Genomic DNA, 72,089 nt, shown 5'->3' on the forward strand with positions numbered 1-72,089 from the left:
GCTGTGAGAGGAGGGAGCTGATGTTATAGAAAAACTATCAAGTACATCACAAATAACAAATAAGAAAAAAAGTTCATGTGTTTAGAAGAAAAGCAGCCATTTTGAAAAACTAGACTTTCAATAGAGTACCGTTTTGTGACAATACAGTGGCACGGGCATTTTTTAGTCTAGAAAGGGTTTCCACTCACCGCTCGCATCCCTGTGTCTGTTCCCCCGACATGGCATTTAGACTCTTATTTGTATATTTGGGAAATGCAAAAAAGGAAGACTGTGCTTCTCTAGTTAGTTTCAATGTGATCCCCCCACCCTCCCATCCCAAAATAGAGTTTTAACAGTTATGTCCTGCCAGTTTCTGTTAGACTGTTTCTTTTTGGATTTCCTCCTCGCTTGAAATGTTTGAACACCCCCACCCCCCCACCCCCACCCCTTCTGCATGTCCTTGTGGTCAAGGTTAGATGGGTGCATGGTAAAAGCAGCAGACATTTTTTTCGAGTCAGTGAAAGTGTGATTCATTTAACATTCAGCAATAAAAAAAAGAACCCCACCCCTCCCCCACTCCATGTCCATTCTTGGAATATGCTAGAGGAAAAAAAAGAAGAAAATGCAAGATTGTCATAGATTGTAAAATAAAAAAATGAAAAAGAACCAATCTGTTCTTATGGCAAAATAAATCTTTATTCGTATAATTTTAAACAAATGTGGTCGCATCTGTGCAAGGACATGCTGTGTGTTCAAATATGTTTATTCAGATGGGCACTTTCATTCTGGAACTGGTGGGGTCTATAGAAAGGCACTTGTATGAATTGTCTGCCCTTGCCATTTGACCTGGCCACTGTGAGACAGTCAAGTCTGCAAATGTTGGAGTTGAGTGCAATCAATCACCACGGTTACCATGAGGAAAATCTCCATCTGGCCCAAGCATTGCAGGCTTAGCTGTCAGCTTGACCATACCAGCACACAAGTGAGTACTATAAGCACTCAAATGTTAGTTTAGTCCCACTACCTCCGAGGTCTAATGGAGGCTCTGATCATTGCTTTTGAAGTAAGATAAGACTCATATCCAAGATGAAGTTGAACTATTATGCAGCACATTGTTTTGTCTTTCCCTCCCTGTGTATATATATATATGTGTGTGAGTGTGTGTCTGTGTGTCTGTGTGTGTGTATGTGTGGTAGTTCTAGGGACTTAAAGATGTGATTCACACCCCCATGTGGAAGGGGAATGTATGTTAATGTCAGATGGATCAGTTTTCAGGCAATGTGTTAAATGTGTGTGCAATACACAACCTCTAGTTAGTATATTTAGATGATGACATTGTCTGATTAATGTAAAGACACGTAAGCATTTACACAGTGTGCGGTACCTGTGTGTGTGTGTGTGAGCAAGAGAGACAGAGAAATAGATGTGTCCATGGGAGGTCATGTAAGTGTGTATTGGGGGCCATGTTTTTTAAAAGCCGCCAAAGGGAGTTGTTAGCCTGCTTCACACATCCAGTGCTCCAGCTGCACAGGCTGGGGCCTCAGTGTCAAGCAATTCCTCCTGACTTGTGAGACGTTTCCAAGACATTCATCTGGGTTCCATCACCACCAGACACATGTCTTTCCCCCGATGACCCTGATCAACTATCAGTTTTTATGTGTTTTGTTCTTTCTGGTCAACGCTGACATGCTTAAACCTGAAACATATGCTTCACAATGTTTTAGTTTAGTTGCCAAACAAAAAGCTTGAACAAACCAGTCTATGACAGCTCTCCTACTTAACATAGATGGTGTGCATGCAACAACCTGCATGGGGTGTATTAGTCAATTACCTCAGGAGAGGTCTTTTCCTTTTTACCTAGCCATGCAATTTGCAGTGAATTCTACTGCTCCATAGAGTGAATCTTAGTAATAGTCATTTCAGTGTGGGAAGTGCTCCTTAGGAATATGTTTTCCAGTTATGTATGCAAATTGTCATTGTCTGGAGACAAATCTCAGACACTTGCGGTCGGCCCAGTTGTGGTGCAAGAAGTACTTACGGATGTCTCCGTTACAAAGCTTGTTTTCCATTTTTTAATCTGCATTAAAAAAAAAGATTTAATACGACCTCAGAGTCATAGGGATTGTTTTCTTCTTTTGCAAACCCAACAGGATTTACCACAAGATGCCAATGGCCCTTCATTGCTCACCACAAAGGAACACTGATTTGCATGATCCCAACTACACAAACACGTAGTTGCATGTTCTAAGCCTGAAGACACACCATAGATTTTGTCGTTTAATGTAATTGAGGTGATAATGTAATCGAAAAATGTATCTACCCAAGCATGTAACACATATTTTGGGAAATGCTAACAGCTGGTTTGAGGAGTTTGTTCAACTGCCAGTTGACTTTGAGAAGTAAAGAAAGATTAGTTACCCTCATGAGAATTCTCACATGCAGCTTTTCTGTTGGAATTCATCAATTCACATCAATTTGGACATCTGATTCATGCTTTGCTACAAGGTCACATGAACTCTAACGGCAGGCCTTGGGCCAGTTACTCTTTAAGAAAAGGGGGGAAAAACCAAGAAAAGAAAAGCTGTTTCCCTGAAAAGCAGAAAAATCAAACTCACCCTCCAAAATGTGCGTGTCAGGCCAGAAGACACTTCACCTCAGGCCAAGCCTGTGATAAGATCTATAATGTATCTGTCTTTCCCCACTCATGGGTGCAACAATGTAGCAAATATGTTCATGCTGCTCAAAGTATGATCAACCTGCATACCATGATGGAGGGTGCAGGACACGCACACACTGTTTGTTTTGTTTTTATAGGGTCTCTGCGGGTCTGTCCGATCAGTCTTGATAGAACAAACACACAAACTGAGAAATTCTGACATTTTCACGACTCGTAAATACAAATGCATCCAACTGTTGTTAACCGTAGACAATTGTATGACATCAAAGAGAGCTGAGATCTGAGGGCCAAATCAGTTCCTCTGTGAAACTGGGCTCGATCTGTGACGATCACTTCTCATCATAGGAATACACTCAGACGTTCCGCTTAAGTAAAACACAGCATATTGAACAAGCTCCTGCAACATAAGATGACATGGATTGCGCTATCTACCAGCAGTGAATCAACACTTGTAGACCGCACCAGGCTACACAGTTGTGTATTTCAGTCTTCCAAACTGAAATACAGATTTGTGTGTGGTGCAAAACTTCCGACACCTACAAAATGTACTTTCTCATGCAGTATACACACACTGCATGCGTGTGCTGTGCATGTTCGCTACATTCATATCAATAACTGCTAGCAGAAGGGAGGGACCACACACACTACCCAGGCAAATCTAGCTTGCATACTAGACCATCTCAGTAAAAATAGCTTTTAACATCATTTAACACTGCACCCCTTTTCAACACAACCCCTGCACACTGAGAGCTGATCTCCAACATGGCTAATTCAGAACTTTTGCTTCACATGGCGTTTTTTGTTCCATAGAGAGTATTAACTCACGGGGGAGGGTGGTTTGTGTTGAAACAACCAGAGCGTTTCAAAGTGAAGCGTTTTTCTTGGCCTGCATAGCCCTGCGCAAACCAGGTGTGACTGCGAGACGAGAGACAGCTAACAGCCATGCTTCAGAGATTCACACAATAGCATGCTGCAACGGAGCACACTGCCACTACAAGCCCAGCGAAAACACCGCACATGTGTTTGAACTGCACACCCTCATTAGAACAACCTTGCCGCTCAGGTAGGTGCATGACCTTTAGCCTACTAGAAGTGTCAGACTCTGTACTGTGCAACAATGCAAAACGTAGATCAAAGACAGGACACAATCTCCCACTGATCTGCTCCAGAGCCCCACACAGCCATGTGAATGAACTACACAGTGTTTGTCCATGTCTTTGTGTAGGGCGCGTTAGGCCGGATGAGTAGTGTTAGGAGCTGTCATGTCTAGTATTGACCTTCTAACCAGGCAAGGCCCTTCCCATGTATGCCTGCTTAGTCCTGTTCCTCCTGAACATTGCACTGCTTGATCAGCTCTGTACATGTGTGTGCTACATGTTACTGTGGCAGAGAAGCGTAATCACTCTCCTGCTCATGATGAATGAGCAGTGGGCTGTGGACAGCCGGGCGTGCAAGTGTGTGCGTGCCACTGTCGCTGATCTGCGGTGTCATAGCTATGAGGCAGTCTGTCACAACTTAACACAAAGCGCATGTTGTGTAACAGTGGAGTTTGCCTTGCAGAAAATGAGTCAATGTTTTAAAAGTTGTGTGAATGTACATGTATGTGCCACTAGATGGCAATACTATTTGAAATGTTAGTTCAAATGAATCCTCAATAGCAAAAACACATTTACATTTTTTTTACTGTAACTGCTTACACATGCCTTCTGAAAGGCCCTTTTTTTATTCTACACACAATTCACAAAACTGCACTCTCAAAACGCAAAACAACCACGGACCTCCTGAAAACTGAAATACTTCATTCAAAACACAATAATCCCTTTTCAAAATCTAACTTGTGTGTATGGTAAACACATCTATTTATATAGTTAGACTTCCAGTCATTAACTACCCACTAGTGTAATAAATCTAATACACCCACGTCTTTGTTAGCCTTTTGCAGGTACAGTGTTTACAGTGTACTTCATAGAGAAATCTGACAAACTGGTTACAGACTGAATATCTAAATACACATATTTCAGCACTAGACCTGTGAGTCATTTTCTACAGAAACAGAGACTGAAATTGCAACTGAAAACCGGTTGCATTACAACCCATACCAATATGACTTCCTTCGTCAGTGTTCCTTTGAATAAGGCCCACCACACCTCCTGCAGGCATCCCAGATATCAGTCAATACCAGGACAACAACATATACACCTCAAGTTATACCTCAACAAGATTTCACATGCATATCTCAGTGTCTGAGCGATGCACTGCCTAATTATTGAAACATCAACCTCATTATGCTATGGCATGCCAAGGCTGCCTTGGGTAAGGGATGGGAAGGTTGTGGGGTGATCTCCTCAGAGAATGAACCTGGGAAGGTAAGGGGAGGAATTAGTCACGAACACAGGTGAGGGGAAGGAACATGATTACAAACCTGGATTAGTGTAAGGGAATAAAATGGGATATGAATCCTGGTCACCTTAGGCACCCAAATATCTTGCCACAGCAGGTCCTTCACGTAATACAGGTCCATTTTTATGTCCCCAAGTAGTCTGTGAGTGCCTCAGCCATAATCTATGACTCGCTTTATCAGCAGCCTCAGACAACTCCTTTAAAGCTCCTTTGAGGGACCGTCTTCGAAAACCAAAATCCAACAGAAGGGTTATGGTTGATTTAGTGTGGTTGACTTGCCAACAAAGTCTCTAACACCTATCCCCACTGGTCTTGCCAATGTTATTCCCTCGCTTTTGCTACCCGTTCTACATACTTGAGCTCCTTCCATTCAAAGGGATCAATTGAATCTTTAAAGGGAGTCATTATCTCAATAAAAGAAAACCATGTGCTCTCACTCAGAATACAACACCATGTCTGGTCTCATAGCAGTCACACTACACTGTGGACCTTGAAGTTCAACATCACTCAGCCCAATCCCACGCTTGGCCCCGTTGGCCTGTACTGTTTGTACATGTCTGGTATCCACTTTTCTGCCCCTCTCACACAAAGGAAATTCTCCTGTCCCTGTCATTAACCGACAATGAGTTAACCTCAACTTGTTTATCCACAAACAAACACGCCAATGGTTTTAAAACCTGATTATACCTCCACATGTAGCAACCCTGGGTCATGCTAGTTTTATACCCAGACATAATATGTTTTAATGAGCCAACACGCATACACAACTTGCAGCTTCTTTCTCCACCCACACACTGACTAAGGTGTTAACTTTCATAGCCCACAACAATTCTCTCCAGCTGATCTTCTTCTTCTAAACATCATGCCAGTTCATCCATTGCCCTTGCTTTGCCTAAGAAAGCAGTGCTGCTCATCTAGTTAACTCTTCTTGCTCGCAAACAAAGCAGGTTACCATCTGTCTCCTCTCAAGCAATGTAGCCTTGCCACATGCTTTCCAACTGTCACCTAACCCAAACCCCGCTCTTCCCCTCTGTACCTACTCAATGATCTCCCTATGCTGCAATGTGCCTTGTGCATGTTCAACTGCTGGTAGTGGATTCCATTCCTTCCCTGTTTATCACTGTTGGAACAGCATTCTTGACTGAATCAATGGTAACTCCAAAAAAAAAAACTTTCACAAGTATTAACATAAAAAATCCTGCCAGCTGACACCTATACTAGGTTCTTCTTTCAAATATCAAAACAAGATTAAAGGAAAGATTACATGTTTAGGTGGCAAACAGAATAAAGCTACATAACTGAAGAACATGAAGTCCCTGTTTCATGCTGAGGGAAGAACACGGATTCAGAACTCCAAACTCACACAAGAACATCCATCATGGCATTTGTATTCTAGAGGTGTGATGGTGTAAAGGACTTGTTCTGGCACAGAATGGGTTGGTTGGCAAACGTGGTGTTGTGTTTGACTGCCAAAGACCATCCTTGCCAGTCAGATATATCCATCTGTGTAAAGGTTTTTGAAAAGAGTAATACTCCATGTCAAAATATTAAGACTGTCCTGGAAAGGTTTGGATTGACCATGAATTCTGCTAGAGCAGTGTCCTCATCAGTAATGTGAAAAAGGCAGTACATGGAACACGTTTCAGGCAAAGACAAACTAAAGAATGGAGCACAGAAAAATATAGACAAAAGAAACAAATGAATGTCTACAAATACAGATCCATGAAGAGGTAATATGATTCTAAATACGCATTATAAAATAATGTGAGAGAAGAATGAAAAAACTGAATTATCCTAAAGTTTCGTCAAACAGTATTAACCAACCATAATATCATCTTGTACATTACCAGGCACCCGTGCTACGTTTGGTCGGGGGTTGAACACCGACCGTACTCCTATGTCTATGGAACGAACACTACATAAAAGTCGCTGAACCCATTTATGCAGGATTTCACTTTTAAAACAATAACTGATTAACCACGTTACAAGGTATAACAGATATTGTAGGCTTGCATTGGAATAATATTCATTGCTTAGGAGAAATTACTTTATGCATCGTCCATATCTGTCTGTGTGTCAAATCACCCTCTTAACAAGCGTTATGGTGAGTAGATTCTGCAGCCTTACCACAACATGAGAAAATACTACTCTTCTCAGTTGTCCCACATTGTTTTTGACTTTGTTTATTTAACATTGCGATGTTCAGGTGGGTCTGAGTGGGATGCCATGATCCATTGTACTAGGATGCCTCAGGGAGCCGGTCATTTTTCACTTGTGTAGGGGCCATCAACAACGTAACATCCAAGGACAGCAGACCATTTGTCTTTACTTTGCAAGTTTTACAGATAATGTTTTGTTCATACATAGTGGACCATAAACAAATAAAAATGCTACTGATAATACTTTAATCAATACTTCAACATTGTTGAAACTGAGTATTGTTGAGAGTCAAAGCCCAGGAAATACCTGGTGCGTCTCAGTGCATTATCCAACGTGGTATCACACCAGTAAATATGTGAGGAATAGCCGAACTGTTCTCCTTTTGCCAACAGAGACTCACAGCAGTGTAGACCTACAGCACCAGCAGGTGGTCTCTGGAAACCTTGCTACTACGGTCGAAAGCAAGCTGCCCAAAGACTGACTGTGAGACTATTCAGATTTAAGAGTGAAACAGAACCTTAACTCAGGTGAAAGTGCTGTTTGAGATGTTACCTAAATCATAAAACATTGGAGCCTTAATAACTGGGTGCATATTGCGGTACCCTAAACCCATTTTCAGCACTATCTTTAAAGTCATTCTATGACTGAGGATCCCAATATGACTCAGCATATTTGCTGATTTAATGAATGCTATGAATTTATTTATTGTCTTGTGACCAGCAACAGGGTTAGAGTTAAAACACTATAACCCCATGGTGACAGGGCATTACATTAACAGTGTTGCAGTCCAGACCATGTTAGTCTCAAACAAGATTGAGAACTATAATAATGATAAAGAACAAGACAAGACTGAAGAGTGTGGTCAAATAATACCAGAACGTCTAGCAGTCCAGATCATGACTAAAAAGTAATAAATGAAGGCCGATTATATGAAACACTAACATAAGAGTGGAAAATAGAAAACAGCTAGTGATAGTCATTAGACTCAAAAATAATAATATGAAGTAGACCTAATAGTAAGTCATTGTAACCTTGTGATCAGGTGTTCATCCATGTAAAAATATTGGTTAACAGCCAATTTAGTCTGATCCTGCATGGGAAAGGGTCTGCTAATGTCCTTAGTGTGCACAGATGAGAGTGGGACAACAGAATTCTATTTTGCCAGATCATAAGATTTGTGCTTAAAATTGAGGCCAAATACATAGCACCAAGCTGTGTAGTGATACTCATTGCACACTAGCTCCCCCTCCTGTTGAGTGTGAGTAGTAAATGTCCAAGGCCCCTTGTTCATGTAAGATTTTTCACAGGTTGGTATTAGACTTTTATATGCTATTTAGGTGGGTAGCTCGCTAGCTTTAGACCAAAAATCCATAATGATTCTATAAGTGCTGAGTGAATAAACATACGCCTATACAACCAAGCTTTGGGAATTTCGCGACAGTTGATAAAGTAAAAAAATGTCTCATAGATGAACAGCTGCAATTTTCTCTCTTAACTGAAATGTGGGTCTTTTATGACTCAACACATTATAAAGAATATGGTTAATTAACCGACCAGAATAATTGTTATTGCATTGTTTTTATTAAATTAAATTAATTTCTTCTTGCAATGATCCTGAAAGAGTCTGCTATTCTTTGACAAATTCCCTGTTGAAGTCACCAAGGCCTGTACTTGTTCAAGTCAGCTCGTTCAGAGTAAGAGACTAGTGTAAGACGGCTTAGCGTAAAAATTAGTTTTTTCAGACACTAGCCATATTTACATCGGCACAGCACAATCGCATGCCACAAGGCAGTCTCTTCTTCTGCAAGGAAAGGTCTCTGTCCCGAGGACAGTCTTCTTTATACATTACAGAAAAGTAAGTACAGTGCCTTGCATAAGTATTCACCCCCTTGGATGTTTTACCCTTTTATTGCTTTTATAAATCAGTCATGGTCAATATAAGTTGGCTTTTTGGACAAAAAAAAAACACAAAAAAAGCCCTCTTTAATGTCAAAGTGAAAACAGATTTCTACACAGTTATGTTAATTAAATAAAAATATGTAATGAAAATAAGTGATTGCATAAGTATTCACCCCCTTTATTTAGACTGACCTAATTCAACAGAGGTCCAGCAAATTGGTGCTAGAAGTCTCACAATTTGTGAAATGGGGATCATTGTGCAGTGAATGTGTCTCAAGTGATTGAAGTATAACGACACCTGTGTCTGGAAGGTCCATTCACTGGTCAGTATTCAGTAATCAGTATTACTGGCTATTGTTAAACCATTAAGACCCAAGATCACTCTAAGCAACTCAGAGAAAAGGTTGTTGAAAAGTATAAGTCAGGGGAAGGATACAAAAAAATGTCCAACGCACTAAACATCCCCTGAAATTCTGTTAAATCCATCATCAAGAAATGGATGGATTGTGGCACATGTGTAAATGGAGCATTTTTTCAACAGCGACTGTCTTCCATGAAGCTTTGATTGGTGAAGAACCAAGGCAACAGTGGTGGTATGCAGAGTCTCTCCCATACCAGCTGCTGAAGCTTGAAACTTCTTCAGAGTAGTCATAGGTGTCTTGGTGGCCTCTCTTACTAGTCTCCTTCTTGCATGGTCGCTCACTTTTTAAGGACGGCCTGATCTAGGCAGATTTAGATATTCCTTCCATTTCTTGATGATGGATTGAACAGAATTTCAGGGGATGTTAAGTGCCTTGGACATTTTTTTTGTATCCTTCCCCTGACCTATACTTTTCAATAACCTTTTCTCTGAGTTTCTTAGGGGGATCTTTGGTCTTCATGGTGCAACAGTAGCCAGGAATACTGATTACTGCACACTGACCAGTGAATGGACCTTTCAGACACAGGTGTCGTTATACTACAATCACTTGAGACACATTCACTGCACACTGATCCCCATTTCACTAATTGTGAGACTTCTAGCACCAATTGGCTTGTCTGGGAATTCCCTGCCCCTTCACTGCATTGCATTTGCTCAGTTAGTCTGGCCAACTACTCATCAGCGATCCACTTCACTCACGTAATTGGACACGCCTTTAACCAATCAGACCAACGATACTATACAACGATCGGTAATAAAGCAAACACATATTTTTTCTGTATGAATTGTTCCAGGGCAAGTTTCTGTTCTGTTTTCAAAGAAAACTTGCCTTATCGAAGTTTTGCGGTGCTTCGGCGGCCACCATGTCCAATGTTTAAAAACTCTCCGTGCAGTAGATTTTGTAACGTAGCCGTGGTAAGTTTAAATCCGCCAATGGCGCGCCAGGTAGCCAAAAGCCAGTTTGTGATTGGCTCCAAGGATTCTGGAAATCTTGAAATGAACGACTATCCAAAGTTGGCCAGACCCAGTGCAGAGGCAAAATCAATTTGGCCGGAAGAAGTGGGGCGGGACTTCCCAGACTGCCAATTGGCTGGACCTCTGTTGAATTAGGACAGTCTATATAAAGGGGGTGAATACTTATGCAATCACTTTTTTCCGTTACATATTTTTTTTTTTTTTTTTACATAACTGTGTAGAAATCTGTTTTCACTTTGACATTAAAGAGAGCTATTTTGTGATTTTTTTTGTCCAAAAAGCCAACTTATATTGACCATGACTGATTTATAAAAGCCATAAAAGGGTAAAACATCCAAGGGGGTGAATACTTATGCAAGGTACTGTATATTTTTTTAGTGTAGAATTAACAAGACATAATGTAAGGTGAGGGAGGGAGGGAGTGTACTTGACCAAGGGCTATGGCCAGGTATGGCCATATAGATGCTAATATGTTTGGTTTCAACCATCTTGTCATGGCTGTAGACAACAATCAGGGTCTAGCTCCAAGACACACAAAAGCCCAGGAGCCAATCTTGATGGCTCCGTCCTGGTGCTATTCAAACTAAGAATGGGGCCTATTTGAGGTTTGGTCTGGTAGGTGAATTTATAGTCTGATATATGAAATTCACCTAAATCTAACAACCCCTTGCAAAAACATACAAGGTCACTGTCCTTAATACCATCAACACAGCTTGTACACAGCTCGTTGGAATGCATTCTCCTGATGGTTTGCAGAGATGCACTTCTCCAGATGTACTGATCAGGGAACTGACCTCAAGCCGGATGAGAATATTTTTGTTTCTAATGATTAATCGCACTAAAAGTCATAACAATAAAAAAGAATCCCCTCTAGAGGCAGAAGAATAGTGAGCAAGTGAGCAACTCAGGCTCTCTGGACCTTGGTTAATTGGCCAGAGAGGCCAAAGTGAACTGCAAGGATAGTGGGCTTCCTCAATCATTTTTAGACACTAAACATCAGTGTGCAGTGCACTTCATCAAGCCACTGCGGAGTAAGTGAGGATACCTCAAACAACTCTCATGAAGCTCTGGAAATAATAATGATGATGACGATGAATACTAAATTAAAACATTTCTGGGAAACTGGGAAGTCTAACCTAACAACCCACGCACAATTTAACATAACTGTTGAAAATCAGCTAGAAATGCGCTAGAAAAGTCTCATAGAAAATGTTATGTGCTTCTCTTGATAAACCACTCATCAATATTTAATGCGAGACTCTCAACGCTCAGTTCTGTTTGATAAAAGTAAAGGCATGTGTGGCAGTACAGTCCAAATTCTAGTCTTAGCCCCAGCTTGATATTTGAAGTGGTTGTGCTATAAATAAATGGCCTGCAAAGCCCTAAACAAGGTATATCAGTGATGAATAGAACTAACAAATGTTTAAATACAGCTTTATTGTTACTGTAACAGGCTCCACAAAATGGAGTACAAACAGTTAAAATTGAAATCAAGTCATTGTGCAGAAATTCTTCTTGACTGTTTTGAAGACTGGAGTGGCAGAAAAGTAAACTGGTTGAGGTGGAGGTAGATAAGGTCCAAATTTGATCCGCACTGATGTCAGAGGTGGGTGAGTTGATGGTCCCATTTTGGTCTGCAAAGAAATAAAACTAGGAAAGTATCTGCCGATGCAGCATGAGAGATTGGATCCCTTATTCATCCTTCTTTTTGTAGTTTTCCAGATTGGCCAAGATCCAGCCTGCCGGTCCCAGGATTGCCAGCGAGAACATTGTGAGGCCAATTGCAGTCTCCTACACAAGGACATAAACACATATTGATAAATCTAATGCACAAACTCTCCTATTTATTCAACTGGCATGACAGTCATATGTAACTACAGAAAGGGGATACATAACAGATATGCTAAGCATCTGGCTTTACATCTAAGAACTGAGAAGCCTGAAGCTAAAGATAAGTATAGATTGCAAAAACACCAGTCCCTCACCAGTCCAGGTTACCAACACAATTTAAAAGTAACGTTTGCGTTAACTGACAGTTGCACAATAATCTGCCACCAACATTGGCAGGTTAATAGAAGTTACACTACAAAATCGGATAGCGGCTAGTTTTTTTTTTTGTCTATTTCTTTCATCCGACAATGTGTCATTCAGTTTGCCATATCGGAATAGCGGCGATAGCCACGAGCGGCAGCAGGCTAGTAAGTCACCCAAGCTAGCTTCCTAGCCAGGAAACCTTTCTTACATCCAGGTTCCTCATTAAACAGATTAAACAAACATTTCGCCAACAATATTAACATGAATGAATGACCTCATGCTAGTTATACACAACAATAAAATACTGCCTACTCTGTGTTGACACTAATGTTACACAGCGAATGACCTTTACTTCCTGCTAGCAATGTAACGTAAGCCATCATGGCAAGGTTAGTTACGACACACATCATGTGAAGAATCTTATTGTAGGATTCGGAAACGCTTTGGTGCAACTGGGACGTCGATTATTTAAAAAGTACTCAATGCATCGTTAACAGGTATCATCTCCATGTATCGCTTTCTTGCTAACATCAGCTACTTCTAATTTCTAGACGACATTACGTAGACGGGCTCTGCTAACACAGTGGGTAAGTTTGCTTTAGCATGCTTGTACAACCGGAGCGCAGGCCATAACCAACAGCTACTTTCGCAAACTCATTTATAAAGAAAACATACCGCTGGACCAAGGGGGTCTTTTGCTGCCCTGTTTGAAAGATTGGCTCTTTGAGACATGGTTACACTGCGCACAACGGGCGCCGAGCGAACCGCAGACAGTCCTCTTGCAATTCCCAACATTTTCAAGTAGCCGTTAGCAACGTCTCTACAGTGTGTTGTGTAGGAAAGAGATCACAGATGGAAGGACAAACTCAAACACTGATGAATGCTGGGTAAGAAGAGAATTGTGGGTGTTGCAGTTTGAGACCTAATGCAACCGAGACGTATGACCGTCACAAAAAGTGAGAGAACGAGCAAGACATTAGGTGAAATATCAAGATTGTTTCAGCTCCAAGAAAAGTCAGTTATCTTGACTAATTACATTTCTGGCAAAGAGTTTGCGCTTTATTTTATTTTGAGTGAAAATGTAAGGAACTAGAGTTTGTTGGTGTGGCAGTGAAGTTTTGCACGTTTGCGAATATGAGGATGAGAGTGAGCAGATGTATTATTGTGCTTTATATGCGCATTTTGTGTAAGTAACAACGATTGTTGTTGTTTACGATTTTTCTAAGACTATCACTATACTATACAAATGCCTTTACATTAACTCGGTTGGCCCTTTTTTAACAAGAATTGTTACGGTAGGCCTATGTATCAAATTCGGCCCATGAATTGTGAAATTAAAGACTGAAAAACAAAATAATTGAACATAATAATAACTCCCCAGTGAGGTATAAATCCTTCATATACATATTATGAATGCTGCTGCATTCAGTCAAACTGTGTAGCCTGCACACTAAACACAAAACCGGCTGCATCCAGATGTCTCCTAGTCAAAAAAAAATGACAATAATAATGTATGGAATAGCACAATATAAACATTTCATATTTCCTTTCTTGCACAGATTCCACACTAACCCATGACAGGGAAACTGATGGTAGCTATAACCCCTTCTTGAGTGTGAAGGGTTCAGGCAGCATCCTCCAGAGGCAGCATCCGTCAAAGGCATGCCATTAAGAGATATGAGAATTACAGCAGGCAGAGCCTTCCAAATATGTGTTCCAAAGTTGAAATAAAAATACTATAAGCAATACATTACTGTGCTGTCATGAGGAGATTAAAGTGATTTAGTGTCATGGAATCATCAGTCTGCCAGTTCAGTGGGCACAGTGAACACTTCTTAATAAGAATGTGGTAATAATGAATTACAATAATGTAAGTGTTTTACACGTTGGTTATCTTTAATGCTATGAGAGGTGTGCTAGTGTCTTCTGGAGGTAGTTCCTCCTTCTTGGCTTTGGTGTTTTTCCGCCTGTAACCTCTGCCAAGAAGAAGATTATAATTACTTATCCACTTAAAACTTCAATAGCAGGACATTCTATTTTGCAATGATGTTAATGTACCAAAAGAGGACATTCCTACAGTAATTCCAAAATAACCTCATTTGCCTTTAGGATAAATAAAGTGCTTTATTAATCTATAAGAACAACAGGACAATGCAGTGCAGTTCCTCTCACCTTTCCTCTACATCCTGAACTGTGTCAGGTAAAGGGTATGCAAGAGTCTCAGGCAGAAAGATGGCAAAAAAGCCACTTATGATGGGAACTCCCCCGTAAATGAGTCCTGGTAGCCAAGGGACACGCTCTCCAAGTAACTGAACCATGGGGGCCACCATAGCCCCTAATCGCGCTGTCATGGTTACAAAGCCCATGCCATTCTGCCTGTGAGGAAAGAAATACTACAGCATCACTTACACATACGGATAAGCTCATAAGTTCATTGGGAAAGAATAGCCTTTTGACATATATTATGCAGAGGAAATGAAACCATAGAAATGCAAATCTAAATATGATCATCACATTTCAATCATTAACATATCAGATACATAATATAAATAGACGTATGGGTTTTTAGACATCAAGGTGCACATTCCGGCACAAACGAACACACTTTACTGGAGAATTGTGTGCATTTAGGATAGTTTACCGAATAACGGTAGGGTAGAGCTCTGGTGAATACAGGTAGCAGCAGTTGAATGAAGCCGCCAGGCAGCCTTTTCCCAACACAGCCAGAACCGTACGCATTGTCTGTTTCTCTATGCATTAGAAATTAAAAGCAATGAATAACATACATTCATATGAAACACATTCCAGGGCTTATTCTATCACCAAAGGTTTGGTTTTGAAACCGGTCTATGGAAACAAGGAACTTTTACCATAAGGCACCAACAGGTTGGAAAGTACGGCAATACCAGCCAAGATGAGCGAAGCGCACTGGGAGGGCCGGCGACCAAACACACTCATGGCCACTGTGACGATCACTTTGGCAGGGATGTCCACAGATCCGAAGATGACCTGAATCAGGTACATGTCCACTCCAAACTTCTGCAGGTCCATGGAAAGCCCATAATAGCCAAAGCTTGTTGAGAACCTTTGAGGTATAGGCTCATTTTGTTGACACTGCAGTGCTGAGCAGTTTGGTCATAGTTATCTAAGCTGTATATTTCAAATAATACATTAATGTAATAACTTTGCCTTAATAACATTTATCATGTGAACCAATTTAGTCACATACACAAAGGACCTCAACATGTGACCCAGTGTATTCTGGTAATGGGTTTAATAACTTGTGATGTGTACATTGTGCGTGTGCATTAACAGCAGTGACTGAACACAAACCAGATAGCACTAAGGCAGAGAGTGATGGTTCTCATGACAGGGGTGCGGACCAGGTCTAGTGCAGAATACGACCCTTCGGAGCATGACATCTCATTCTTCATGGACTCTTGGAGCACCTGTAGACACAGACATACACCTTTAGTAGGGTTGTTTTAAAGAGACAGTATGCCACAATTTTTCCACTTTTTGAAGCATGTTTTTCTATGCAACGACATTCCTTTTCCAAGTGCCTGCAAGACATACAGGTACCACCATAGACACTCACACTGTAACATCAAAGCAATGAGACCTGCAGTAATGGAACTATTTTACCTCAAGAGTAATTTTTTCTCCCTCTGCATGGCGGCCATTGATCCGAGCAACAGCCTGGAGGTTTTTGACAGCTTTTTCGGACTTCCGGTTTACAACCAACCACCTGGCAGATTCTAAATACCACCTGTAGACAATTAAACCAAATCTTTGCCACTCTTCATCTCAAACCATATGTTACCCCATTCACTGCCAACATTCCAAATTTCAGAATAAAATGGTTTTGTTTCACCATGTATATAGACCCTCTCTCACCATGAGTAGATGAAGAAGCCGTAGAATGGCAGTGACACAGTCAATGTAAGCCAACGCCAGTCACGGATGAAATAAGCCACAAGTGCCAGCAGCATCTGCCCGATTGTATAGCAGTAACCTGTCCCTGTGCCCACGATCGTCCGCACTTGCGTGGGGATCCACTCCAAAACTGGACAGAGGTTGAAGGTCATAGACAGGAAGAGGGAACAGTTGGGTTTTGCGATTACCTTTATTTAAAAAATGGATTACTGTTTCAAAGGACACAGTGTCTTGAAAGTCTCAAGTGCTTAGCACTCTGACAGAGTCCCTAATACCCTACCCTTATGTGATCTCATTTCTCAAAACTGATCCACTGCAAACTTACCTAGAGAGAGGGTGTTGAGCACCAGTCCAGAGAGAGCCATGCCACAGCCAAACCGGAAGAGGCAAAAGAGGAAGAAGGAAGTGGCAAAGGCAGTACAAGTCCCTGACACTGCCATTAAGAGATATGAGAATTGCAGCAGGTAGAGCCTTCCAAATCTGTGTTCCAAAGTTGAAATAAAAAAAACTATAAGCAATACATTACTGTGTTGTCATGAGGAGAATTAAGTGATTTTAGTGTCATGGAATCATCAGTCTTCCAGTTCAGTGGGCACAGTGAACACTTCTTAATAAGAATGTGGTAATAATGAATGAAGTGTTTTATACATTGGTTATCTTAAATGCTGTGAAAGTTTGATGATTAAAGGACCCTACTTGTCTGACAGTCCCCCAAATATAACAGCACCTATAAGCACCCCTCCCATATAAATGGTTTGGCCCATCTGTTTTGATGTACGCTGATCACAAACCAGGTCCCACTGCAGAGAAAGAGAAAGCAAGTTTAGATGGCACACCAAGGATAGTCTTCAAGAATCTCGGTCCTAGCATTAGCAAACATTCAAAATACAAAGTAATGCTCACAATTACTGCATGGAAGAACCTAAACAGGTTCGATCCAGCTTAATGACACACCACTCTGACCGTACCTCTGTAATAATGGTAGAGCTTCTCTCAGTGTCTCCATATTCCCATCCATCCTGGCATCCCTGTAGCTCCACGTCAAGAGTGTCTGCATAGGAATCCTCCTCCTCAGCCTCAGCCTTATCCGTCACATTCAAGAGGCCCCACTGAGGAGTGGCATAGCGCTGGCATCTAGCCGGCTTGTCCTTCTCATCTACCGGGACGGTGATGCGCTGCACCTGCTCCTTGGTGAGTGTGTGAAGTGAGAGGTTGGCGTGGGCACTGCAATGGTGAGGTGGCACCGGAGCCACAAAGTTCTGCAGCAGGTTGTGGCTGGCCATCATCAGTACGGGCATGCAGAGGAGGGTGACTTGCATCACCTGGAAGCGACCGGTGCCGCCCACCTGATCCAGGAGTTCTCCGAAAGCCATGCTTGGACGGAACGTCTGGGACTATCCTCAGAGTGTTCCCCTTCTTAAGTCCTTCAGTACAGCAGAGGACGTGAGAACTGTGAAAACACCAACAATACATTGTTTCTCTTCAGGCAGGACAGTGCGTGCTTTACAGGCTTCCGCACAGTTCCTGCATCCCATAGTACAATATGTTACAACCAGTAGGTCATCAAACTCCAGAGGAAAGACAAAACAAGGAGGATAGCTGGAGGGAGAGAATAGGATATATAATACAGTATTTCACGAGGCCTACTATACATTTACCTTCTCTCCCATAGCTCTGAGTTTTTTAAAAATCAACATCTAACACAAAGCCCATTATACAATTTTGAGCACCCTTTTTAAAAGTCTCAAGTGTCTAATCTAAGCCTCACAATTTAGAGCCATATTCACAGAACATTATATTATTGTTGTATTATTGTGCTTTATATGAGCATTTTGTGAAATGAACTTCTATACATAAGTAACAATTTAAGTATCATATATATATTGTATCATTGTATTTGGTATTTACACAGTTTTGAAAAATATGCATGTGTATTGTAGAATATGCTAATTTGTGTCCGCCTATAATGTTTAACTGTGCTTTTCGACACCCGAACTTTCGAGTGCTCTCACCATTAATCACTATGGCTATTGGTCACGCATATCTGGACAGACTTTTTCGGAAAATCTTGTCATATTCCAAAACTCCCTGTTAAGTGTGTTTTAGACGAGATACGAACAGGATCCCAGGTCTCTGCCGAGTTCACCTATTCGTATTCTCTTTCTATCGTGAAAGAGAAGGAAAACATGCATGCATTTGTTAAATGATTATCAGTATGCATATGGATCAATCTTGTGGCTGGCGTGTTCATCTTTCTGCGATTCATCCATCATATAAACGTAGAATTATTAATTGAAGGCAATAATGTGTTTGAAAACAAAAGTAAATGTAGAGTAAATGCTACATATAGCCCTACAACTATGGACATTTATAACAGGACAGGGGTATACACACACTATCGTACAAATGTTTAGATATAGCCGCAAGCAACAAGTGTTCCAAGTAGTAGTCTGAAGTAGCGAAAAATTGGATGATTTGGCCAAAGAATATGACCCGTTTGAATTTTGTGAAAGTAACGTCAGGATTTAAAAACAAAATTAATTTTGAAGATAGGCCAAACCAGGTCAGAGGAACAGAGCAAAACATGCTGTAGCTTGTCGTAGTGTTATCTTACGACTGACTTTGGGCCATTAAGGCCGAATTATGCTCTGTTTTAGGCGTAACGCGTAAGCACGTAAGATACACAACCCCCCCTTGCGCGGTAAAATACCCCCCCTTACGTGCTTAAGTGCGTCGCCCAAAATTCCTGACTATGCGAATGGTTTCAGACGCAACGCATAAGCACGTAAGCACAAGCAATTCACCGCCAGAACAATAGGCTTGCGTAAAATGGCGCAAGTCTAGAAAAATCGGCCGACGCACGCAAGACGTGAAAAGACGCGCAAGGGGCGCTCAAGGGCCTCTTGCGCCTGCGCTTGCGTCTCTGAGCATAAATCAGGCTTTAGATTGGCTTTTCACACAGGCATGTAGGCTGTCGGTCAAGAAGACGTATTTCCGCTGGAAAACGTATTGAAACCGGACGTCGTCACTTCTCTCCGGTCTCTGGTTGGTTAAACCTTGTTATCTGACCTGAACAGAAAATGAATTAATTAAAAACTACTAATCTGACACGGTGTAAACGTTTAAATAGCACGCTAACTGTGTATTTTGGTCATATAGCTCCGTAAAACAAGTTTTACGTTCGGTTAACAAGTCACTTGTGTTTTTAGTTGTATGACTTCGTAAAAGTTCGGTTAACAAGTCAGTTGAGTATTGAGCCGTATATAACTTCACAAAAATAATAAATAAATAAATAACACGATCGTTTAAAGGCCAGGCGACCAACACAAGTTCTCAACGAAAAAGTAAAGGTCCTGGTATTAGGCAATTAAACAGAGTTAATCACCCACTTCCGGTTTCAATACGTTTTCCAGCGGCAACACGTCTTCTTGGCCGACATAGGCTATTGGCATGGCAGCTCAATTTTGATTGGCCATTGGCAGCCATATTGTTGAGCAAACCAAATGCAAGGTCGGGTACTTGTGAGCAAATGTAACAGTGTATAAGCATACCCAATTTATAAAATGTAGCTCAAGCGGTAATTGAGATGTGTATATGAAATAATAGAGGGAAAAAATATTTGTACTCATGTTGCTGCCTGTCATAGAGCACATTTAACAATTCAACAAATAATTTACAAAAATAATCATAATAGGGGGTAGATTTATGTATGTTACTTTTGCGCAACAACATGCAATAATGGTAATAAATACAAAAAGTGCAGTTTATGTAAAATGTATCTCTTTATTTTATAAAAAAACACATTTTATGAAAGATCTTCAACACCAACTTCATTTAAAAGATCATTTTGTAGTCAAAAAGTTATTTACCTCGAAGCAACAATGCGCAACAAAGAAACGTACAAACATGGAATACCATTCCGCTGTTGCATATTGTTGCTTTGAGGCAACGTAGCTATTACCCCTTTACAAAACAAATATTCAATGAAAACATAATCAACAGAGGAAAATTCAATCATAACTTACCCTCAATTGTGAAAATATTTTTTTATTCATGGAAATCCTCAGGATAATGGCACTTTTTCACAGTTTTGGGGGGCTGCCACATGTGAGCGCAAGTGAGGTAAAGAGATTGAAAAAGGGGCGGGATAAGTCATGTGATCAAATACAAGTACACTATTGGCTTCTAATACTTCCTCCAGATTAAAATGAGCCTTTTTATTGGTGTATGATGTTTTGTGCCTGTGAAATGGAGGGAAAATTGGTATGTTACCCTGAAGCAACACCATGCAATAGGGCTAAGGATGAAGTTTCACAAAATGTGTCATATGTCCAAAGAATGTGGAAGTGATGCAAGGTGTTACATTGTGTGAAGTTTAAAGCTTCATGTCACAAGATATATTGCTTTGAGCATTATTCACTAGGTGGCGCCACTCAATGAACTCATCTTAACGAGCTAGGATAATGTGCCTCCTAGAGGCCAACTTGTTATAACAAAATGTGGTGAAGTATATTTGACCGTCGTCCAAAAATGTGTGAGAAAAAAAAGTTGAAGAAAGAAAAAAAAAAACTTACAGTTGCCACTACACTATACATTTTGATTTGATTTGTTTATTTGATGAAGAGGGACAGTGTGCATTAATAAACATTAACCTGTAAATGCACCCAATTGTAGCCAAAAGGCTAGTTTTCATTGGCAGTCCCCCTGCCAGAGTGAAACTGGCTAAAGATAGGGAAGAATTACAGCATAACATTGGGGAGGGGAGGAGAGAAAAGACAACACCCAGACTATGCTCCTAGAGGAGTACAGTGTGGGAACAGTAAAAAAAAAAAAACACACCTCAGCACATAAGCACATACAACTCACAAACAATACATACATGAATACAAAACACCAGAGCTACATTAAAAAGCTGCCACTTGCGTTGGCGCTAGGGATAGCCAGGAGTCTCATGACATGTAGGCTACCAGGACATGACAAACACAAAAAACACACCTCAGCACATAGAAACATACAACTCACAAACAATACATACATGATAACAAAACACCAGAGCTACATGAAAAGCTGCCACTCGCGTTGGCGCTAAGGATAGCCAGGAGTCTCAGGACATGACAAACACTAAGCAGGCAAAGGCGTGGAGCTTGGGATGTGACCGAAGGTGTCAGCTTGGGGTGGAACGTAAACAGCTGCAGAGAATTCCCTGGGCAAGTTGGGAGCCCGGCAGGTGTAGAATGCTGTCAGGGGTGGACTCACCAAGCCAGGTTTCAGTAAAACACAGGGCAGCAGGCAGCAGATACGGAAACATATAAGATGCTAAACATGTTTAGCTGATTTAAACACAGAACTGATTTAAAATTACAACCATGTTATTGTTTGATTTGCCCTTCATTTAACTGTCTATTCATTTGCCCGTCATTTTGTGTGTTGAAGTTTGTGTGTTGAAATATTGGTTCTAATGACATAAACACAGAGCAAGGTTTACGGAATTCGTTTATTACAGTTTTATGTCGGTTTTATTGAAACTGTGTTTAAATTTAATTTTAGACCTAAATTATGCCACAATCACATACTCATACATACAAACAATATTTAGGCTACTAAGAGCCAATGTCTCTCAATTTTTGTGCTCCATTTGTCTATGAAAGTAACCCTTAAAGATAATTTATTAAGACTCTCACTTTACAAATGCCTTTACATTAACTCGGTTGGCCCTTTTTGAACAAGAATTGTTACGGTATGTGACAAATTTGGCCCATGAAATGTGAAATTAAAGACTGAAAAACAAAATAATTGAACATAATAATAACTCCCAAGTGAGGTATAAATCCTTCATTATATACATATAATGAATGCTGCATTCAGTCAAACTGTGTAGCCTGCACACTAAACACAAAACAGGCTGCATTCAGATGTCTCCTAGTCAAAAAATAACAATAATAATGTATGGAATAGCACAATATAAACATTTCATATTTCCTTTCTTGCACATATTCCACAGTAGCCCATGACAGGGAAACTGATGGTAGCTAGAACCCCTTCTTGAGTGTGAAGGGTTCAGGCAGCATTCTCCAGAGGCAGCATCCGTCAGAGGCGTGTTCAGGCAGCATCCTTCAGAGGTGTGCTAGTGTCTCCTGTAGGTAGTTCCTCCTTCTTGGCTTTGGTGTTTTTCCGCCTGTAACCTCTGCCAAAAAGAAGATTATAATTACTTATCCACTTAAAACTTCAATAGCAGGACATTCTATTTTGCAATGATGTTAATGTACCAGAAGAGTACATTCCTACACTAATTCCAAAATAACCTCATTTCCCTTTAGGATAAAGAAAGTGCTCTATGAATCTATAAGAACAACAGGACAATGCAGTGCAGTTCATCTCACCTTTCCTCTACATCTTGAACTGTGTCAGGTAAAGGGTATGCAAGAGTCTCAGGCAGAAAGATTGCAAAAAAGCCACTTATGATGGGAACTCCCCCGTAAATGAGTCCTGGTAGCCAAGGGACACGCTCTCCAAGTAACTGAACCATGGGGGCCACCATAGCCCCTAATCGTGCTGTCATGGAAACAAAGCCCATGCCATTCTGCCTGTGAGGAAAGAAATACTACAGCATCACTTACACACACGGATAAGCTCATAAGCTCATTGGGAAAGAATAGCCTTTTGACATATATTATGCAGAGGAAATGAAAACCATAGAAATGCAAATCTAAATATGATCATCACATTTCAATCATTGACATATCAGATACATAATATGTATAGACATATGGGTTTTTAGATATCAAGGTGCACATTCAGGCACAAACGAACGCACTTTACATATAGGATAGTTTACCGAATAACGGTAGGGTAGAGCTCTGGTGAATACAGGTAGCAGCAGTTGAATGAAGCCGCCAGGCAGCCTTTTCCCAACACAGCCAGAACCGTACGCATTGTCTGTTTCTCTAAAAGCAATGAATAACATACACTCATATTAAACACATTCCAGGGCTTATTCTATCACCAAAGGTTTGGTATTGAATACCGGTCTATGGAAACAAGGAACTTTTACCATAAGGCACCAACAGGTTGGAAAGTACGGCAATACCAGCCAAGATGAGTGAAGCGCACTGGGAGGGCCGGCGACCAAACACACTCATGGCCACTGTGACGATCACTTTGGCAGGGATGTCCACAGATCCGAAGATGACCTGAATCAGGTACATGTCCACTCCAAACTTCTCCAGGTCCATGGAAAGCCCATAATAGCCAAAGCTTGTTGAGAACCTTTGAGGAATAGATTCATTTTGTTGACACTGCAGTGCTGAGCAGTTTGGTTGTATAGTTATCTAAGCTGTATATTTCAAATAATGAATTAATGTAATAGCTTTGCCCTAATTACATTTATCATGTGAACCAATTTAGTTACATACACAAAGGACCTCAACATGTGACCCAGTGTATTCTGGTAATGGGTTTAATAACTTGTGATGTGTACCTTGTGCGTGTGCATTATCAGTAGTGACTGAACACAAACCAGATAGCACTAAGGCAGACAGTGATGGTCCTCATGACAGGGGTGCGGACTAGGTCTAGTGCAGAATACGACCCTTCGGAGCATGACATCTCTTTCTTCATGGACTCTTGGAGGACCTGTCGACACAGACCTTTAGTAGGGTTGTTTTAAAGAGACAGTATGCCACAATTTTGCCACTTTTTGAAGCATGTTTTCTTTGCAACGACATGGTATCATGGATCTTATCTTTTCCACGTGCGTGAGCAAGGCATACAGGTTCCACCATAGACACACACACTGTAACATCAAAGAAATGAGACCTGCAGTAATGGAACTATTTTACCTCAAGAGTAATTTTTTCTCCCTCTGCATGGCGGCCATTGATCCGAGCGACAGCCTGGAGGTTTTTGACAGCTTTTTCGGACTTCCGGTTTAAAACCAGCCACCTGGCAGATTCTAAATACCACCTGTAGACAATTAAACCAAATCTTTGGCACTCTTCATCTCAAACCATATGTTACCCCATTCACTGCCAACATTCCAAATTTCAGAAAAAAATGGTTTCGTTTCACCATGTATATAGACCCTCTCTCACCATGAGTAGATGAAGAAGCCATAGAATGGCAGTGACACAGTCAATGTAAGCCAACGCCAGTCACGGATGAAATAAGCCACAAGTGCCAGCAGCAGCTGCCCGATCGTATAGCAGTAACCTGTCCCTGTGCCTACGATCGTCCGCACTCGCGTGGGGATCCACTCCAAAACTGGACAGAGGTTGAAGGTCATAGACAGGAAGAGGGAACAGTTGGGTTTTGCGATTACCTTTATTTAAAAAATGGATTACTGTTTCAAAGGACACAGTGACTTGAAAGTCTCAAGTGCTTAGCATTCTGACAGAACAACTTCTATACCCTAATGTTGTCCCTAATACCTAACCCTAATGTGATCTCATTGCTCAAAACTGATGCATTGCAAACTTACCTAGAGAGAGGGTGTTGAGCACCAGTCCAGAAAGAGCCATGCCACAGCCAAACCGGAAGAGGCAAAAGAGGGAGAAGGACGTGGCAAAGGCAGTACAAGTCCCTGACACTGCCATTAAGAGATATGAGAATTGCAGCAGGTAGAGCCTTCCAAATCTGTGTTCCAAAGTTGAAATAAAAAAACTATAAGCAATACATTACTGTGCTGTCATGAGGAGAATTAAGTGATTTTAGTGTCATGGAATCATCAGTCTGCCAGTTCAGTTGGCACAGTGCACACTTCTTAATAAGAATGTGGTAATAATGAATCACAATAATGTAAGTGTTTTATACATTGGTTATCTTTAATGCTGTGAATGTTTGATGATTAAAGGACCCTACTTGTCTGACAGTCCCCCAAATATAACAGCACCTACAAGCACCCCTCCCATATAAATGGTTTGGCCCATCTGTTTTAATGTACGCTGTTCACAAACCAGGTCCCACTGCAGAGAAAGAGAAAGCAAGTTTAGATGGCACACCAAGGATAGTCTTCAAGAATCTCGGTCCTATACTAGCACACATTCATATACAAAGTAATGCTCACAATTACTGCATGGAAGAACCTAAACAGGTTCGATCCAGCTTAATGACACACCACTCTGACCGTACCTCTGTAATAATAGTAGAGCTTCTCTCAGTCTCTCCATATTCCCATCCATCCTGGCATCCCTGTAGCTCCACGTCAAGAGTGTCTGCATAGGAATCCTCCTCCTCAGCCTCAGCCTTATCCGTCACATTCAAGAGGCCCCACTGAGGAGTGGCATAGCGCTGGCATCTGGCCGGCTTGTCCTTCTCATCTACTGGGACGGTGATGCGCTGCACCTGCTCCTTGGTGAGTATGTGAAGTGAGAGGTTGGCGTGGGCACTGCAATGGTGAGGTGGCACCGGAGCCACAAAGTTCTGCAGCAGGTTGTGGCTGGCCATCATCAGTATGGGCATGCAGAGGAGGGTGACATGCATCACCTGGAAGCGACCGGTGCTGCCCACCTGATCCAGGAGTTCTCCGAAAGCCATGCTTGGACGGAACGTCTGGGACTATCCTCAGAGTGTTCCCCTTCTTAAGTCCTTCAGTACAGCAGAGGACGTGAGAACTGTGAAAACAACAACAATACATTGCTTCTCTTCAGGCAGGACAGTGCGTGCTTTACAGGCTTCCGCACAGTCCGGACAGGAGAGACAATTGATAGAGGTTGATAGCTGGAGGGAGAGAATAGGATATATAATACTGTATTTCACAAGGCCTACTATATATTTACCTTCTCTCCCATAGCTTTGGGTTTTTAAACATCTAACACATAGCCCATTATACAATTTTGAGCACCCGTTTTAAAAGTCTCAAGTTTCTAGTCCAAGCTTCACAATTTAAAGACACATTCACAAAACGTTTAAGTATTTATATGTATACTTGAGGAACCTGCGATTTGAATAAGATTCATCTTACCTTTGGTGATTTCTTTCCACGGATGTTGTTGGAATGGATTTTAACAGCAGTTCAATATCAAGTACAGTTCCTGCTTCAGTAGTGAACTCAAAAACACAGTGTCTTTCATGCACATAAGACGCCCTCAGCCCATGGAGCCTTGTCAGTTGAAGCCAGAATTGTGCAAAAAAAGGTTGTAAAAATCTCTGATCTCAAAACTGTTGTAAAACTGTAAATAAAAAGCCCTGCGAGGTCGTGCAGTTTATGGTAATCCGCTTTTACATTCCACTGGCTTTGCTAAGGAAATGCTGTTCTTCTGAAGGCTGGATTAAATCAGTCAACTGAGTTCAACACAGCAACCACTCTGATGGAAAGAACCCCAAACCTTTTACCTAGCTGTAAACAAAGTTAGAACATCATCATGCTCCAGTCCACTGTAACATGGATATGGGCTCCGAGACCCCTGCTAGTGTTCCTTGGTCTTTGAAAATACTTCAGTGACGCAAGTTTGCATCACTTTTAGTGGGAGGTAGTATAGGCAGGAGAACATTAGAGCATTTCAGAAGATTGTGTGGATTACTTAAATAGTGACTAGTGACTGACTTTCCAGAGTCAGGCTTTTTATTTGACAAGATTAAGGCAGAAGGCTAAAAGATTGTAAAGCTTGGTAGTAGAATAGTAACCCAGGAGTGTTTCCAAGAGCTCTATATCTCTCTGTTTGCCTCTGTTTCAAAGTTCAAACTTCAGCTCTTCAGAGCAGTACTTTCACATCAATTGAACTTATGAGACACACCATGAATCTTAGAGACTGATTCCTGGAAATGTTCCAACATGATTAACCAGATTACACAACAAGCAACACTAAAGTAAGAATTTGCCGTGTTTTACAAAGATTCTCTACATGACATCCCCACAGGGTTGTAGCTTTCATCTGTTTGAAATAGATGTCAGTCACGACCAACTGTTCTCTCCCTCTCTCAACAGCTGTGCATACCTACTTCAGCCCAAAGACTCTCACTAAGCAGCTATTCAAACTCATTATGGCGATCATTGGAAGAGTTGTCAAAATAACTGCAGTTAACAATCCAGAACAGGAGAAAAGTCAGGTGCAATGATTTAAACATTGGATTGATAGACATGCTATACAAAAAACTATAATAAATATATGTAATTTATACATTTTATACATCTCCATGTGACGGTGAAGGATCAGTTAACAGGGATTTAGCATAGAAGGGTTAATTCCCCCTCACAGTTGGCTATGAGGAATTTGCTGTGTTTGACTGGTGAAACAGCATGAGATGCCAGAACAGATGACTCTCAGCGGAATAGATTGCCTCTGAAAACACTGGGTGACATAACTGCTCGACCCAGGGGATGACCCCACTGGGTCGCAGACACAAACTCACTCGGGGGATTTAGCATTTGTCACGCATAGGGACCAAGGGCTCAGGACACACAGCTATGCTGTCTGACCAGCGCAAGAGACAGGTAACCAATTAAGGGAGCTCTCTTCAATGGTTTACAACTCTGCTGGAGCAACCATACTGATAGTAGGATGAACCCTTATCACACAGGGTCCTTATAGGTTAATGTGTGTAGGATAGTGGTTCACCTGCAAGCATGTTGGTTTAGCATTTGACAGAAACAAATATTAACTTGAATTGAACATGATTTTTCCATGTCTTACAATAATATTGCAATAGAAATCACAGAAACACCCTTTTTTTTTATGTTTCCTGTAAAGTAATAAAAGTTTATTTAAAAATAAACAACACCTCAGTTGGGCGCTAAAACAGCTTGCCTGACAGCTCTTAGGTGTTTCAGGCCATTTAGCCCTTATGATGGTAATGCCTTTATTTGTGAAAGATTCCCACAAACCCACATTTCAAACAAACACAGATTAAAAGACATTCTTACATATTTTCTCACACACTCCTAATAGGGTGAATAAAAGAGACAGAGACAGTAGTCTATCCACCTCACTGACTATGCGACCTGAAAACACCACACAAATATCAAGGATTGAATACCATGATAAACATCAAATTGTATTTACTGTCTGCAAGATCAAAACAACAGTTTTACTACTGCCTGATTACAACTGACATTTTTTTTAAAAGCCACTGATGCAACGCACTGGACAGGGGAAATCTTGAGAGCAAGGCCTTTATCGTAACAGTGTTAATTATCGGATCGCGTGTGTTATCGGCAAACGTTTGTGTTGTCATGTAACCCATTATTAAACTGAGCCTATCGACTGTTGATCCATTATTAAACTTAGCATTTTGATTGTTTATCAAATGTTTGACACTGTCCGATAACTGACATAGGTACACTACTTAGGATCATCTGGAGCAGGGATCTTCTCCAATGAAGGCTCCATCCCCCAGATCTCACGAGCATACTGGGCAATGGTGCGGTCGCTAGAGAACTTGCCACTGCCTGCAATGTTATAGATTGCCTTCTTGGTCCATTCCTTGGGGTTCTGGAAAAAAGTCAAAATAAGGACAGAAATGAAATATAATGAAAGAGATCCAAACCGAGACAGAGAGAAATGGGAATCTCACACTAACCTTGTAGAGAGCGCTGACTTTATCCTGGCATTTGATGTAATCTTCATAGTCAGCAAACACCTTGAATCTGTGCATCAGGAAGTAAACGGGTTTCTGATCAGAAATGGACCAGGTTTAATTTGACCAATGAGCGAAGGGGGTAATCAATCAAGGTAACCCTTTTTGTGCGTGCAGGTGTGAGAGAGTGTGTGTGTGTGTGTGTGTGTGCTAAGGGCAACAAGAGGACAGTCACGTGTGTGTGTGTGTGTGTGTGTGTTATTGTACTTGAAATCTGACCCACATATTCTGGGTAGGTTCCGATGTGTCCAGTGGTCAGACTCAGTACCTGTCATGGTGCATCAGTAGGTTGACAATTTCCTTGAAGAGGTCGTGCTGCTTAGGACTGAAGAAACCTCCGGAAATCTGGTCCATGGCCTGCTTCAGCTCAGGGATGCGGTTATAGTACTCATGGGCATTGTAACCTCTACGGAACAAAAACAGCAGCTTAGCAGCTCATCAATTTTTTCATGAAAATACATCTACCTTCAGTGTTATTGCTGGTTTAAAGCAGCAGTAAGGGGTTCTGGTCGAAAACTAGCAATATACTGAAATGGCATGCATAAACTTTACACCACTTGCAAATATGCTTACTCATGTCTTTTGGTGATACAGTTGGCGATGGCATGCTGTTAAATCTTTTTTGTTCATTTTCACAAGGTGGTCAAGTGCAAAGCCTTAGTGGCAAGTTGGAATGATCGGTGTGTAATATTACTAGTTGCTAATAAAAAGATGCTTCAAAACTGTTTTACTGTGTAGTATCTTTTTGCATTTGCCTCTCACCCTGACTTATCCATGGCTTCCACATCGTCGACTCTCATGCCGAAGATGAAGATGTTGTCATCACCGACCTCCTCGGCCATCTCCACATTGGCACCATCCATAGTACCAATGGTGAGGGCACCGTTCAGCATGAACTTCATGTTGCCTGTGCCAGACGCCTCTGTGCCCGCAGTAGAGATCTGTTCTGAGAGGTCGGCAGCAGGAACAGCTGAGGGAAAAGGATTAAAGGACCAGAGTGAACCACTGGGCTCACAGAGGTTTATGACACACCCAAAACAGACAGACAGACAGACAGACAGACAGACAGACAGACAGACAGACAGACAGACAGACAGACAGACAGACAGACAGGCAGGCAGGCAAATAGACAGGAATGCTTTGTATGTACCTTTCTCAGCTAGGGTGACTCTGTAGTTCTCCAGGAAGATGACCTTCAGGCGGTCACCCACAACAGGGTCATTATTTACCACCTCACCAATAGCAGTGATGAGACGGATGATCATCTTAGCCGTGTGGTAGCCAGGTGCAGCCTGTCACAGGCAAAGAAAACAGACAATGGTGGATGCTTGTTAGAGAATAAAATACTCAGGTTTAGTGTGTGTGTTTTGTTCAAATATAATTAAACATTAGTCAATATATTCCCAATCCCAAAATAGGAAGGTGCTTTTGATAAAACAAGAGTTATTCTACCGGAGTCACATGTGATGAGGGATACTGGGTTTTAACTCCTACAACTTTTATTTTGGCTAAATTACAGAAATTTGAGAATTTAAAAGTTATACAAGTTTTGATTCCTATTAAGTCTGAATAAATTGTAAAATATGTAAGCACTAGCGCACCTTTCCGCCAATCATGACTGTTCTGGGAGTCCACTGCTTGTTTGGCTCTTTCTTGATACCTGTTGAGATGTTCATCAACAATCAGCATCAGACTAAACTCAGAGCAGGGCCAGTAAATATATAGAGGTGGCTGAACAGATTGCTCACGGTTGTAGAAGGTGATGATGTGGAGGCAGTTGAGCAGCTGTCTCTTGTACTCGTGGATTCTCTTGACTTGGATGTCAAACATGGAGAGGGGATTGATCTTCACCTTGTAGTGCTCCTCCATGTGAGTGGCGAACCTCTGCTTGTTTTCCTATGGGGGTGCAGAAGAAGTGCGTGATAGTTATAGCTTATTTATCTACAAGAACTTCTTGCCTTTCACCACATGAAGGGTTATGACCGAAACATGTACAGTATTGGTAAACAAAATTTCAGTAGGCATTACCTGTTTGACTTGTGCAACAGCATTGATGAATGCATCATCGTCGATGAATTTCTCTAGTTTTCTCAACTGGTCAAGATCGCGAACGAACTCCTCTCCAATTTTCTGACATAAACAAAACAAACTTAATTGTAATATTTACCCCAACAAATAAACATAAGTGATTTATAAATGTAATAAACAGTATTTACCCCTACAAATTAACATTAGTGATTTATAAATGTAATATACGGTTATTACCCCTACAAAAAGAACATTAGTGATTTATAAATGAGGGCCTCACCTCTGCAATGATTTCGGCAAGCCCGGGGTTGCACATGACCAACCAGCGACGGGGTGTGATGCCGTTGGTCTTGTTCTGGAACTTATGAGGATCCATCTCATAGAAGTCCTTAAACCTGTGAGGAGGTCACCAACATTAAAGACTTCACGCCACCGTCATCAGCCTCCTAAAGCACATCTGACTCAATATTATTAATGTCTTACTCTTTTGAGGATGGGTTGTTAAAGTGCATACATATGTGTGGGCTATGTTTTGTGCAAACAAGCACGTGTGTGTGTGTTTGTGTGTTTGTGTGTGTTTGGACATACAGGCCTGCCTTGAGGATGTCAGAATGAATGCGAGCCACTCCATTGACGGCATGGGACCCGACGATACACAAATGAGCCATGTTCACTCTCTTCCCGCCTTCCTCCTCAATCAGAGACATACGCCGCATGCGGTCATGATCACCAGGGAACTTGCGTGCGACACGCTGAAGACACCACGACAGGAGGGACAGAAAGGAGCAGAGGGGAATCAGTTCAATTTTTGTGTACGCTCCACGAGAGACCTACTGCTGTAGAAAAAACCTAAAAGCTCTAGAACACAGGCCATCTATAGGTCACTATGTGATATGTCTACATCTTACTCTATGCACCACTTTCCCTTCATTCTGTTTGCAGTGAGCAATAACAGAAACGCACCTCCATGTGTCGCCTGTTGATCTCATAGATGATCTCAAGGTGGCGAGGAAGCAGAGTCTGGAACAGATCAATGGGCCAGCGCTCCAGGGCCTCGGGCAGGACTGTGTGGTTAGTGTATGCACAGGTCTTCACAACGATGTCCCACGCCTGATCAAACACACACACACAAACACACACACACACACAAATTTCACATGACGGAATGAGGCTAAATTCTCTATGCTTTCGGCATTGCTAATACGATATCTGTCTCCAAGAGGTCCCCATCATAAATCAGGTCTGATGACATCCATCTTAAAACACTGGGCTTTATCTCTGCAGCGTATTATATCTGGTTGTGACCTCTTTCTAGTTCAACCTCAGGTGTAGTCGCCAAAACATCAGCGTTTTCTCACCTTATCCCAGGCGAGGTGCTCCTCGTCCACCAGCACCCTCACCAGCTCAGGGAGGGCCAGGGCTGGGTGGGTGTCATTCAGCTGGATAGCTACCTGCACATTGGAAGGCATGGGGGATATGAGAGAGGGAGTGCAAGCAGAATGTGGAGCCCGCATGACTTAAAATTTGAATGCAAAGCTCGCTACTGTCTCAGCCTAATGAAAAGTGTGAGCTAACTAATTAAGCTCATTCATCAAGCCGCTTAGTTATCTAGCAGTATGAAATTTATTTTGAGACATACAAATATATATATATTAAGCCGTTCACATAATTAGTTGTAATTTCATTTACATTAATGACAGAGCATGTGCATAATTACGTAACTGCATTCTTTTCATATTACATGGCAACAAAGGACAGAAACACACACACACACACACACACACACACACACACACACACACACACACACACACACACACACACACACACACACACACACACACACACACACACACACACACACACACACACACACACACACACACACACACACACACACACACACACACACACACACACACACACACACACACACACAATCTGTGGTCCCTTTCAAAGACACCAGGGCAACGAAAGTGGCCACTACAGTCAGTGAGCAATCTTGCCTTAGTAGGCAGCAAAACGAAGTCAGTTCGCACGACCTCCCTGCTGCCAAACTTGGAGGCCTTAAAACGCCGGACGATGTCCTGCAGAGTGGCGGACACCACGAAGTACTCCTGCTTCAGACGCAGCTCCTTCCCTTCAAAGAACTGGGCCAGGACAGACACATTTAATACAACTTATTTAACAATAATAAGGCCCTCATAAGGCCCTTTGTCTGTACAGGCCAAACATGTCATAACAGGTGAGTGAGAGCAAACATGGTGGGACCTACGTTGTCATTTGGGTACAGGACACGAGAGATATTCTCTGCCAAATTTCTGTCGAGCACAGCCTGAACGTAACCACCAACATTGACTGTTAAAGATAAAAAAGTAAAGCATATTACATGTCAGTTATTCAGCGGAGGCATACATATGGCTTCCCTCATTGCAACCGGTCATGCACCGATGTTGAGTGGCCCATCTGAACTTATTGGTGGAGTCCTTGATTCTGGTGGGAGGTTGTTGATATTTGACCTCAACAGGCAATGAATTTAAAACGTGGACTGAACCTTTAAGTTATAAGCAGTCTGTCTTGCAGTCAGATTAGTTTCTTTGCAAAAAGACTGGCAGGCAGCTCTTCTCTGACTGGGCATGTGAGAGGCGTTATTCGAGACCGACATTGCAAAGTACCTCATGGTTCGGTCAAGGTGACTCCCCTCTTTCAGGAAGTCCTAAGCATGCAGCCGGTGGCTTGCCAGAGAAAGCTGGGTTAGTCTGGGCTCAGAAATAAAAACGGGTTAGCACAGGTCTCCGACAGTATAGCACAAGTCTGTTGAAATTCTAACTTAAAAAAACATGCACACTCACAAATTCGCCGGACATATCAAATACATGCTGAAGCGGTCTGGCACAGAAAACTGAGATTAACACACATCTGTTTCTGCACACAGCATAAATAACATCTTTGCTTGGATTTGAACTCACAGTCTTTCAGGTTGAAATCACAGGGGGCCTTTGCAGACCAGAGGCGCATGGTGTTCACAACATTGTTCCTGTATCCCGGCACAGGGGTGTCGTATGGCAGGGCCAACACAACCTGGCAGCAGGACAGACGAAAGTGAGTCTCAATTCTTGTATTCCTACTACGCTCACACATGCACACACTGTCACAAGGAAATGCTATAAAAAGCACAATTAACAGTCAGGTTGCCATGCCATGTTGCCATCACTTTACCTGAGTGTCAACCCATTTCACGCCATCAGGGTGGTGCTCTGTCCTGCCATAAAACTTGACTGGCCTTGTGTACTCTGGACGGGCTTTCTCCCAAGGGTTGCCATAACGAAGCCAGTCATCTGCCTCTTCAACCTGCCGGTTGGTGAATGGATAAAGCAATCATGGTCCAAATCAGCAATGCGTAATGACATGTTACAGAAAGTCGGGTTCACTTCTTACCTGCCAGCCTTTAACGATTTTCTGGTTGAAAATTCCAAACTCATAGCGGATGCCATAGCCGTATGCAGCCAAGCCCAGGGATGCCATAGAATCCAGGAAGCAAGCTGAAAACCGAGGGGGACAGTAGACCACATCAGTGGAAGCAGACTCTTGTATATCAAATATGAGACGATCACAGTTCACTGCTCTCTCCCCTCAGTATGGTTTGCATAGAGCATTCAACTTACCAGCCAGACGACCTAAACCACCATTGCCTAGACCAGCATCCTCCTCCATCTCTTGAAGCTCCTCCATTTCTAAACCCATCTGCAAAATACAATTTGTGGACCAACAATAAAAAAATAAAAAAGTTACTTGCATTTCTGACATGAGACCTGCACGCTAAGACAGACAAGTTGAGGAGGCTCACCTGGTACATAGCCTCATCACAAGCATTCTCCAGTGCAAGGTTCACCATGGTGTTCTGCAGTGTCCGGCCCATGTAGAACTCCAAGGAGATGTAGTATACCCGCTAATGGAGACAGAGACGTGAAGAATTAGGTCTCTACACATCTGCCATACCACCACAGCAGACCATCCTCACCCCCAGTGTGTAACATGCAAAAAAATTGGCAGGTCTGACATGGAAATGTTGTTTATTGGTTAATTCAGCTGAACCACGTTGACATTTAAGGTTATTGCTTATCCTCAGAATATATTTTTTTACTGGAAGTGGTAACTTACATGTTTGACATCAATAAAAAAATCCCTTATGAATATATTAAATAAGTCCACACATCCCTGTCCCGGTCCAGTTCTTTCTCAGTGATAACAAGACAGCTAGATTGAGCATTAAACGCATTACCTATGCTAGTTAATTCTATCAGTTTTCTGAAAAACACGTCTTAGCCTGCATTTAGCAATAGCACACTGTATCTGTGTACTACAAACATGTCTGAACATGTTTGTTATTGTGAAGGGAAAAATAGGAAGTCCCTCAGGGTCAACGGAAATTGACTGTGAGGAGATCAACTGGGTTAGCGTGGCTGTAATATCCTAACAGGCTCCTTTCAGACTCCCCTGGCCCATATGTCTGAGTTATTACTTGATTAGAGGGGGAAATAACACCCTCTGTGCCGACAGAAGGCCACAGTCATTTTAAAATGCTTTATTACTGCCCGTTTCAGATGCAAGGCCATCTCTGTGTCTGTCTAATTGTTACAGTATCAGCCTCGAGGGCATTCGACCCGAGGGCAGGCGTGAACCAGCTCTCAAGGAGGACTGAGGCCACTTGCACTGGCTGTCAAGGGAATGTCTGAGCTTAGCAACTGTGTTTATTAGCTGCCTCTCAACACAGAAAGAGCCTGGGACATGAATCTTTGACATTTTGAGTTTTCTCGTGGTGGCTGTTTGAGACCGCACCGGCCTACTGGAACAGAGAGAGAGAGACGTGGGGTGGAGGAAGGTCAGGCATATTATATAACAGTGGCATTTTGACTGGAGTAAAAATAACCCCGTTGGAGGTCACTCACAAAGGTTGCATAGACGTGATTAGAGCTCTGCAGTGACTAGGGCATGATGCTCATCATTTCCTTTGAAATGTACAAGACCAATATATATATATAAATATATTTATTTATTTATTTTCAGAAAGGTACATTTTCCATGAGAAAACTCAGTTTTACAGCATAAGTTGGATGTGCTTTTTTCTATCAGTTATCAAGTTGTGGAACTCCTGATTCATGCAAGGAATATCTGGGAATCAGGATATCTGCCATTGCTCCTATTTAATAATAGGATAGGAATAGGAGAACACTGTGAAACATGCATTAAATGAAACAGCCCATCTGTCATCTTGTGTATGCAGTCCCCAATGCACTAGTACCAATTAGTCTACTGAGTAAACTAACACACTGCTGGTAAATTATGCTATAGTGGTGACTGTGTAAACTAACACGCTGCTTGTAAACTATGCTATAGTGGTGACTGTGTTACACCAAATGCAACAAGGCTACTCAGAGCAAGCCATCCAATGGATCTTCAGTGCCCAAGAGGATGAAACTCAAAGTTAATCTGACCAATAGCAATATATACTGAAAATCTGCAGCACAGTGTCAGTGCCTGAATGTTTGCATGAAAAATGTAAGTCATTTCAAACAGATATTTTAAACATGCTTTGGCTTAACCGCCGATGTTGATAATCCGTGCTTGTATATGCGCTCTTTTGATGAGATGCTAAAAGCATGACATGACATGACATGATAATTTACCATGAAATTTGTTTCATGGTAAATAATTGCTCAACCTGCTAAACTATAAATACATTACTATACCAAAGCCGAGTATAGCTTTCAGCCGTGGCCTTTCTCTTGGGGTCATAGTTTTTGACCTTTCCGTTGAGGTCATGGCTTTTGACTTTTCTTCCTAGAGGGCCTTCGGCATAGTTCCAGATAAGATATGCATGGACATCTGTTTCCAGGTCTAGGGACCAAATTCTAAGAAACCTTAGTGGCCATTACATATGGCAATGAATCCCAGATACAATCAAGTGTAACTATGGACAGTGGTCTTTGAACCAAAATCCAGAGCTGGTTTAGTAGAAAACGTTTGCTGCTCTCCAACTTAAGCTTGGCATTTATAAAGAAGTTCTGTTTCACAAGTCTGAAGGGATGCATGGAAAGGTCAGGGGTCGTAGCAGAGCTCTGGCAGCCAGCCAGAGACCAGCTTTGATCAAAAGTTACCAAGTCATCACTATATTTCTAGTCCTTGAGCTACAATATCTGTCAGGCAACACATGTATCGTTTTTTAAGCATTTGTCTCTACTTTAGGGTGACCAGATTTCCCGGACCTAAAACCGGGACACTTTGCTCGTGAACGCACACGCTTTTTATCCTGAACATGTGCCAGAAACATACATTTTGCCAACAGCAGGAGCGTTTCTAGGTATCAAAGATATGGGGGGCTTATCCCCAAGGGGAGAGGCATGTTTGCGCGCACAGCTACTTTAAGGAACACTGTCAAGTCTAAATGAATGAAAAAAATCGTTTAGATGAAACGATGTCTTAAATGGTAACTTACTTTAGGGTCTTTCTCGTAATAGTGCTGCTGGGTTCGGATCCACCTGCCAACCAAGTGATCACGCACGGTGTGTGCGAGAGCAAAATAATAGTCACGCTTTGTGGAAACATTTCTGTCTTTGACCAGCGTGAAGTGAAGGTGCCGGTTGAAGTTGGTTTTGAGGTCTGCGACGTTCTCAACTCCGGCAAGGCCACGCACCGAAATCTGCTTCTTCTTCTCGTGATCTGACAACGGTCGAGACATTGTGGAAGGATATGTAAACACAGTACAGAGGACAGGCCACTTCCAGGAGTACAGCTGGTAGCAACCCAGCACTGACTAGACAGTTCTTTTTAAACCCGGCTTCATTAATATTGAGAAGAAGGCGGGATAAGGACAAGACCTTACATCCAATCGCAATGTAGCTTTATTACTGCAACACTGTAAAGTGCTTTATAAATATATATTCTCTCTCTCTTTCACTTTATGATAAATTACACTTTAACCTACTCCCCTTTTAAAGAAAAATAACATTTTGATCGAATACAAGTGCAATATTGATGTCATACAGACAGTTTTTGACAGTTTGTTTTTAAAATGTGCATGTCCTCACTTTAATTCATGTCAGTCTGATTCCTCGCTTGAATTAATTTTAGTCTGATTCCTCACTTTAATTCATTTTAGTCTAGTTCAGTCATTAGAGCAGACGGAGCCTATCAGTAGCCTCGAATATTAGCAACGTCATTAATCATTTAACAACCTGTGATTTAAAAGAAACCGTTTTACTCAATTCATATTTTCAATTCATATTCCACGACAGGGTGCAGTCAAGGGGATTTTAGCTCTCAGAATCCATTTACGATAGGCTCTACACAGGATCCCATGTACAACACATCTATGGAAACTGGCCCGTTTACAGCTGACCCATCTTAAAGGCCATGATATTTCAATGGCATGCTCTGTGAATGTCAGTGAGGAGCTCTCAGGCCTGGCACACATCTCTCTCATTATAGAGATTAAAAAGGACACTCAAAACACATTTCCCTCATTTATTAACATATATCTAAGGGCAGTTGACATGGATAAAGAAACAATATGTAACAGAATCTTTGTGTTTTTGGAAAAGATAAAGGAAAAAAATATACAGAAATCCTAAAGGGTTTATCTTCAAATTGGGTTTCAGAACAAAAGTCAGTTTTATATATTGACTCTCATTCAAGCATTGTATTGGTAAGACATATGTAGATTGGCTCTGAAGGAAAACTAATATTATATTTAGTGAGAATTCAGTTTATGTGATGATAACCCAGTGAATAATGAGCAGGCCTTATCAGAATATCTGAGAACATAAATAATGATAATTTAAAATAATATAAACTTGGCAAACAACTCGCAACGCAGCCAGAATCGGGGACTTAAGTTTAGTCAATAAATACATGTATAATTGAATGAATCGTTCAATGACTATTGTATCACTCTTACAGTAGCTAATGATGCCATGTTCCCTTCAATGTTTTCTGAGCTGCAATATCCTTCTTGCACCGGTAGATGGCGATGAGAAAGTTTGTTATGTTTTTAACTGCCTTTCAAGTTCTTTCCTTGCTGACTGATCAGCGGGGGAAAATATACGGTATTTAGAAAATCTAAATGGGCTTCCGGTCAGGAAACTGTTTTGCTCTTTAGGCCATAGATATATATTAAGGCCTTTATATCTATGCTTTAGGCCCCCACCTACGGATTTTGTTCTGTTTTATTTATTCTGTCTGGTCATTTTGTTGTTTGCTCTCTTGCCTCTCTAATTGTGTAGTCTGGTTTTGTGTTATTATTTTTGATAACGATTTAACATTTTTTGACACGTTGAAATGTTGAAATGCTTTGATAAAAATGTGACCACCAGATGGAAGCAAAGGGCAATAGTACGGGTTTTGTAGCATCCGGAAGCCTGGCGTTAAAGCAGCATGAAGGAATTTTGGTCGATAACAACATAAAATGCATGCTGAAACCCTGCAAACCCTGCATTTTTCATAACCGTAAACCATAAAAATGAATTTGAAGATGATGCCATAACTAGTTTCCAATAAAATACCTCAAAAAGTGTCAGAGGCTGCACAGTGTTGCTTCCACACCAACTGAGCTTTTATAGCATACAGAGATCCGTCTTAGTTCTGAATTTCCTTGTGTGGGTTTGCTGTGTAATAGACAGAACTTTAATCATAGCTCTGTAATAGTCGCCATCTTCACATAAAACCCTGAGGCAATCACTGTATACCATCGCACTTTGTGGGCGGCAGAGCAGTTTTTACCACACATTATTATTGAGATGAAGAAAAGTACAATCATTACTCTGTTCATCATGTCAAATACAACAACATATTGCAGAAATGGTGTCATGTCATATCCTGTCATGCTCATTACAGCTGAAATGTTTATGGTGATTTAGCACAACATGCACTGAAAAACCCTTGAGGTTAAACTGTTAGGTTTATATGTGACAACCAAAAGTGCCACTGGGAAAAACAAAAAAAAACACTATGATCAAACCCTACCCCACCCTGTGTGTGGATGGGTATGTGTGTGTGTGTGTGTGTGTGTGTGTGTGTGTGTGTGTGTGTGTGTGTGTGTGTGTGTGTGTGTGTGTGTGTGTGTATGGGTGTTTATGAGAGGGAAAGAGAACGAGAGATAGAGATGATCTTACTACACTGTAGCCTACTGACGGAAAGCCATGTTTAGTACGTTAGAAACAGGAAGTCTGAGTAGTCAAAAACGCTCAGCAGAGGAAATCATGTGAGACAGATGTGCTCACGAGGCATCACCATTGCATTCTTCTGAAACTAAGTGGTTTGCAGGATCTCACACATATACAGCGCACCTTCCTAAATGAATGTGTGATTTCTTTAGGTTTTCTTTAAGTTAAACCACTGGGTAGATGAGTTTTAATCTGGGCACTCTTCTGGCGTGTGATGCTTAATCTACGGTAAACTGGGTTTTTGGATTTCCAGATGTTGTCTTATTCATAGAAGGTAAGATTATTTGGATATTGAAGCATGTGCACATAATTGTTTTTGACATGACATTCAACAGTATTTATCATTTAAACAAGCTACTTTTTCATTCGATAATAAACAGTACATACATAAGAGTACATATTAATTGAATTGAAAAGAGTAGCACATCCCCAATAAAGGCTTTATCAGTTTGTTTCACCTACTGTACATGAACTGCACTTGTTCTTAATTGCCCATAATTCATCATGCTCATTGGTACACTCTGCATGCATGCACTGAAAACCCAAAGTACCAATGGCACGAGTTTTTTTAAGTTTTTTTTTTTTGAAGTGATGCCTTCTTCATTGCTAAATAACTCCTCCGACAGTCCAGTCTTGCATGTGTCGTCTGCAGTGTGAACCAATCAGGAGGCTTAGAGGATGGAGAACGTGGTGCTGGATCAGTCTGCAACGGTGGAGGAGCTGGTGGAGGCCTCCATCAAAGTGTTCGGTCAGTACTGGCATTTCCCTTCCTTTCTGTGTTATCTAAATCAAAGATAGGCCGTATAATAATGTCTTACTCATTACCTCTGTCCTCCTCTCCTCCTCTCCTCCCCCTGTGTGTGTGTGACAGATGCTGAGGGGCCATCAGGTGACGTGTCTCTCACCAGAATGTTCCTTATGATGCATTCCTGGTATCTGTCCTCCACAGACCTCGCCAAAACCCTCTTGGTCAAGTATCCTTTGAAATTAAGATGTACGCTTCCCCCCGCTGAAGTATTAGACTTTTTCATGTCACTGATTGTTCATTGAGTATGCACTTAATTTACAAGTACCCAATGCTTATAATCTCAAGTGAAGACTTAACAGCCCAACAGGTCACAGGATCCAAATTGCTCCTCTAGTCGGCAGTTGCAGATCTGTCATCTTATCAAGTGAGCAAGTATATATACTTTATGAGGGAATTATGTTTCATCATATCAAATCCGTCGTCTCTATCCAAATTTGGAAAACAAAATCGTATTCAGCACACATTTATGTAATACATTAAAATGTGTGCTGGATGTTTTTCTATATGGAGCTTAAGATTTCTTTTTTGGGTCTATCAGGTATTGGATATCTGAGTTCCCAGCAGAGTTTGATCTGAACCCAGAGTTGGCCAATCAGATCAGAGAATTCAGAGACCTTCTCACAGCGAATGGAAATAACCACCTCAGTCAACTGATTGACATTCAGAGCGTGTGAGTCCTGAGTCTGACATGCATCTTCCAATTGAAATGTCTGCTGGTCCAACTTTTGTTCTTGACATGAGATTTTGGGATTTGATTCTGGGACATCAAAGTCTGAGATATTAATTTGTGGGTAGATTTTTGTTTTGTTGAATCATCTTTCAGCGTGCAGCACTTGCTGCGTCATTTTTCATTCATTCCTACTGAAGGGAGTGATTCATGGTTCTGTTGTGTATGAAAGAAACAAGTGATGTGGAGTGTGGATGGGTGACGTGGCATCTGTTTTCCAGACCCTCGTACTCGTGGAGACGGCAGCTGAGTGACCAGAGCCAGACCCTCTCCAAGAAGAGTAAAACGTCCCTGCTGTTCGATCACCTGGAAGCTTCTGAGCTGGCGGAACACTTCACTTATTTGGAGTACAGGTCCTTCAGCAAGATCCTGGTGAGATGGCGTCTCCCACAAGTGTTTGTCAGTTTTGCAGTATTGACTCCACAAGCATATATAAAGTTTTTAATTCATTCAATTTGTAGTGTGTGTCTGTGTCTGTGTGTGTTTTTGTGTGTGTGTGTGTGTGTGTGTGTGTGTGTGTGTGTGTGTGTGTGTGTGTGTGTGTGTGTATGTGTGTGTGTGTGTGTGTGTGTGTGTGTGTGTGTGTGTGTGTGTGAGAGTGGTTGAGAGAGAGAGAGAAAGAGAGAGAGAGAGAGACTGAGGCATTGTCACGTTACCTGACCTGTGCACACAGCTATGTAACCATGCAAGTCAAGAGCTCTCCATGTACATGTATGGAACCGCTGTGCATTGTGTGTCAGTTCCAGGACTACCATAGCTTTGTGATGCACGGCTGCACAGTGGATAACCCCATTCTTGAGCGCTTCATCACCCTCTTTAACAGCGTGTCCCAGTGGATTCAGCTGATGGTGCTAAGCAAGCCGACGGCCCCGCGGAGAGCAGCGGTTATTTCTCATTTCATCAAAGTGGCCAAGGTCAGCCGAGTGGAACTGAGAAGGCCATTAGAGAGGACTGTGGGACCTTTCTCTCTGAGCCGGATAATAACATTACAGAAGCTGTTCTTTTAGTTGAATTGAAGTTAAACAGTGTGCCAGCGCATGGGTCTGTTATGACCCCTGTGTCATGTCATTGGTGCATTTCTACTGAGCTTTTCTTGTGTTCTGTGATGTGTGTGCGCGTGGGTGTCTGTGCGTCTTCATAGGAGCTGCTGTATCTGCAAAACTTCAACACATTAATGGCGGTCGTGGGCGGCCTGAGCAACAGTTCCATCTCTCGTCTCAAAGAAACCCAGGCTCTCATTAGCAGTGAAGACCGTAAGGTATCAGTCATCCCATCCCACACAAGCCCCGCAGGACCGAAAGGTCTACATAAAAACCAGTATATAGCTTGGAGGAAAAAATGCTATCCAATTAGCACAATGCTATTTGAACTGTTTTTATGCTTTGTTCAAGCTAGCTTCAGAGATTCATTGTGAGGCTTCATAAACATACATGTACTTCACATCTCTGTGTACTGCTTGTATTAAGGTCAACTGGCAGGGTTTGTAATGATGTAGTCCATCTCTGTTTATCCGTTGCAGGTTTTTAACAGTCTAGTGGATGTAGTGACGTCCAGTGGGAACTACAGTCATTATCGCCAACGCTTTTCCGAATGCGAGGGCTTCCGTTTCCCCATCTTGGGCGTCCATCTGAAGGACCTGATCGCGGTGCACGTGGCCCTGCCGGAATGGGCCGACACCGCCAAGAGCCGGGTCAACCTGGTCAAGACCCAGCAGCTTTACAGCATCCTCCAGGAGCTGGCGCTGATCCAGACCACACCGCCCAGCATCACTGAGAGAAATGACCTTCTCAACCTGCTCATGGTGCAGTAGCAGTAGATTACCATTCACACAGACTTTTTCCACCAGACTCCCTTTTCCAAAGCCTCTGACAGTACAAGGAATTGAATGCAATTTATCAGCTAATGTGCTCAGTGGGAGAATCCATGAGCTGGCTTGCCCTTTGCTCTGCCAGTTGCACTCTATAAACGTAGGGACATGCTTGCAGTTAACTTGACATTTACGGCTAACTGACGTCAGAGCATTTGACGTGTTTGATTCATTTGAGGCGAATAATGAGAATAAATCAGATTTTATTTGGTTTATGTTTGCTTTTTTTGTGTTCTAGGTGTCCTTAACTCAGTACCACACAGAGGAGGATATCTATCAGCTTTCACTGCAGAGAGAGCCTCGTAAAGTTGACCGAGCAGTAAGTACCAGTGCTCAGACTCAATGGCCGGGCATTACCCTTTAATTATAACAGACCGGGTAAGCGGAGCATCGCGCAAACGTGTAGATTGGTTATTTGCTTGAATGAACTGACTTGGTGCAAACGGAATTATTTTCACAGTGTTTGGACAGCAGAGATTTCTTGAAACTGCAAATAGGAGTGAAACATGCAGGATGGAATGTGATGGGTTGCAATAGTGCAGGGGATGGTAGTTGCCAGGAAAAACACTGGCCTCTCTAATCACTAAGCTAACATTTAGCTAAGTCATCATTCGGCTCTTTCCTCTCTCTTTCTCTGGGGCTTAACTCAGTAGACACAGAGGCTGAAATCACTTTGGGTTGAGTTTGTTGCATAATGTACAGTATGTGCAGTATGTTCTGAAAATGATCAGATGATCATTCTCTTTGTAACTGTCATTTGTATTGTAAAGATGTCCGTCTCCAGGGCTCCTCCTGTCATTGAGGAATGGTCATCAGTAAAAGCAACAACTGACCCTGCCATAACAGGCAAACACATCGAGAAGATGATTGAGGTGAGATGATTGAGGTATCACTGAGGATGCCTCAGGCTCAGATACATGTCTATAAACCCCAACTTCAATTCATCATATGTGCTGAACATTTATTGAATGAGACGAGAATAAAACAGTCTGCAAAAGACAAATGGTCTTTAAAGGACAGATCAATGAAACTGCGTCTTTATTTCGCAGTCAGTGTTCAAGAACTTTGACACAGATGGAGATGGGCAAATTTCTCAAGAGGAATTTGAGAGCATCAAAAACAACTTTCCCTTCCTGAATAAGTTTGATGACGTGGACAGAAACCAGTGAGAACTCAACACGCTTCCTGTTTCACACCGGCCTTGTTACTATTGTTCCATCACTTCCATCACTTCCTGTCTTCCTATTCTCCTCTCTCTCTCTCTCTCTCTCTCTCTCTCTCTCTCTCTCTCTCTCGCTCTTTCCTTTTAACACTCAGTCTTGCCTCCCTCCACATGGAGGTCTTCGACATTCCTCTTGCATCTATTTGACATCTGTCATGTCCTCCACCAGAGATGAGAGGATTAGCCAAGAGGAGATGATCGAGTATTTTAACAAAGCCATTTCCCAGCTGAGCGGGAAGATGGGCTTCGTCCACACATTCGTGGAGATTCACAGTATCAAGCCCACTCGCTGTGACCACTGCTCAGGCGTCGTAAGTCTGAACACCTTCCTCAGCCACACTCTCACACGAAGAGGGCCCTTTCCTGTACACCTCATCGTCCAAACAATTCAGTCAATCGTTCAACCATTTAAAGCGCCATAGATTTAGAAAAAGCGCCATAAACCTCTTGGTAGGCCTGTAGGAGACTATGGGCTAGATGCTGACGTGCTAGGGCTGACAAGAAGGGGGTTAGATGTAGAGGTCGACCGATATGGGTTTTTCTATAACCGATGCCGATACTTAGAGGTCAGGGTTAACCGATAGCCAATATGGGCTGCCGATTTTTTTTGGCCGATTTTTAGGGCCGATATCTAAAAGTTTTCCCATTAATTTGCATGCTAAAGCGTCACACTAATAAGTAGATGCACACAATTTTACTCCCCTACTAGTATCTTAAGTCTGAAGTCCGTGCCCCCGTACACACACACACAGACACACAGCCTAATACTTACAAACATCCATAATCTAGGAATCCAGAGAACCCCCCCTTTTTTTGAATGTATTATTTATGTTATTATTATTTTAGTTATTCTTTTCTTCAATGTATATACATATATGTATGTGTACAGACTATGATTTGTCTTTATTTTAGGGTTGCTGTCTGGGAGGGGGGAGGGGGGAAGGGAGAATTCTTTGTAAAACTTGAATCCGTCACATTTTATGTTTTCATGTGTTGTTACTTCAAGAAAACAATAAATAAAAAAAATGAAAAAAAAAAAAAGCGGCCAATGCCGATAGATTAAAAAATGACAAATATCGGCCGACCGATATATCGGTCGACCTCTAGTTAGATGAATAGTTTTTCTACTTTGTTTAGTACTCTGAGTTGTGTAGATGCAGCAGCAGCAGCAGTTTCACTGGTTTAGAGAGTACAGGGTGTGAACTTCCTCTTTGCACATTCAGTGTCAGACCCCTCCTAGGTAGAAAACCTCAGTTTCCCTTTTCATAATGTACTTCTCCAGACACTGGTAAACATGTTTACTATACACAAAAGTACTAAATGAATGTATGACCATGGACATGTAATGATATGATATGTACGCTATGTAGAGGTAATGACCATGATTAAGTAATGTCTCCATATGTTTTGCACTTCAACCATAGCAATGAAGCCCCACCTCTTTCTCTTTCAGATCTGGGGACCTTACAAACAAAGATACAAATGCAAAGGTACGGGTGCGTGCCTGCAGTAAACTGTTCTCTGACCTGTTCATTTCACTGGGTGTGTTTCTCCCCTTGCCTGTGTTCTCAGATGTATGTGCTGTGTTCCATCTCTCTCTCTCTCTCTCTCTCGCTGTGTCTGATAGTCTGTGGAGTAAACTGTCACAAGGCCTGCCGTGACAGTCTGGCTGTTGAGTGTCGTAAGCGGACAATGTCTGTGAGCTTTGAGGATTTTGCTTGTCCACGAATTCGGTCCTTAAGTTTTCCTCCCCCTGTTGTGTCTGAACAGGCTGTGCATACTTCAGGTAAAGCACACACACACACATCGGACACACACACACACACACACACACACACACACACACACACACACACACACACTCCCTCTCTCTACCTCTCCACCTCTCTCTTTACCTCTCTCTCTCTCCCTCACACACACACACACACACACACACACACACACTATTCAATAACATATTTATTGAATAGATTAAATCTACATGAATGCCCTGCCTCTCTGCCTTTGTAGTAATTCCAGAGCAATCTCGGGGGGAAGAAGTATTTGACACCCACCTTTGATGAGCCCCCAGAAGCGAGAGGATCACATGACTGAAGGTTACTAATGAGTGTAATCACCAGGACTCCTATTTAAAAATGTATTCATCGTGCAGCTGAAAGAGAACAGTCCATTTCTTTTTTTTTGTTGTTGTTGTTTAAGTTGGCCAGTGTTGTCTGTATCTTTCAGCCGCTCAGACTAGAGGTCAGCTGGCTTGTTGCCTAGTTTCCAGAGGCGGTTGTGAGGCAGCCCACGAGAATGCCCAGCAGAAGGCTGGTGTACAAGGAAGAGGCAAGAAAACGTGCAGAACCTTATTTTTCGACATTTTCTAAACCCCTGTTGCTTTTCTTATCACAGACAGTGGCTTATTGAGTTCTGCTAAACCTGTTCGTAACGATAAATGTATGTGAATTCTTGCCAGCATCAGAACTTTTTGCTGATGTGGCATTTGGTTGTGTGTGTATGTGTGTATTTAGTTTTCTCATCATGGCATTGAAAAGGTCATTTACAAATCAAATGTGCCTCATGCCTGATAAATGCAGTTTTTTTTGCATGTCACTGTGGCCCTTGTACCACTGGAGGGCAGTGTTTCATCTGATTAATGGACTTAGAAGCTATTTCATAAGCACATATTAGCTTGTCATTTTAGGTTATGAGATGGTAGTCAAAACAATTATGACAGTGTGATTTTCCCTATTGGGGGTCTAGAGCTATGTTTTCTACACTGAGGTTGATGAAGTCTATCTTCCTTCAATCTTTACCGTGTATTGTATTGGAGAAAATTCACTAGAAGGTTAAGATTGGAATATAAAATAATCGTTCCCTTATTTCATCAAGAGACAATGACACAAGCGGATCACTATGAGCACATCTCTTACACAGCAAAAGAATAAGCAAGGTTTCTGCCAATATATTTAACAACGACACAACAGAGAAGAATGACTGTAATGTGTTAGAAGCAATATGAGTTAATAGCCCTGATGTACGTAGATGATTCTTTAGCAATTGGTGATTTACAGAGGTGAACATTAGGATGAAAAAACAACCTTTCAACCAGGATGTCTCTAAGAATGTCAATTTGAATGATCCTCTTCCTTTATTGACTCATTTTAAGCATGCATTACACCTATTCACATCTAACAGTTGTATGTCTATGTGCAGACATTAGTATGCTGGAGGGGCGTAAGTACTCACAAACTGGAATAATCAGCCTGTTAATTGCAGCCTGTTAAGCCATTTGTGCAAAAAAAAAAAAAAAAAAAACATAATAGTCCATTTTGATAATGTGCAAAATGAAGGTTGTTTTGAGTGGAGAGTGAATGACCAATGGCGTGGAGGTCTCCTGAGGGGAGATTATATCTACACACACACATACCCACACACACACACACACACACACACACAGATATATATATATATATACAAACATATACATACACTACTGCCAATCCACAAAATGATCTTGCTCTTTGGGCTGAGTTTGGGTCACTATAGGAGCAGTGAAATCCTCATCTGAGTATGTGTAGATGTGCATCTAATGTCACGACACCGAGAGCAGCCTGCTAATCCATGGCGGCTCCTTGAAGACGTGGGGGCTTTGAGAAATAAATTCAAGATATTCAATCAGCCGGCTGAGCCTGGGTCAGGCTTGGCATATGATCAATATGCCCACCATGCAGTGGTGCCTTCAGCATATTTAATGCCCTTCTGTGGGGCAACAAGCTGCCAGAGGCATGGCAGTGAGCCCCTTTGTGCTGGATGTAGTCCAGGCAGTAGTGCACACTGCATAGCAGTTGCACTCGGCAGGCAGTTTCATTTTTGTATTACATCCAAATATCATGTCCTTCTTCTCCCTTAATACAGCTCATTCTTTCCCTCCATCAGTATTTCAATTTTCATTTATTCTGTTGTTTGGTTATTAAAATGTCATTCCTGCAGAGGTGGGGTTGAACTGTTTATTTCCTTTTATACCAAGAAACCTATGTGGTGGAATTGCAATTTTAAATAACAGTTGAACACACACCAAGGGTAAGGTCTTTCCTGCCTGGCTGCTTAATGTTTCAGATTATTAGCTTCTGGTAAGAATGGCCAAACCACAAGCCTGAGAACGTATTCATTTCCATCTCACAGTGAGTAATTCTATAGTTGTCCCACTGACCACAAACCCACTGATATTACCCAGCATCCACATTCTACCCTTGAAACACACTACTTCTTAAATCACCCCAACAATACTCAGAAAAGCCAGACACAGACATGTTTTAAACCAACATGCGTACAGTACAGTATGTGCTGTCTAGGTATTCATCTGTCTACGTTGACATGTCTTAATAAAAATAATTATCTTTTGTATAACTCAACATATGCTTCAGATAATACACAATGGTGGATTACAATCAAATATCACCAGTTATTGTATCCTTATCAAATGGCAGTCAGCATGAGTCACAGGCAGCTTGTTTTTTTCACCAATCATGGCAGCAATGCGTTGTGCTGTGATTGAGCTACAACTCATTACACACGTCTGGAGATATTTCTGGAAATTTGCTGGGCCAGGTCTCAGATTTAACTTGCTCACCATATGAATGATTTATGTGTATGAATGAATGACTTTGTACTCACTTCCATAAATTATTTACCAACCATTTCTGCAGGTTTCACCGAAACAGTTAGCTTTACCACACTGTTAAAGATATCTTCACTTTTAATAATTGCAATATTTTGACCTAAGGTATTCTGTATGAGGTTTTTGCAGTAGGATAATTATTGCTACTAAACATTCACTGTCTCCACACACAAGACCACAGAGAGATGGAGGCTAGAAGGTGGAGAATAACTGAAATGTGAATCATCTGCCCAATGGTCCCTGTAGTACATCATGTCAATCAGTACGCCATGTTTATTACTGACATAGCTATCTATCTTTGTCATACGTTTTCAAGGTAGCATATTGTAGTGCCATTTCCTTAGGGTTCCTCCATATTGTTGTTTCTCCTCAAGGTCTTCCACGGAGATGGTTATAAAACTCATTTCACCATTCTTGTTACCTGGGCTGTGCATGTACACTGGGCTCCAGTGATTTCATTATTTTTCATTATTGACTTAGACAGCAATAATTTTTTCAGAACCAAAGATAAGTCAAGAGGGAAGCTAAGTGTATTACAGTAGGAGTGATAGGCATGCTGGCCTTGGTAGTTCTCAACCCTTACATAGTTTTTTATTCATGGTGCCAATTGGGCATACAGGATTAAGGTGCTTCTGTCATTTGGCAAACAAAAAAAAATTCTTGTTGGCAAGAAGCTAGCACGGATAAGATTTCTCAGGACTAGTGGAAATTCTAAAACCACTTCCACGGAGCCATCAGATGATGTCAAGGCTGTGGAGGATTGCACTACGTTACCCCACAAACATCCATCATTGTTTTGACAACTTGATGTAGAGAATTCCATTTAGTTCTATTCAATTGAATTGAATTCAATGAACAGAGCCTCAAGTTTAGTTCATTTGTTTACCGTGAGACTAAGGCCTCACTCAAGCTGGCATGACATATTCAATTCAATTACATTTTATTTATATAGCACCAAAACAATAACATTGTCTAAAGGGGCTTAATGACATTAGGATGTCATGGCAGTCCTGCGTCTAATAACCTTAAAACATTGGTGATGAAGACAATCCTGCAAAGAAATCGACTTCTCCATGATCCAACAAACAGAATTCCTGATGTTTACATAACCTTCACTGACTTTGTTGTAGCTGAAAGACTCAGGAAGTAGGAATGATTTTTATGATTTATTTCACAAAAGGATGATACAATTGCGTCAGAGAGAATAAAACAAATTCATCACAGACCAAAAGGCCCCATCCCGAGTCCAGGCTGAAGTGTGTGATCATCCTTGTAGATCCTGCTGGATTGAGATGACGGGGGCAGAGTCCAGATGGGAACATCTGAAAAGGAGCAGAAAAGGTCGATTTATATACAGTTGTAAACAGGGTATTGGTCAGAAGAGATGGATGAGCATATGACGAGTCCTTTTAGTAGAACTTTCATCTTAGCCTCCATGTCTGCAGTAGAGGAGGGAGACAGAGACGGAGGTCACAGATGATGATAAACAGAAATTGGTCCTTAAAGGCAGAGTCCTTCATTCTGATGAAAGGTTGTTGAGATGTTGTTGAGCTCAATGGCCAATCAAATCCAATTTAAAACTTAAAAGTGATCATCTCTTTGTACGTGAAATCATCAGCCATGATCCAAAAGGAGAGGAGCTAGCTTTGATCTATGCTACCATGCTCTCTAGTCACGCTCACATGATCTAAAAGGATATTACTGCTTTGGGTATGTTCTGTAACTGTGCTTACATATGCATTGATGGCTTACAGATTCACTTCCGTTCTACAAAATTGCAGTGCAAAGCTATTGAAAACCCACTCACTGTCAGCCTACGAGCCTTTGCCATTAGGAGAAACATGGCTTCATGGCACAGTGTTGAGTTTACCAACATTACCAGAAATAGATTTGTGTCGGATACCTGAGCAGACGATCTGAAAAGTCAAGTGTCTAGTTTTAAATCATCAATGATTTTCACCAAAAAATACATTAAAATGTTTCAAAATAACGTAGATGAAATATAAAGTAGGATTTACAAAAAAGTATGTCTACTGTTATATGTCTGCTGTTGTTGTAAGTCATACATAATGTCCACATAAAATATGTCATCTTTCCAATGATGTAAGATGAATTAGAAGATAAATAGTGTAAACATCTCTCCTGCACAGAATGATGAAAGGCCATTGGCGTTGCCAATGCTGTAACTAAAGATGGGATAATCGTATACCACCCTTTGAGAGTGTTCAGTGTCTCATTCTTCTCTGGCCATTGACTAAGTCATTTGAATGGAATTTTATTTCCTTTTGTGAAGTGAAGTGGTCCAGTAGACACCAAGGGTACTGCAAAATGGCCTAGATAAGAAGCACTGCCAAAGTAATGAGCTTCTTACGGAGCAGAGATGTGGCTGTGATTGCTTCAGCACAGAGGTTTGACTAGTAATCTCTGGAGCATTGCAATATACGTGTGTGTGTGTGTGTGTGTGTGTGTCTGGTGTGTGTGTGTGTGTATGTGTATGTGTGTGTCTGTCTGTCTTTTGGGTGGGTCGGCTTTCAAGAATTTATTTGTTTTCTATGCTTAAACGAAAGGTCTTTTAAGGCCAAATGCCTAAATCCAGAGAATACAAGAGGACAGGTGAAGGGAAAGAGCATAACAATAGGTATTGTGTGCATGATATTATGATTACAAAACTAAGAAGTGTTGAATTGAAAGGTCATTTTATACATGCACAGTCATTAGCACTGATGCGTAGTTGGACCTGCACCACTATGAAGATAAGTGGTCTCCTGTTATGCAGGTCATGGGGGTTATGAAGTTGTCTACTGAATCTTTACATTTAATTGAAGACTCACTCTCATTGTAGAAGATTCTAAGGTTTATCTGAGACTGGTAAACATAAAGAAAATAACCACACACATATATACACACCCACACACAGAGACACGTACACACAACACATCCACAGACACACACAGAAACCCAGTTAGATTGTAAAAGCAGCTACTTCAAATTACAGACCATTCAAGGCCATCTTTGCAAAGCATTTTTTTTTCTCCCAGAGAACTGTCTGTCTCTTTCAAAATACCATGCTCTGATTGCTGTCTGGGAGAACAATGCGCAGTGACTTGGTGTGTAAATGCCACTACCGCTCGCAGCTGCAGCATCTGGATCTGCAGAAGTTATCGCCTTCTGATGAGCTGTAGGCCGACCATTTGACTGACAGCTGAGGGCACGGGAAGAGGTGGTGCTATATTTAACCACGCAAAACAGGAATTAGCATACAGGGACTTTGCCATCGTATTCTGAGATGAAGCCTTTTGTGGAAGAATGTCTCCATGAGCCTTTACAGCTGGGTTCATTTATAGAACACCCTGCATGTTTGAAATTGAAGGAAAAAACTTGGAGAGCACAGACCTCCACCGAGGTCAATACTGCACCTTTCAAAAGGTATTTTGTTGCAGTGGATCAAAACTTTTATCCACTTTCGCACTAAATCCAACAAATTCATAAATGAAAATGACTGGGCAGAGAGGTAGAGATATAAAAGGGGGTGTGGGGGAGGAAGGAGAAAGGGAGGGGAGAGAATCAGAAACATGGCAGATAAATGTATACACGTATAGGCTAGCATACATCTGGAAGCGGTGCACGATCCATACAAACATAAGATGATACACGTGACACATACAGAATTAATAGTGGATAAGATGTATTGTAGAACAGCTTAGTAATGATAGAATATAAATGAGCACGCCAAAGTTGATGAACGGAGCAGAAGATACAGTCATGATTTCTGGAGTTTATTTCAGCGTGGAGACCCCCTCTAAGCTGGTGCTCCGAGAAATGGCCTACCTCAGGGATTTTCAAACGGGGGTCCCCGACGGCATTGCAGAGGGTCCGCGACATGAGCCTATGTTGATCAGTTCACCATTGACTTTTTAATATTTTTATAAATTCGCTTTGATATTTCAACACATTTCCAACTTACTCTTGAATATCATGAAAAATATCTAAAATAAGAAAAAGATGTCAATCTAAATAGTCTGAATAGCCAAGTTGCATTGCCTGAAATATACTGATGAAGACCCATATTCAGCGAAGAAATTACACTGACAAGTGCTACAGGCTGAATTTGTGTGCAGGGGGAGGGAGGGAGGGGGCGTGGCGGGGGTTACAAACACGCACACGCCCAGGCTCATCAGTGGGACGCAAATTACTTTCTAGTCAGAATGGTGGTCCCTGAGACAAACCCAGTTGAAAACCCCTGGCCTACCTGATTGCAGAATGAGGGGAATTTATACCATTCAGGCAGGTAGAGTACAGGAGGGGAGGGGAGACCACACCCTATAAGTGATGACAGTAAGGAGAGTGAGTGGGGTGGAGGGGTTCACCTATGGGGGAAGGGGGTGATAACAGAGGGCAAAGGGTGATAGCAGGAAGGAGGCTTATGGGGGGGGGGGGGGGGGGTCAGATGCTAATTATTCAGGTCTCTGTGAGACAGTCAGGGTACACATCCAAGGGTAGGAGTTAAAGATCCAAATAATACAAAATAACAGTAGAATAGCGAGAATTTTGCTGCTTATCTGTAGGAATATAATGTGCTCGTAAGGCTACTATAACAAGGGTAGGTAGAACAATGAAGCGGAAACTGTGATGGTGGTGGTGGTGGTGGAGATTATTTTCATTGAAGGAAAATAGGCTAACACAGAGTATGTAGATGTAGGTTTTTTGCAAGTAGATCAGGTGGAGAGACTACAGCAGCAAACCCACAGCGGAGACAGTCCAGACTAGGAGGGGAAGAGACAAAGTGAGTGGGCAGAGCTCGGCTGCCTTATACAATGTTTTCACAGCCATTGGTATTTGCGGGCAAAGGTTCACGCTTTGAAAATTAGAAAACTTGGTTAGTAAGCATCAATTTAGTGAACAGATAAAGAGCCTAATTTGAGGTAAACAACTAAAAGTAGGTATTATGGCCAATTTATCAGTATTAATGCCTCAGCATGATATGATATAGAGCAGTGGTTCTTAACCTTATTGGAGGTACTGAACCCTGCAAGCTTCATCAGAACATTCGCCGAACCCTTTGTAATTTGAAAATTAAAATATGATTTCTTCAAAACGTAGGTATGTATAAAAACGCCCCGACATTGCTAGTGTGAACCGGGCTATACTGTGTGTGTCTTGACCCCTGCTGAACCCCTGAAAGTGACTCAACGAACCCCTGGGGTTCGATCGAACCCAGGTTAAGAACCACTGATATAGAGGGAAAGGGAGAGGCTACCTGACATCATGTATGGGAATTTTGATTATGTTAAGTTATGCCTGGTTATGGTTGGCTGACATGGTGCATGAAAATTGTCGCTATTCAAGGAAGGCCCTTCTTCACAGCACAACAAGTGCTGTCTTTAGCCCAATTCTATCAATTCATTCTATAGATTTAAATTTTGATGTAGTATGTTGGTAGTGCATGGGAATTTATCCCATCATTCATCCCATCCCATTAATCCCAACCTCCTGCACGGGAATTTAATGGGAATTTCATTTCATGGGTTCTTCTTTGGCCCATACCACACTCCTCCGCCAAGTTTCATAAAAATTGCTGACAGACAAACATTCCAACCAACAAACAAAGTGATGAAGACATGACCTCATTGGCGGAGTCTTTCTAGCTTTATAAAGAACAGGCCGTTTTGTTTTGCATGAGGTTAAACTGTCCCTAATCAAGATGGTAAGAGATGGAATGCTCTCACCAACCTGTGTGTCAGAGTCTGCAGTGTTTTTTCTCATGCCCGCCTCCCAGGCACAGCGGAGCCTCACAGTGATCAGCCAAAGCTCTGTCTCTATGGGGCAGCTCATTAATAGTGGTAATTATATGGAGACGATAAGGCTCATAAAAGCTGCCTTTGCTCACTTCAAAAACATTTCAGATTTATCTGAATTATTACTTGGTGTGGGAGCCTCTGGCTTCTGGAGTGCGTTATCAAACCATGCTGAGCTGACTGCTGAGGCTGGGAAGCTGGAGAAGCATGGGAGAGGACTGAGTGAGTGAGTGAGTGAGGGAGTAAGTGAGTGAGTGAGTGAGTAAGTGAGTGAGTGTGTGAGTGAGTGAGTGTGTGAATAAGTAAGTGAGTGAATGAACGTGTGAGTGAATGTGTGAGTGAGTGTGTGAATGAGTGAGTGGGTCAGTGAGTCAGTGTGTGAATGAGTGAGTGTGTGCGTAAGTGATTCAGTTTGTGTGAGTAAGTGAGTGAGTGAGTGAGTGAGTGAGTGTGAGTGAGTGCATTAGTGAGTGAATGCGTGACTAAGTGAGTGCGTGAGTGAGTGAGTGAGTGCATGAGTGAGTGAATGAGTGAGTGAATGTATAAGTGAGTGACTGAGTGAGTGTGTGAGTGAGTAATTGCGTGCGTGAGAGAGTGTGTGAGACAGTGAGTGAGTGAGTGTGTGAGACAGTGAGTGAGTGTGTGAGACAGTGACTGAGTGAGTGAATATGTGAGTGTGTGAGTGAGTGTGTGAGTGAGTGAGTGAGTGAGTGTGTGAGTGAGTGAGTGAATGCGTGCATTTGTGAGTGAGCGAGTGTTAAGTGTGTGTGTGAGTGAGTGAGTGAGTGAGTGATTGATTGTGAGTAAGTAACTGAGTGCGTGACTGAGTGAGTTACTGAGTGCGTGACTGAGTGAGTAACTGAGTGTGTGACTGAGTGAGTAACTGAGTACGTGACTGAGAGCGTGAGTGAGTGACTAAGAGCACACAGTGTATCTGTGAGACACAGAGGGGAGAGGAGAGTAGTAGTAGACAGAGGCACTGGTGCAGGCAAAAGGCACTGATGCAGTCACACATGGAAAATGTAGGTGAGCAGACCCTGTGAGGGAGCAGGAGAGCGAGAGAGAGACTTGACTTTTAAGTTTTCTTTATTTCCAGTAAAAAAAGGAAAACCATTCACAAGGTAAAATCAAGACAAGAGAGAGCGAGAGAGAGAGAGAAAGCAAGAGAGAGACAGAGAAAGAGAGAAAGGAGAGAAGAAAGAGAAGGGTGGAGAATCAGATCCAAGGTGCAGGTTCTGTGTCTGTCCCACTGTGTTCATTGGAAGCATGTTTGTCAGTGTGGTGTCTGAGTGGGAAATGCCACACATTGCTGCCGCCGCCAGTCGGTGAGGCCCCCTGAGGTTAACGTGTGCTGACTGCAACCACTGAACCCAACAGGCTGCCACACAAAAGGACTCTCTTTGACCTTGTGATGTGAGAGATATGTGATATTGAGGAACGGGAAAGCAAGGGGGGGGGGGGGGCAGAGAGATGTGAGAATCAGAGAGATGTGAAGGTGTAACAGATATGAAAAGGTATATATAATACAGCTAATAATGAACTATATATTTATACCTATATCTTCCATGACAATATTAAATTACAAATGTATTTGATTGTGCTACAGAAATCGATAACCAAACTAGCTCTGTAATTTAGCTATAAAGTTGCCAAATATAAAAAACTGAAGCACATGAAAGCTATCTCTTTCTCTGCTTCAATATGAACCCAGTTAAGAGGTGCGGTCTTGACCTTCGATGCTATCTCTGTGGGATATTGATCTGTGTAACAGCTAATTTACAGCTTAGGACCTTGAATGACACTTTAATGCTCATCATTAACTTCCCCTTCTTGCTTAGTAGAAACAGTATACCTTGGTTTAAAGTAGGTTCATTGATTTTGTTTGGCCAGTGATTTGCGATTTTTATCAGCAGGTCAGCAGCTTATTTGCACACCAATCGCAGTTTAGATCTCACCCATGCATTTCATTGTGTTAAGCATCCCTATGATCCATGAGGTAAAAACATGGGGAATGTCTTAGAAATGAAACCCTGTGCAGTCTCTTTATAATAGCATATAGTAAGTATAAGTATAAGTACATGTAGGACATACAAATTGCTCTCCTGGAGGGTAAGTCACACATGACTTGGCACAAACCCACAGACACCATACATCCCCAGATAAGTTTCACGAGGGAAAGATGAGAGACACATGCAAAGTGTTTCACAGCTAGCTATTGGAAGTCAGAGAATATAACTCTTGAAGAACTGCACAAAGACACAAGGACATATATAAGGTCATCCACATTCCTTAGTTTCCATAGAGACCAATGAAAAGAACACCTGTTAAATGTCATTAGGGATGCCTTTACATTCTGCAGTTCGAGAGTCCCAGTTCAAAGCCAGAGCAAGAGCCTACAATTCCCTTCAATGCTCTGGCATTTTTCAAAGAGAGAGACAGCTCTCGCAATGACATTATGATAGCCTTTCCTTTTTGGTCAAAGCTTTTAAAAAAAAACATATTTTAACAAGACCAAATTTGCATTTGTACTTTGGAGCAGTGGCTGATTTTGCCCAATAGTATCCAAATGATGTGGCTTGATGCTTGCTCTACCAAAAAAAATGTCTGTGCTTTGGATGATCTTTGTGGCTACTTACTCCAGGTGCTGCACGTAACCTGTAGATATTTTCAGATGACCACAGAGAAATTACTTATAATTTCAATCTCCTTTTCAGAAGCACACAAGGAAACAATAAGGAAGCAATTATTTCTTGTTATAACCATGACATTTTGTTGACATTAGATTAGTGAGATTAGTGTTTCTCTTTCTCTGTGTGCTCTCAAAGTACAGCTCAGCCATTCTTTGGTCTGTTTGTGCTGTTCTTGGTTTTAACAACACCAGTAGCACCACCTAAGGTCCAGGCAGCTCTCAATGAAGGAGCATCTGGCAGTAGCGTGAGGCTGCAAGAGACTGCGAAGGTGATTGGAAGTGACAAGGGATATGGATTCCAAAATGGGTCAGGCCGCTTGCCGTCGCCTCCCCTCTGAATAATGGATGAGCCTGAGTTGGTCTCCTCTATGTCCATGTCACTGAGGGGATGCATCACAGGCCACTTCCTGTTTGTTTGACTCCAAAAACCTGCCACAACAGCAGCCCTGTCTCCATCAGACTTTGAGCTGGTCAGTGTATGTCTATAGCAGTGCAAACGAGAGCATGTACATTGATACAACTAGGATCAATGAGCAGTGATCAATGATTTTTTTAGGAAGAATTTTTTGCATTTGCCGAAGCATGTAGGCTATTCAAAGATACTGAGCGAGATATCTTCCAATCATCCTAGTCACGAACCTCAAGCAGTATATGTCTGAATGCTCCTTTTGCTGTGTCATTAATGAAAGCCTTTCTTCAAAAAATCCTAGCTGTATTGACAATGCAGAAAACTTTCGATTCAGGAACCTTTCAATGACACGGACATCTCTGCCTGCCAATTATTCACCATGTCCCCAGCATACGCTAGTGACCAGGAAAACAGCCATATATGGGCATTCCCATCTGTTCTTTCTCCATTTCATTGCTGACAACCAATACGGAAAGAGTTTCTTTATGACCTACTGGAGCTGTGCTTTTAGTTTGTTTGAAATATGTCAATATGTGATATGTGAAATATATCAAGGCACTATATATCCACTTTATATCCAAGATTTTGTCAGTTCTATTTATCTATATTCTTGGTATATGAAACCTAAAAGAACCTATGCTAAAACAGCCATATAACACACTGTATGTTTTCTCAACTATTTTCTTATCTTTTTGTCAAAGCACAGCTCAGATTCTTAAACCCAGGGTCAGTTTCCTTATGTGACTGACTAACAGACTGACGGTCAAATTCCTGAAAAGCAGAGATAAGTTCAGCTGGCTACCTGAGAGGAAATCAAATTTAAATATATACATCCAACGCTAGCGGTAATGTTGCACTGATGATAATATTTCACTCCCCTCAGGTGGCTTTAGGGGTTTTTGAATTCATATCACTCAGTCTTTCCCTTTCCAAATATATAGTAAATTAAAGACTAAACCACATTACACCCAGTGGAGTAAGTGTGTGTGTGTGTGCATGTGTGTGTGTGTATGAGTGTGTGTTTAAAGAGTAGACACAGAGTCCTTATCTGCGACAGAGCAGAGAAGTGCTGCATTCCTCGGTGTGTTCCCTTGGTGATGGCAGGCACGAGAGTGACGGCGGGCAGGCGGGCGGGCAGGCAGCGTGTGGTCTTCTGCAGGCGTGTGCAGGAACAAGATCCAATAGAGGCTGCTTAAATGTTTTGTCTTCGTTTTATTGATTTCTCTCACTTGCTCCTGCCTTTTTTTTTATCTCCCTCTCTCACAATTCAGTCAAGGACAGGTCCTTGGGTGAAGTCAATCGGCCTCTCAAGTCTACTGTGTAATGCTGACAGCATCCGTTGTAGAACAATGACTTATAATTGACTGAACTTATTTTGACTCAGAGCTTAAAGATCAGGTAAATGAAAATGCAGTTTTTCTTGAACTTGGCAACGGACATAAGTTAACCTTGGATCCCCTTCATATTGCATATTTGTCATGTAAATATTAAGTTTGCACAATCTAAAGTATAAAGTATGCATAATGCAAAATGTATGTGTGCACAATAATACTAAACAGATTAAAAAAGCATTTCAAGTGACACAGTATTTAATGTTCAGCCTTCCTTTCACGAGTGAGAGAAATAGTTAAATGTTGCAGCTTTAAGTGTTCATACAGCCCCAGATGAAAATCTCTCATATACATGTGTGGAATCAGCATTTTCTTATAGCTCCTAATTAATGAGATACTTGCCTTGTCATTTTTCACACAAATTTATTTTTCCATATCAAACATCTCTATTCACACTGTAGTTGCATCAGGAAAACTAATCCAAACTAAGCCTATAAATAATGAACCAGTGAAGCGATGAGGTCCTCGGACAACTTTTCCTCTCACAGAGAAGTAAAGCTCTAAAGTAATGACGACCTAAATCAAGAGTTACTACAATTGGGTGTTTAGATGGGTACTGGACTCCACTCTGCCTAGAAGTAGTTAAAACTGTGTTGTTATCTGTTTTTAATCTCAAAAATGTGTTGAAGTAATGTAATGCAGAGATGTGCTCTGATGGCACAATGACAGCTGGCAGCCTGTCAAAATGTTCAGGCATAGTAGTTGGTTTTCTGTTTGAGTGGGCGTGTGTGTGTGTGTGTGTGTGTGTGTGTGTGTGTGTGTGAGAGAGAGTGTGTGTCTGACAAACAATGTGGCAGGAGAGAAGGAGGAAGAGAAAGAGAGGGAGTGAAAGAAAGAGGAGAGAGGGGGGGAGGAAGGGAGGGAGGGAGGCAGGGAGAGACTGTGTACGTGTGACTGTGTGTGCTGGTTGGTGGCCATCATTCCTAACATGACCAGCTGCCCTGTGAAGCAAACACTATAATCAGGCAGTCCATCTGATCCCATGTCTCTAGCCATTCAACAGCCTTTCGATCCGGCAATCAGATGATCACAATCCAAGGCCACGGTGAGATTGCTAGTGCTTCTGCTCTTCAGTCCACACATTAAGCCAAGGAGAGGGGAATGGAAAGATCTAAAACTATGGTCAAAGACCATCCAGAGATGGAGTGGCAATGACAGATAACTAGATAGATAGATAGATAGTGTGTGAGTGTGTGAGAGACAAAAGAGAACGTGTGTGAGAGACAGGAGAGTGCTTCTGCTCCTCAGTCCACACATTAAGGCAAGGAGAGGGGAATGGAAAGATCTAAAACTGGTCAAAGACCATTCAGAGATGGAGTGGCAATGACAGATAACTAGATAGATATATAGATAGTTTGTGTGAGTGTGTTTTGTGTGTGAGAGAGACAAAGAGACAGAGAGAGAGAGAGAGACAGACAGAGAGAGAGACGAAGCCTATCTTCCATTACCTTGTCTTGCCGCATTAATAGTTTTGTCATGCACTTGTGCACTCTGGTGTTGATGGCACTCGATGGTGTCTTTGGAGAACAAGGGCAGGTTTCACAGGGCCAATCACTGAACACGGGCAGGTTTCCCTGGGCCAATCACTGAAGCAGGTTTCACAGGGCCAATCACTGAAGCAGGTTTCACAGGGCCTATCACTGAAGAAGGTTCCACAGGGCCTATCACTGAAGCAGGTTTCACAGGGCCAATCACTGAACACGGGCAGGTTTCACAGGGCCAATTACTGAAGCAGGTTTCACAGGGCCAATCACTGAAGCAGGTTTCACAGGGCCTATCACTGACGCAGGTTCCACAGGGCCAATCACTGAAGCAGGTTTCACAGGGCCAATCACTGAACACGGGCAGGTTTCACAGGGCCAATTACTGAAGCCAAGTTACAGTAACATGAACATGACTGTCAGGGGTGCAAATAGGGACCAGGCAACATATACAGTAGATGCACCATAAAGGGGCACCACACAAATTGTAGTTTAAGTTTTTATTTAAAAAAATCCAGAAGTTGTCCTTAAAGATTTTGGTCAAATCCAAGTGTTATTCATCAGGAAGAGACAAATTCAACTAATAAAAGTAATTCTGCTAGCGAGCTTCCCTCCAACAGAATGTCTGTATTTCTGCAAGTTCAGCCTTGGCTTGGTAGAATAAGCTAGCCTGAAACTTTCATGAATCAGGAACTCTGAAGTGTGCAGTGAAACAGCTCTTAACCGGGTACAGTTATTAAAGCGTTAGAGTGGAATGTCTTTGTACAAGCTGCTCTTTCTAACGAATCAAGGTGGAGACGCTCATCCATAAGGTTGCTAGCTAGATAATTGCCCCCTGCTAATTCTCTCCATTTGCGTGTCTCTTTCTAGTACAGCATGGTAACAAATGAAGTGGCATGTAGGCAACTGCTTGGCAATGCCCAGGAGAATGTGAGTGTGAAATCTGAGCGGTGTCAGGCCCTCTTTGTGCGTCTAAGCTTGAGCTGTCAAAACATCTCTAAGTTGACAGCTCAGTCAGAAAAAGATTGCATGGTGTCGTTTATCATTTGATCAAATTGGCGTTGATAGATGTATGATTAAGGTGTGAGGATGGAGAGGACATGGAGGTGGAGGTTGTGAAGGGCTAACTCTCTGGTTATTTCAAAAAGTGAATTCAATTGTGCAGTTGATAGTTAATGATTTCAGCCAGTGGTGAATAAAATACACTAGAAAAGTGGAGCCTGAAAACAAAGAAACTAAAACAAAAAAATCTCAATATTTGAACACGTCTTGCACATAGCCTACTTACACATTCTTAGACATTAAAAGCCAGTGATACGATCTTACTAAGACAGGACCTGCTACTGTGAGATGGGCAGGATGTAACTCTTCCTGCCTCATTCCTGAATCATTTATTCATATATTCCTGAATGGCAATTTGCCCAGTATTTTGCCACCTGCTACTGAGAGACAATGAGACGAAATCTCATATTTGTGTGTTATGTATTTTTATTTTAATTTTTTACATTACTAAACATTTTCCTATTTCTCTGCTACAGTAGAAGTTGTGACCGTGTTGCTGTAATCATCATTAGTTTGCAGTAATATGTGCTATAAACGATCATTCTACTGTGGCCACTGTGTGCGAAGTCATGTTAGTAAAGAAAGCTTTAATTTGAACTTCATAAGCAAATAAAGAACCTTTGAACAATAACAACAGACAAAGGAATGACCAACACAAGTGATGGCAATATATATAACATCCCCAATTCCCGTTGGTGTTGACACTTTTTTGAGAGGGGGGGGGCAATATTGATTTTGCATAGTCCTCAATGAATGGGTTGTTGCACCCCTGATGATACTCATGTTACTACACAGGCAGTGTGGTGGGATTTAAAACCACAGTGCCTACATTTCAGGTGGGAAAACCTCCTCTCTTCTGGCTTTGAAAGGTCGAGGGCTGTTTTTACAACAGTCTTCTCATGCTGATTGAAAAGGGTTTTTACAAACCTGGCTTTTATCCAGAACACAGAGCGAAGTAGGCATTCCTCAAAAAAGACACACAGAGGGGACACTTAAACAAGCGCGTCATTACTCCTGACCATGACAATGCAAAATTGAGTCAGTGCACGGTCAACAATTAGGCGGTATGACACTGGTATAATAGAGAGTGCTGGTCTCCGCCTGCGCTGAGAGAAGGAGCTCCAGAATCAAAAAGTGTTGCAATTTCTGGAGGAGTATTGGTAACCCGGTGTGTCAAGAAAAACATATAGAATAACTCTTCCTTTGCTATGTGCCCTAGAAGTACAGACCCAGCGACCGTCAATGGAGTTGTCTCATTGTCTCAGAATTCTCCAGAGTCAGCTGAAGGGTGACAACAAATGCTGAGACAAAACAACCGCGGACTTTGTAGTCAGGTAGTCAGGAGAACGGGCTTAAATGCATGACATGTGCTGTGGATTTCAGACGGGGATAGGAAGCTAGATACCTGTTTGTACCACCTTCACTCTTGACTGCTTGAAGATCACATATGTGCAATTAGTGACAGATGCTGAAACACTTCTCTCTCCCTCTCCACTCCAAGTGTCACATAAGCTGTGACGGTATTGGCGATTTGCTATTCATTTCTGTCCTGACATTTGGTCTGTAATTGATTTGTACCACTGAGCATGGTTCTCCCCAGTCAGACAAGCAAGTTTTTTACTCTGGTAACTGGACAAGAAGCGTTTATTTAAGCTTTTGTTTTGTTCTTTGGTTGACAGGCAAAACAACAAAACAAAACTTGATGATCGTGTCTTACGTCAACCTGTTGTGGTGATAATATTTAATTTAATGAATGCAAGATTACTGAAAGGCAGACTGACAAAAACCTGTGCTTTTACTCTAGTGCATACAACCTCATGTGACGGGCAGTGTGAATAGTTAATGTGAATGTCACTAAGAAGGTCCTGAAAGCTGTGGCCATCCTGGCATTAAATAAAGATCAGACCGTCTGTGTCTTTTTGTGGACTGGCTGTCTGAGGCTGAGACGAGTGGCCCTGAACATGTGGCATGCTGAGAGATGTGTGTTTGTCACTGGAACGCTAACCGTGAAAGGCTATCAAATCAAAGCCATAGGGCCTGAAACCTGAACAACACCACACATTCCTGTCTCTTCCTTCCCACCTGAATCAGTTCATACTGCACACGTTCAATGACAATGACACCTATTCTAGGGCATACAAAGGGAGAGAGAAACGAAATGAAATAAGTTGTTGAGCAAAGCGAACACTTGGTTAAACCGCAGAGTGACCTCCGACACATCTAAAGGCATTTCAGGAAATCCCTCAAACGTATAGACATATTTCAAAAGCAAAGAGTTATATGTAGATCTAGAAACAACTGTGTTGGAAGTTGGTTTTCAGTGGGAGTGAGAGTGATTAGACAGGTAACTGAGTTTGATATGTCTATCCAACCCGCTGTGATGGGACAGCGGTAGGGCTGTGGTGTTCCTGTCAAGACTGTTCTCATGCAGCGGGGCAGCTTTGTCAGGAATCCATTTAGTCACCATTCACGAACACAATTTCAACAAGTTGTCTCTAGATGTGTATGCTTACATCAAAATTGATGAAGCCACATCTGGTCCTGCTAGACCATGTCTGAAAATCTCTCTCTCGTTCTCTCTCTCTCTCTCTCTCTCTCTCTCTCTCTCTCTCTCTCTCTCTATCTAGCTCTCTCTTTCTCTCTCTCTCTAACTGCCAGCATTACATACAGAGTATCATGGTTTCAGAACAGCATTTAAATGTCTTTGCTTATAATTGGAAATGTGTTGATGTATCGTTTGCTGGGCAGGTGTGCTCTATAGTAAGGGAATGTCCTTCAAAGTAAGCACCTTACAGATTGAGTCAGGGGAGGAAATACTATCAAATAAACAGAGCCAGCTGGCAGGGAATTTAAAATAGTCTATATTGCCAAAGAAAAGCATCTCCAAGAATGTAAAACACAAACACTGGGATCTGATGAATGAAATTAAATGTAACTACAATCTACACACACACTCACATTGAGATTCTTTAAGAGAAGACAGCTCATTTCAAGGTTACATTTAAAAGCTACAGGTTGGATATGTCCCTTATAGAGTAGACATCATATTATTTTAATCAAAGCCAATTTAGACAGACAGAAAGACAGACAGACATAAAGATAGATATATAGATAGTTCGTTTTGTAATATTTGCCATTTCTGTACATTATTCGCTACATTCGTAGCCTACATAACGCCTCAAAACATTTAAGAAAGCATGTTGTCAAACTTGTGGCCCAAACGTAATCGCCTATCCCAACATTAATGTGAGAAATGAAGAGTGTGATCTCATAGACAGTGGCAACAATGCTAGGCTACGCATTCTTAAACCAAAGTCGGATCACATCACTATTGCACATTTAGCTATTAGGCCACCTTTTAATAACACCCAACTTTAAGATTTCCCTTTGCCCGGGTAGGTAATGTTCAAAAAGTTACAATAATGTACACTACCTGCCGCAGTCCTAGTCTGCTCGATGGGCTGATGATGCCATGTGTGTTGCAGGGTGATTGGTGAGGTGGTCTACTGACCGCGCCCTCAGTTCGGTCCTCTAAATCGCTGTCAGTTAAACGGGGGAGTGGCAAGGAAACTGGCTCCCGCTCTACGACTCAGACTCGCTGTATCTTTTCATGCACCGAAGCAGGTGGAACGGGCTTGACTCACCGCTACCGCCTCGGTGGAAGGGCAGAGGACAAGCGCAGCATTTAATTTCCCTGGACTACAGAGAAATAATTAAATACACAGTTTCTGACCCAGCTTCGGATTACTGTAAACCACTATCGGGGAGCTGAAGTCGGGATCACTGAACGCGGTAAGTGGTAGCCCCAGTTACAATTTGTGACACCAGAATAAGAGATTTCATTTCAGTAGGGTTACTGCAAGAGATGGTGGACCAAAACTGTTAGACTAGTCCCTGCCGTGTTTTTTTAACCACTTGGCTCTCAATCGCTTTCGTGTTTTAGATAGGCTAACCTCCTGGAGATGTTCGTGTTTCACAAAGACATATCCTTGTCATTCCAAATAATAACGTTAAAAAGCACTGTTTCACGCGCATTTTTAAACGTCTTGGATGTATAACAAGCTGCATAGCCTATCTAACTGTTAGCCGTTTTGGTTCAGTTGCTGAATATGCTGGATCTAGATTAATTTCAACATATTTGCATTAATATGAAGAAAGTGGACACGAAGGGCATATTTGCGTAAGTCGGGGTGCTGTAGGCTATTCAGTTGTTGTTTACTAACATATTGCCCAAAGTTTACAAATAACCAACTGCTTTGATGGACCAGTGCACACATCCACATGGCCGACGAAAGATTTGGGTGAAAATATTTTAGGACCTTCATTTTGTGTAGCTTACCATGTACTCACAGATTAGTTGTTAACGACAATAAATACCCTCATATCATCGCTGGAAACAGAATAAGAACCTTGACATCTTCATTGTAACATATCTGCCAGTTAAACCTATAACCTATTTGCATGGCCTGGTGGTAGAGAACAAAAACATTTTAAAGACACGTTGTGTAACTGCATAGTGAACATTGCAACTTAGTCAAAAGGCTGGAAGCCACATGGAACTACTAACTATACTTAAATACTTTAATTCTGAGCATTTCAACATATATCTCATTCATCCTCCCTCCCTCCCTCCTATCCTCTCTGGCTTCATTGTCTGCTTTGCAGTTGCTTGTGTTGAACCATAATTTACTGTGATATGCTTTGAAATTTGGCAGATGATTGTCAAGTGGGGTTGACAGTATGATCCTACTGAATCGATGCTCACTTCTGGCTGCAGTGAGAAACGAGAGTTCACATGCACAAGAGAAAGCTCAGGTATTGTTGTAATAAGGGGAGCTTATGAAAAGGTAAATGAGTGCGTCTGGGAGGCCTGTTTACCTTATCTCCTGAGCCCTGGAGTTGACATCGATGCACCAATTTCATAACACGTGGTGGCGTCTGTGAGCCTACCATTTGCATTCATTTTGTGGCTACTTCAACACTTCTTATTTTTAAGCACCTAATCTTAATGTTTTTGCCATGTGCTGTTTGTTCACCATCAATGTCTACTTATCGTCAAGAGATGATCTGAAGTTCTTAGTGTTTATACAGCAATATGGCCCTTGTGAGAGATTAGTCTGCTTGAGTGTGCTCAAAGAGGGAATATCACAATTGTGGATCCTGGATGATTATACAGTCTGATGGTAAACAACAGTGTTTGTCTATATTGAGATGCAGAGACCCAATTTGAAACAATTTTGCTGTATTCTGCATTGAGCTACTGGAGCCGGGGAGGATCATGCCATATGGTCTAAAGAGTATCATCCGTATCTAGCACGCCTTAGGATCACAGTACCTGCATGACCCACAGATACTGATACTGATACATTCTTATACAAAATCATAAATAATCCCCAGAGGACTGGGCAACATATACTACTGTATATATGATGTGGTCATATTATGGAATAGAGTTATGAACTGTAAGGGTTATGTACCATTAGAATGTATTTTTCCTAATCTTTCCAGCCTTACACGGTGCAATCTCTATTTCTATTCTGTTATAACCTGTACTACATGACAGAGAACCACTTCTCATGTCTTAGTAGCTGATATATATCAGGCTCTGGGAGAAGGGCATTAAAGATATCTTGAATTTATTGTTTGATCAATGAAAAACGACCTTAATAGAAAAACTCCCCATGCTTTGTTGTCTAACATGACAGCACTGGTGAGACAGTCCAGTATCCACGAGTAGCGGCTGTATCTTTGAGCTGAAAGTAGAATGCTCTTCGGTTTAAAAGCGGTCTACGTGATCAAATTCAGTCTTACATTTACCGAATTACAGACTAGGTTTATGTGAGCAAGCCACCTCTCCGAGTGGGTGCATTACCAGGAGAAACCTTTTCCTTTGACTGGTCTGACTCAGGTAGAAGCTCTATAGCTATTATCAAGGTCAGTCTGGTAGCGATGGCTGCTGGGCAAATATGATTTGTTTACTGTTCGCATGATTGTGAATGAATGGCCAGGGCAGTCATGAACGATAATGGACTGTAGTGTTTGTGTGTTTGTGTGTGTGTGTGTGTGTGTGTGTGTGTTTGCAAGTCTATGCTCTTGGCATTTTTATTTTGTATGTAGACCTGCAACATTTATGAGCATTTTAAATGGGACTTTATAAAAAAGAAAACTAAATGCCTTCAGCATGTACGCACATAGATTATTCATCCCCTTGACTACTCTCTGGTCCTCAAAGCACTCCAATCAACTCTGTCCATGTGTCCTTCATGTCAATAAAATGGACATTTAAAGGTTTTTCTTTCTCATTCTTTAGTTGTCAGCCATCTATGGACCTCCTGTACAGTACCACAGTAAGGGGGCACTTTGAGAATGGGAATGATCTTTGTCATACTCCTCCTTTGCTGTCATAGCTAGAACCCAATGCTCTCCTTCGAAGTGATAAGAGCCCATGTATGCTGATCATCAGTCCCTGTGATATAGTACATCAGGGGAGGAGAAATCTGCTGATTTGTCCTTTCTTTTCTGATAGACACCTGGGTTTTTATTGTTTTGTTCTGGGGAAATAGGGAAAGAGAGAGTGAAAGAGTGGGAGAGGCTAAAAGCAGATCAAGTGGCTGCTATGTGAAGCACAGTGTCACTGAATGATTCTTTGTTCTTTGTCCTTCTCATTTGTCCTTTATTGTCATAGAACAGGCTGACAGAGAGCTGAGTTATGAATATAGCAGATGCAACCTTTTATTTATTTTTTGTACTGAATGCTTTAGACATTTTATAGCTGACCAAACCAAAGCTCTGCCAGTTTTTGTCACACAGGAGAAAAGGTTTTTCGGAGCTCCCCTTTTTTAATATTACATTTCAGGTTGTTGACACGATTCATTCTATAAGACCTTACGACATATTGTGACCCTTTTGTTTGCCATAGGAACTCATAGGAACTGCCTACATTCTTGCTGTCTATGCTCCCGCCTTTTGCATTTTTCAGCACCACCATCCAGCGGACAGCTCCATGATCTGGAGTCTGGTCTCCCTGCGTGAGCCTTCCTTTCAGCGCTGTCTTTTGTGGACAGTTCATTGATTCTGCAGCAAGTGTTTGCATGCAGCTCCCTGTCTCAGCGGTGCCCAGGGGGAGCAGGCCTCTGCACAAGCTTTGGCCAAGGCTTCAGTGGGTTGCGAGCTGTGAGTTGATGTTACACTCTTTGTCTCTCTTTGTGAGCCAGCCAGAGGGCCGCATTTGTTTCTGCAGTTCCTTGGTACAGCAAGTGGCAAGCAAACCAAAAAGGGGTGGGTGTGGGGGGGGGGGGGGGGTCGGATTTGTATTCCCTATAACCTGGGACCAGAGCGTCCTTTGTGTCCCCAGGACTTAATACCGGTGACAGTGCTGTTTTGAACAGTGAGAAATGAGAACCATGCTTAAATTAAGTGTGTCTTGAGTTGTTGCTGAGACTGATTCTTTTTTGGTACTAACTGTATGAGCACACAAACAGACAGACACATACACAGACATACACACACACATACACACAAACATGCATGCACACAGGTTTGTATTGTGTATTGCTCCCTTTGCCTGTCTTACTAGCACCACCAAGGTCGCTGACACACACACACACACATATATACACACACACACACACACACACACACACACACACACACACATACACATACACACACACACAGAAATGTACTCACACACACATAGACTAAGACACGCAGACCCTCACAAACACACACACACACCCACACTCATATATACGAATTGTGTCTCAGGGCAATTTTAAGCCTGGAGACTAGGGTCGTCTTTTAATCGAGTCTGACACGTGACTCAGCCTCATGCCAGCATGCGAATAAGGTGGTGGGGGGGATTGTTTCTCGGATGATGATGAGTCTGAAAAAAGGTCAGTGTTGAGATCTTCGTGTCCCTTTCTACCTTCAGGGAACAGTCCCTTATTTTTTTTTTTACTTTGGCTCTGTTGAACTTTACTTGCTGAACTAAATGAATTGTTAACCGCCTTGGGTAGCTAGCACACATTTTAAAGACAAGCCACATTTTTAGCAGAACGTGGCTGGTTCATGTTTAGTCCCTATTACTGGGAAATACATGTAAATATAAATTGAAAGATGTTTTGCAACATAAAAGCTGTGTGTTCAAGCAACAGGAGTCAATAACATCTATGAATAGGCCAATTATAATAGCATTAGTGATATTTTTGGACCAGTCATTAGCCAAATGAAGTGTGAATCAACATGGTTGAAATTAGAGACATGTTAAATGGGAGAAGCATACTCTACTGTCTTGAAAATAGTCTTGCACAGGTAGATAATTGCCAGGCGTAGATGCCAGATGCCTCAGGTGAAGGATTAAGGAAAGTGAGTTCTCTCTCAACATGTGACTTGGCAAACACATTTCTTCTTCTTTTTTATAATTTTTTGACGTTTATTTTCAGAGCATTTAACTACAGAACTTTGCTGAGCAGATGGCTTCATCCAGGGCAACTTTACATAGCTTTCCATAGTTTTGCATATTGCATATCTCTGTGATATTGCCAACCATTCCCTGCGAAACACGACAGCCTCCCCTTAATACTTTGCCACTTTGAGCTGATGTGAAGTACATTCTAACACTCAGTCTGTAGGCCTAGACAGAGACATAAAATAGAAAAATCTGATTCTCTTTTTTTCCCAGAAGGTGTCTGGCAGATCAGTGAAGAGCTCAAATTAAAACACATAATTTCTAAATGAACTACATTAGATGTAATACTTGATTCCAGTTCCTCTGGGGCGGAAGTGTTTTTCTGTCTCAGTTCCCCGGTGCCTGGGGCGGGTAACCTTACACTGCAGCAGGGAGAGCTACTGCTGATATTGCTCCTGCCTGACCTCTGAGACACGGCACAGGGGAGGGGGATTAGTCAAGGGAGGCAGAGAGGTAAAGCTAGGGCCACACAGGCCTTGGCTAAAGTGCTACTGCCAAGGCAGACAGATTACAGGCAAAGAAAAAACACACACGTTCACACACACACACACACACACACACACACACACACACACAATCAAAAGGGTTTTGGAATTCCTCTCCCGTAGTGGGTTGCTGTGGCACCCTTTATATGCTGCTGTGTGTGGAAGAAACACTGAAGGAGCCATTTTAAAGCACGAGTTAGACCAGACAGCAGGGGTCATATGCTGACAGCATCAACCTGATTTATGAATATTCATATTCAGCTGCAGTAAGAGTAGCCCATTAACCCGCTAGCATGCTTGTCTCATGGGTAGGCCTGGTCACAGAGGGTATTCAGCACAACTGCTCTGACACTGACCTCGAATCAGGGCCCCAAATGCAAACCATCACTCCTAAAAGCCATTTTCCTTAAGAGTTGGAACAAAGACCCTCCCCCCATCATCGTGTGCACAAGGCAGTGGGCAGATTTACGTCAGTGCGATGGGCCCGTGATTGCCGCCACGAACGCCGGTGTAAATCTTGAGATGTTTAGCAGCTGTCTCTGTGTCCATCCGTCACCGGCGCCGGCTGCCGTGCTGGCGCCGGACCCGTCACACCCCGACGCGCAGACAGAGAGGGAGTGCCCGGTGTGCCGGGGCCGCTGTTATCAACGCGCCAACAGAGTCATTTATTTTCATTCCCACCCCGCCACTGCGCTCTCCACTCAGCCAGAGACACATGCC

The 72,089-nt window shown here is 41.9% G+C and overlaps 4 protein-coding genes across 4 annotated transcripts; 1 reads left to right on the forward strand and 3 right to left on the reverse strand.

Annotated features, from left to right (window-relative positions):
• Positions 1-14,713: 14,713 nt before the first annotated feature.
• On the reverse strand, positions 14,714-17,854 carry LOC308363053 (solute carrier family 22 member 6-like; the record flags this gene model as incomplete). Its single annotated transcript, XM_080835821.1, has 9 exons — positions 14,714-14,921; positions 15,187-15,295; positions 15,416-15,626; positions 15,875-15,994; positions 16,191-16,314; positions 16,443-16,611; positions 16,807-16,961; positions 17,178-17,281; positions 17,450-17,854. 9 exons carry the CDS (start codon positions 17,852-17,854, stop codon positions 14,714-14,716), a joined length of 1,605 nt encoding a protein of 534 aa, XP_080691947.1.
• A 4,704-nt stretch (positions 17,855-22,558) lies between these two features.
• Positions 22,559-26,012, reverse strand: slc22a6l (solute carrier family 22 member 6, like; the record flags this gene model as incomplete). Its single annotated transcript, XM_080835808.1, has 10 exons — positions 22,559-22,665; positions 22,862-23,065; positions 23,317-23,425; positions 23,533-23,743; positions 23,994-24,113; positions 24,320-24,443; positions 24,572-24,740; positions 24,958-25,112; positions 25,338-25,441; positions 25,608-26,012. 10 exons carry the CDS (start codon positions 26,010-26,012, stop codon positions 22,581-22,583), a joined length of 1,686 nt encoding a protein of 561 aa, XP_080691934.1. The 3' UTR covers positions 22,559-22,580.
• A 2,220-nt stretch (positions 26,013-28,232) lies between these two features.
• Positions 28,233-37,889, reverse strand: pygma (phosphorylase, glycogen, muscle A). Its single transcript, XM_080848527.1, has 20 exons — positions 37,576-37,889; positions 34,927-35,028; positions 34,745-34,823; positions 34,518-34,621; positions 34,299-34,430; positions 34,049-34,160; positions 33,355-33,437; positions 33,086-33,229; positions 32,438-32,530; positions 32,043-32,189; positions 31,668-31,831; positions 31,360-31,474; positions 31,080-31,181; positions 30,800-30,947; positions 30,653-30,711; positions 30,202-30,343; positions 29,814-30,021; positions 29,320-29,457; positions 28,995-29,061; positions 28,233-28,906 (listed from the first exon to the last, which is right to left on the reverse strand). The coding sequence occupies exons 1-20, from the start codon at positions 37,816-37,818 to the stop codon at positions 28,757-28,759; spliced, it is 2,532 nt and encodes an 843-aa protein (XP_080704653.1). The 5' UTR covers positions 37,819-37,889; the 3' UTR covers positions 28,233-28,756.
• Positions 37,890-40,978: 3,089 nt separating this feature from the next.
• On the forward strand, positions 40,979-47,220 carry rasgrp2 (RAS guanyl releasing protein 2 (calcium and DAG-regulated); the record flags this gene model as incomplete). The annotated part of the gene is made up of 15 exons (XM_080855263.1): positions 40,979-41,048; positions 41,172-41,274; positions 41,416-41,472; positions 41,647-41,778; positions 42,057-42,207; positions 42,576-42,749; positions 42,977-43,093; positions 43,355-43,636; positions 43,941-44,021; positions 44,473-44,574; positions 44,752-44,867; positions 45,094-45,235; positions 46,378-46,414; positions 46,552-46,710; positions 46,935-47,220. 15 exons carry the CDS (start codon positions 40,979-40,981, stop codon positions 46,982-46,984), a joined length of 1,773 nt encoding a protein of 590 aa, XP_080711389.1. The 3' UTR covers positions 46,985-47,220.
• Positions 47,221-72,089: the final 24,869 nt, after the last annotated feature.

The sequence above is a fragment of the Sprattus sprattus genome (assembly GCF_963457725.1).
Source record: "Sprattus sprattus genome assembly, chromosome: 1".
Lineage (NCBI taxonomy): Eukaryota > Metazoa > Chordata > Actinopteri > Clupeiformes > Clupeidae > Sprattus > Sprattus sprattus.

Excerpts from the sequence above, each read along its gene's own strand:
- pygma (XM_080848527.1), bottom strand. The coding sequence starts at position 37,818 with ATGTCTCGACCGTTGTCAGATCACGAGAAGAAGAAGCAGATTTCGGTG. Across the intron at positions 35,029-37,575 it reads ATTACGAGAAAGACCCTAAA|CGGGTATACTACATCTCCTT; the intron begins GTAAGTTACCAT and ends TGTCTCCATTAG. Across the intron at positions 31,475-31,667 it reads GACATCCTCAAGGCAGGCCT|GTTTAAGGACTTCTATGAGA; the intron begins GTATGTCCAAAC and ends ACCTCCTCACAG.